General features: G+C 41.4%; 2 protein-coding genes across 3 annotated transcripts in view; one reads left to right on the top strand and one right to left on the bottom strand.

Moving 5' to 3' along the window:
* Positions 1 to 10875: 10875 nt before the first annotated feature.
* Positions 10876 to 39643, top strand: RAB4A (RAB4A, member RAS oncogene family). Of its 2 annotated transcripts, XM_032783646.2 has the most exons (8): positions 10876 to 11096; positions 17997 to 18077; positions 20252 to 20366; positions 22613 to 22675; positions 26494 to 26648; positions 29078 to 29173; positions 31405 to 31565; positions 39304 to 39643. In XM_032783646.2, the coding sequence occupies exons 1-7, from the start codon at positions 11066 to 11068 to the stop codon at positions 31518 to 31520; spliced, it is 657 nt and encodes a 218-aa protein (XP_032639537.1). In that variant the 5' UTR covers positions 10876 to 11065; the 3' UTR covers positions 31521 to 31565; positions 39304 to 39643. The 2 variants fall into 2 exon arrangements, with proteins under 2 accessions (XP_032639537.1, XP_032639538.1); XM_032783647.2 differs by lacking the exon at positions 29078 to 29173 and having other exon boundaries at positions 39304 to 39386.
* A 9113-nt stretch (positions 39644 to 48756) lies between these two features.
* The window catches only part of CCSAP (centriole, cilia and spindle associated protein), a 21030-nt gene continuing 9941 nt past the window's right edge, over positions 48757 to 59845 (bottom strand). The window contains exons 2-3 of the mRNA XM_032783645.2: positions 58241 to 58509; positions 48757 to 53019 (exon numbers count right to left, since the gene is read on the bottom strand). Of these exons, the coding sequence (XP_032639536.1) occupies positions 52846 to 53019; positions 58241 to 58509 (443 nt within the window). The 3' untranslated portion in view covers positions 48757 to 52845. The remainder of the gene's footprint in view (positions 53020 to 58240; positions 58510 to 59845) is intronic.

Genomic DNA, 59845 nt, shown 5'->3' with positions numbered 1-59845 from the left:
AGTGGTCCCACTTAGCACAAGTGGCCATCCCTTTGAGAAGGGTAATGGCTCTTGGTAAACAACGTAAGGGGCCCTCCCTTTGAGAAGGGCAGTGGCCCTGGTAAACAACTTAACAGCCAAGGAGGGGCGGCCACAGGAGGAGAACAAAATGGAGTATGGGGACAGCTGTAAGAAACAAGATGGAATAGGGGGATAGCTGTAACGGACACAGTCCTGCTGAGATTGCCAGCAAAGATGCCCATGCTGTTTGAAAGAGCATTTTTTGTTATACTGACTCTTGTCTGACAGGAACAGGACTGACACCATTTCACAGAGAGAAGTGAAATGATAATCCATTTAAGGCAAGACTTCTCAAACTTTGTCAAAGGGTGGACCACATCCTAATAAAGAGATTGTTTCATGGAGCCTCCACCCTCCTATTCATCATCATATAACATCTCTGTGGCACCCACAGCAATTACTGAAATGGAAAAATAAGATTCAAAAAGTTTTAAAGGTCTTTAAGCTTCTTTCAGTAAGATAAAGCAGCTGAAACCAAAGAAGAGAGCCAGCACCATGTGATCAGCTAGTGCTCTGTGGGTGACGAGCTAGTGCTCTGCAGGCCACCAGTAGCTCAGGGGCCACAGTTTGAGAACTATGGCTCTAAACTGTAGGTTTCTCTTTAATCAGATTTATTTGTATGGAAAAATAGACAAATCAGAAGCTCCTGGGTTGATATAGATTCACTTGAGAAAGCAAATTCCAAAGTCTAGAGTGAGATTAAGGGCCAGATTTTAAAAGGAATTTGGGCATCTAGAGGTTCAGATAGGCACTGCCTATCTGCCTCTTTAGGCACTTAAATACCTTTAAAAATATAGCCCTAAACCCTGAACTTGCGCAAAAATATTGCACATTAAGATTTTGATTTTATCTGGGATGATGAACTTCCAGCAGCAGGCCTTGAAACCCCAAAACAATTTGCGTTCAACTGAATATGAAAAACATAATCATTGCTTCCTAAGCAGAAAGAAAAGTACAGTGAGATCATCTCCAGTCAGTGTGGCTTGAAAGCTTGTCCCTCACTAACTGAAGTTGGTCCAATAAAAGACACATCGTCACCTATCTTGCCTTTCAAATATCCTGGGAGTGAAACCACATTTCATACATTCAAATCAATAAATGCTCAGATAGTTGTGGAATGGAATCAAGACTATTACATTACATCTTTGAGGATATTTGTTCCAAAAACGTGATCCAGCTGATCAGACTTCTGTCACATGACCTGGCTCTGAGTTCCTTAGAACAGAGGAAGGAGTTTCATGTTCCAGAGGTTGAACTATAGGCTCTGAGTGTTCCCTAGTAATCGATTAGGAAGCCTTGTGTTTCAAGGATGTCATGATGATAAATAGCAAGCACTTCAACCATTTTCTATTGTTTTCAATGAATAAATGCAGCTTATGTCATGTCCCCATATTCCTACATGTCACCAGCATAAGAGTTAGTTAAGCGACACCATCACGCTACGTTGACAAATACATGCTGATGCTGCCACAAAGCTGTACTCACCATAATCTCTGCATATATTTAAGTGTTCTTCATAATATGACACAATTTTTCAAAAGTGACTAGTGGTCATGGGTGCCTCCGTTTTTGGGTGTCTGGCCTGAGATACCTTAAAGGATTTTCAGGAAGAGGGTGCTTGGCACTTTTCTGATATTCAGGACCTTTAATGTATCTCAGAGCGGGTGCCCAAAAACTTAAGCCACCTAAAATCACCCGTCACTTTTGAAAGCTGGACCTATACTCCATTGTCCTTGTGAGCCTCTCTCTTATACCGTACATTTCTGTTTGTGACACAGGGATTGTCTGCACATTTGTGCCCTATAAAACCCCATGACAAACAGTTTCATCACAACAAACAGTGCAAAATGTTATATAATGTTCTAGTGCACATAAAAAGATGGGGCTAGATCTTGGGCTGCATTAAGGCAACTTTGCACCACTCTACTGGCACAAAACTACCCCGAAGCTAACTTATCCAACCACTAGGGGGATTCTCTCTGCATGGGCAGTTTCCTCAGATGACACAGAGCCACTGCAGTGGCTCCTGTGCTCTCTCTCCTCCCTGCAGTTGGTGCAGAAGGCATGACTAGAGGAAAGGGAGTATAACCAGGGTGTCCCTTTACATTGACAAGCACTATCTACCATAATGGTTCCATGGCTGGTAATCGGCACCGTATAAGAATCCCTGGAGAACAAAATGGTACATGAGCTGTTCTCACTTATTTTGGGAGAAGATCCCAGTGCAGATCTACTGCATGACCGAGGGCACTGAAAGGTATAAAGTCATTCCTCTTCCTCAGCTGCATCATACACTCCTTGGCAGCAGCCACGGATTTGGTTCATGGTATTTAAGTGCCATATACTACCTTCAATCTTCAGACACAACTGCAGTTAGCCGTCAATGGGAACTGTGTGTGTGGATCAATGGCAGCCTGTGGTCTTCTGTGAGGGCTGGCAGAGGGAAACACTGCAACAGCGTAGGCAGGAATTTTCAAAGTAACCAAAAGGAATTGTGGCATCAACTCTCAATGACAAGCAGTGTTGGTGGGGTCAGATGCCTAACTCCTTTAGCTTCCTTTGAACATTTCAGGCATAACTATACATGTATATTTAATTTGGACTCTTTTTGTCACTGGTTCAATGCCAGTTGAAGGCAATGGCTTCCATCTACCATAGATTCCCTCTGTCCTTCCATGTCAAGTACCCATGAACCAGGAAAGTATCACGAGGGAGGGAGACTCCTTGTATCTTTCTCCCCATTCCCTGAGCACTTAAGAGCTATAAGCAGAACAGCTCAGAATTGTCAATGGAAGACACACACACACACTTACATTAATATCAGTGCCTTTCACATGTGGCCTTTTAGCACCACCTTCAGGTTAACCTGAGATTTGCTCTGTGTGCTTTCTTCTGAGCACAAGTCCTTCCCTGAGGGTATGGCTACACTTGAAATTTTAAAGCGCTGCCGCGGCAGCGCTTTGAAGTGTGAGTGTCGGAGCGCCAGCGCTGGGAGAGAGTTCGCCCAGCGCTGCACGTAAACCACATCCTGTACGGGTGTAGCATGCAGCACTGGGAGCCGTGCTCCCAGCGCTGCCACCCTGATTACACTGAGGCTTTACAGCGCTGTATCTTGCAGCGCTCAGGGGGGTGTTTTTTCACACCCCTGAGCGCGAAAGTTACAGCGCTGTAAAGTGCCAGTGTAGCCATACCCTTAGTCCTACTGCATTCCAAAACTAGCAGGAAGCCATGGAGTCTGAAATAGATATAGGTCTAAACAAAATCAGATCTGAACTTCAGATTCAATTTCAATTGTGTATCCCTGTAACGGGCAGAAGCAAAACATCAAGATCTGACCAATCTCAAACTTGATTTTTTTAAAATCCATATCCAAATTGGTACTTCCCCAATATTCATGATATTTAGCTTTGGAATATTACAGAGAGGTTCCAGCTGCAATCTCACATCTGAATCCAGATCCAGGGTTTGACTCTGAGGTTTTGATCCAGGCCCATCTCCATTCATAAGGCACCATACACTCATATCTTTGGTATACTGGTTAGTTGAAATCTGTTGTAATTGTAAATGACTTGGTAAAATTTCTAAATGGACCTCATGTCTAACCTCTCATTTTATGTCTGCAATTTTGCACCCATAATCAACTGCAGGCACAAAATTATGGCAAGGTTAATTGTGAGTATAAATGATAGGATTTAAATGTCTGTCAATCTGATGTACTGGAACAACCGGATATTTGCATGTTTACCTGCTATCTCATTTGAGCCTGCATTTACTAGCAGGTGGAACTGGCTGCTGCAGGCACAAAATCAGAGGGCATTTTTTTAATGAGCTCATTTTTAGTGGGCCTATAATTTCTCATTATCCCACTCAAGTTAGATGCTGGTGAGGTTTGTTGTATGCAACTTTATTTGTTGAGTACTAAAAAAATAATGGCTTGTATTAAGATACAGTAGTCTACACTTTCAAAACAGCAGAACTGTCAGCTACGTACTTCCCAGTTTACGTGAATTTTTTTTCTTAGATTCTAAGTTTTACTTCCTGTTCTTATTTCATCTTAAAAGCAAAACTACTCAAATACTCCAATCCTAACCCAACTCACCCTTTTCTTCATTCTTACTCATAGACTTTAAGTTCAGAAGGGACCATCATGATCTAGTCTGACCTCCTGCACATTGCAGGCCACAGAACCTCATCCATAAACTCCTGTAATAGACATTCAGTCTCTGGCTGAGTTACTGAAGTCCTCAAATCACGGTTTAAAGCCTTGAAGATATACAGAATTTACCATTTACACTAGTTTAAACCTGCAAATGACCTGTGCACCGTGCTGCAGAGGAAGGTGAAAAACCCCCAGGGTCTCCGCCGATCTGACCCGGGAGAAAATTCCTTCCCAATCTCAAATATGGTGATCAGACCTTGCACATGTGGGCAGGACCCATCAGGCAGATACCTGGAAAAGAATTCTCTGTAGTAACTCAAAGCCCACCCATCTCTTTGCCTTCATCAAAACCACCTCCACCTACCCTCTTTCTGTTCAATAATAATATTCAGCACTTTATATAGAGTTTTACATTTTTAATCACTTTATTACCATAAACACGTTAAGTAATCTTTTGGGGCCATTAGCTGCTACTATTTCTCTACCAATCATTAATCTCTGCATTGTCACACTCTCCTAGCAAGCTATACATAATTAAAGAATCAAAGACAAGAAAGGTCAAATGGGACTAATTGCTATTTTAGTGAAAATGCCACTGCTGTATCTCTGTGCTCTTATACTGGTGTAAAACCACGTATCTCTGACCAAGTGAATTCTTTCTTCTTCTTTGATGGACATTGTAACCTTTTCCTTTTGGGGGGAAAAAAAAATCAATAGCACCTGTACTGAGGGATTCACTGACCCTGGCCCCTTGGCCCAACCTTGCCCTCATGCTGAAGTACAGTTGGCTCATGGGAAGCTCTGGTCCATGGCATACAGACAAGCAGACCTCTGTGAGAGCTTCCTGACTCCTGCCTCAGCCCCTGCACAGCAGAACCACACCAATAGAATTCTTAAACATTGCATTTTAGACTCTCTTAAATGATGTGTATCATGGCTAAGGCTATGTTTTCATCACAGGTATTTTTAGTAAATGTCACGGACTGGTTGCAGGCAGTAAACAAAAATGTACAGCCCGAGACCTGTCCATGACTTTTACTAAAAATACCCTCAACTAAAACTTGGGGTTGGGGGCTGCCCAAGGGCAGCATAGGTGCTGGGAGAAGATGGCTTGGGAGCTGGGGTGGGCGGGCAGTGGCGCATGGCCCGGGATGCCTGCAGGTGCTGGGGCAGGGTTTGACAGGCCGGCAGGCTCTCTACCTGGCACTGCGCCTTCCTCCCCAGCAGGAGCAGAGTTTGGGTGTGGGTGGGGGTAGGGGGTTGGGACAGTGTGAGACAGACTCTCAACTTACCTGGGGGGCTCCCCAGAGCGATGACGCCCCCCCCTTGCTCAGTTCCTAGGCAAAGGTGTGGCCAGGAAACTCTGTGCGCTGCCTCCGCCTAGAGTGCTGGCTTCACAGCTCCCATTGGCCAGGAACAGCAGCCAATGGGAGCTGTGGGGACGGTGCCTGCACGCAGAGGCAGTGCGAAGAGCTGCCTGGCCATGGCTCCACCTAGGAGCTGAGCGAGGAGGATGTCGCCACTTCCGGGGAACCCACAGGAAAACACTGTGGCATAGGGGGCTGGGGGAAAGGTGTACAAAGTTCCTTATGTACTCTTATAAATATAGTACAACTTCTAGTAACACAGGGGATATTGAATAAGTTTGAATAAGTTTTGAGGGTTTTTTGGTAATCAAGAGAATTTTCAATTTAATTAAATGACGCCATGGGATATGACCCTGTTTTGGATAACAGCGATTATCTGATAATTAAATATTTGGCTAATCAGAGTTGCACCCTATTAAGAATCGGCTCCATTTCTTTATATATGTAAATTGTTTAAATCTCAGCACAAGAACAATACATTTTTCTAAAGCTCATTAAATGCCCTGATTAAAATACCACTGGCCTCTACAAAATGGTGAATCTGGGAGGATTTTCTTGACCAAATTACCTTAGGAGTAATTACCCATTCTTCGCATATTCAAGACTCCCACAGGTTACAGGATAAGGCCTTTATTACTAATTGTCCAACAAAGCAAAATGTACTGACTGGTATCATGTACACCCACAAAAATTATTTGAATCAGTATTGAATAATTATCTATTTCCAAGCACAATCTTAAAATTCTACCTTTTCTCTCTTTTGGAAAAGCCCTACATAATTTAAAAAATATGAAAACAGTAAGATTCTATGGAAATGTAATAGATTTCTATAGAAATTGCTCTAAAAATATGGATCCTTTCCACGGGTTGTTTTTAAATTATCTTATACAAACCAAGAATACAATTGTCTATTGAATTAAATATAAATTTAAAAAAATCTTTAGAAAAGTTATCACTTGCTATTAAATTATATAGGATTATTATAAGATTAAGTTCTATAGGACTTTTTCATTAGGATTACCTCATACATTACTGCTATCTTTCAGCTATTATTGAAAACACCTTTCTAAAGCATATTTTTCTAATTTGAACATTTGAGTTATTTTTCATGTCCCTCTCCACTGCTGCCTATTCATAGCAACCTGCTTTTCCATCTAGCTCTGAAGCACATTCTCCAGGTGGTTAGACAAAGGGATCACACAATTTATCAACCACCAGGGGACACTACTGACAATGTAAAGAGGATACTAATGTTGACTCATTAAAGGGAAATGCAATTTAAAACTCAAACTCCTGTGTATGTGTGTGTGTGTATACACACACACACATCGTCAATCTGCCCTTCATTATGGATGTGCGTTGATGATTCTTTGATGTCTTTTAAGTCTCTTTACTTCTTCATCCTTGACTCTGGCTATAACAATGTCCTTCACACCTTATCTTTTTCTGATGCATACATCCTCATTCACACAAACAGACTGAGAATACAAATTTAAGATTACACTACCTGAATAGAAATGGAGGAAAACTTTATTTGACTTTTTTACCCCAGTTCGTTTACTTTGTGTATTTTAAGAGTGTGTAATCACTTTCACTGTTTTACCCTATATAATCAGTTAGCTATTCAGTCAGTTTCTTCTATTGTTTGTGTGTTTTAAAGAGGTGTTTTAAAATGACAAAAATAGGTGTCCTACCTGAAACTACTCAATGTACTGAAATTTACCAAATATCAAGCAGATAGTGCCTCTTTAAAACGTTATCAATATTTATGAATGCACCATATAACTCAACATTGTTTTGAAACGTTTTAAAAACAAAAAGGTACTGACTTACAGAATCTAGACCTTATTAGTTGATTCATAAAAATGACACCATATATCAGAGTATGGCAAAAAGCCATATAAATGAACCAGACAACTTTCAGACCTCAGTATTTAAATTTATTAATAAAGTTTCAGTCTGCAACTTTGACAAAACATCATTTCAGAACACCACAGAAGTCAATGGGGCTTGGAGATGCAGATGTTCACCAGTCTGGAGCTTGTTGCAGGACTAAGGCCCTAGACCATATACAGGTGGCGTCGGCTTCCAACTTTCCCCCAGGGTGTTCAACCCCCGCTCAGCCCCAGGCCCTGCCTCAACTCCACCCCTTCCCCCAAACCTCCATCTCTGCCCTGCCAAGGATGACCGTATTTCCCAAAAGGAAAATGGGACATCCCTAGTCACTCACCCGAGTACCCTCCCCCTCTCCCCCACAAGGCTGCTGCGGGTTGCTGGAACCCTGACAGCCCTCCACATGCTGGAACGCTGCCTATCCCCCAGCTCTGCCTCCCGCCCCCGAGTGGGACTGCCATCTCTGCTCGCCTCCTCTCCCTATCCTCGCACCCACACTTTTTTGACAAAAGTGGGCATTTGTTCCATTTGCCCTTGCCAACTGACCAAGTCAGCAAGAGCAAATGGGAAAAATGCCAACTTGTGCCAAAAAAGTCAGGACAGCCGGAACAGGAATGTTATGCCTCTACAAAGAACACGGGATCTTTACAGAGGAAAGTAAATACACAGCATTGATTGAGAATACAACAGTCAGCATATGTTTTTTAGTCACACACACACACAGAGTCCTGCCAGTGATGTTCATAGTTACCAGTCTGTTATAGTCAATCTAATGGCCCGTTAGACTGAGCATGAGTGTGGAGCTGGGCTCTTGTCAGTTGTGATCTGATGCTCCTGGAGTGTGGCAAGACAAACCCAAAGTCCCATGGCCAAGCACCCTGGTTCTTATAGGTTTTTGTCCTTTGTTGAAGTCTATGGATTTTGCTGTGTCAGTTTGTGATCGGTTACTTCTTAATTGGTGTAAACATTCTAATACATCTCCGAGAGGGTCATCCTATCCTTTGTTCTGATTTAATCAATTGTCCTCAGGGGTGCCAGCCTTTACCTCTGGGTCGTCAATCTGCCCTTCATTATGGATGTGCGTTGATGATTCTTTGATGTCTTTTAAGTCTCTTTACTTCTTCATCCTTGACTCTGGCTATAACAATGTCCTTCACACCTTATCTTTTTCTGATGCATACATCCTCATTCACACAAACAGATTGAGAATATAAACAGTAGTATGAGCAAAAAAGGAATTGCAAATTAAACCTTGCTAACTTTTACAATCAATAACCAAGACCGGGTCTTCGATGTTCCTCTCATCTACTTAACATAGACACAATAGAGAATCCTGTCTCTTACTTGTTAAACCTTAAAACAAAGAAATGTATATTTAACTAGCGTGCCTAATTTGTAATACATAAAGGAAACCATAGTAGACATTATAACTCATCCTAAAACAAAAGGGTGACCATAATCACTCATAAGGATTGTTCTGGTCTGTCATTCCTTTCTGCTATTCAAAACAGGGTGGCTGACAGGATAAAATCAAATCATAATTCTCATAGTACATTATAGAATTCAGCTCCTATACAGGACTTAAAAAAGGGACTGTCCTGGCCAAAATGGGATGTATGGTCACCCTAGCCCTGCCTGTTCCTGCCCCCGCTCTGCCCCAGACCCTGCCCTCACTCCACCCCTTCCTACTCCCACTCCACCCATTCCTGCCCAGTTTTGCCCCCTCCCGTGAGGGTGTCCCATCCCTGCTCCTCCCCCAGCACCTCCTGCATGCCATGTAACAACTGATTCGTGGTGGGTGGAAGGCGCTAGAAGGTAAGGGGAGCAGCCTGATCAGCGGGGCAGCTGGCAGGCACACGGCACTGGTGGGGTGTGGGGGGGAGCTTGGCTGCAGATGGGTGCTAAGCACGGAGTAGGTGCCTATGAGACCATATCTATTACTTGACTTTACATTGATACCTCTTCCCTTGTTTCCAAGAGGCTACTGACAGTCACCAGATAGTAACAACTTCCATTCATTACTGAGTGGTTCTGAATTTGAGCCAGCCACCTAGGAGTGAAAGGCTATAGCACCTGTAACCAACCTCCGAGTCATCCTGTCTCCTGTGTTTATGTTCATTACAATATAATGTTTTGTAGACCTTGGAAGCTGCAATACAATATATAAATGATTTATAAATACATTTGAAAATAAAATGCTGTCGTTTAGGAACATGGGAGTGGCCATACTGGATAAGACTCAAAGTTCATCTTATCTCTGACAATGGCTAGTACCAGAAGCTTCAGAGAAAAATGTAACAATCTCATAATAGGCAAGTATGGAATAATCTGCCTCCCCTAGAAGTCTCCTCCTGATCGCTAATAGTTAGGGAATGGCTTAATCCCTGAAGCACAGGATTTAATATCCCTTCCACCATTTTTGTTGTACATTAAATCAGTTTGTAAACATGTAGCAAGATTTTTACCATTTAAATGTCCTGAACTAGATTATTCCATAAATTGACCTTTCCATCAGAGGTCACCAACCTTTCTTATGGGATTTTAGCCATTCATCCAAGTGCTGGTGTGAGGTACAAACTTGAAATTTGCTCCTGCACACTTGTATCTGATTTCTAGGGAGGTGGGGGGGGGGCACTGGGGGTGCAGACTGATTATCAAGGATCATCAAGAACTCATAAATCTAACCATTTACAAAAATCATCACAATCCCCTCCGCACAGGGGCCATGTTGAATATAAGGCCTTTGAGGTGGAGCCATGAATGTTCTTTCAGGTCAGCAGCTCTATTAATCAAACAACCATCAAGAAACTCATTTTAAGTGAGTGTGTCACAGGAAGACGCAAGCACCCAAGGGTGGGTTGCTTCCACTAGAATCAAATGTCGGCAGCCCTCAGGTTCCTGGTAGCCAGCCTGGCCTTAGGCCAGGTAAAGAGGCACAGATGACCTGGATGCCCCCTGCCCCCAGCACCTCAGGGCCCACGAGCCACCCGCCCCAGCTATCCCACTCCTGCATACCCAGCCAGCCGCCCAGGCCAGCGGACAGAAGGGTCCCACCTATCCTGCACCAGGGCTGGCCAAGTGACACCATCCACCCTCCTCACGTGCCTCCCATACAGTTACTGGCCCTGCACCGCGCCCCTCCCTCGCGCCCTCAGTCACCTGCACGCGTAAGGGCAGCCACGCCCCCAGCTCCTGCTCAGCTCGCGCCGTGACTCCTCCCAACGGCTCCGCAGCTAGTTCTAAAGCCGCGCACGTGCGCTTTGTTTTGGTGAGAGTCGTTGGGGGTGGGGAGGAAGGCGTAGAAGAGCAGACAATGCGCATGTGTGGAGGAGAGACCACGCCCCGATAGGTTGGGAGGGGGAAGAGCTGCGTGCGCACGCATGCGCAGAAGTGGCGGTGCGCGCCCGCTCCAAGCCAGTTGTTGCTGCTGAGGAAGCTTCTCTGGGTGGGGGGGTTTGTAGCGGCGGCCTCTGTTGGGACTCGCCCCTCCACACTCCCGCCGCCCGTTGTACTTGGCGGCCTGAGGCGGCCCCAGCTGAGCACCAGCCGAAGGCGCGGGAGGAGGCGCAGGCGCGGCGCTTCCAAAATGTCGCAGACAGCCATGTCCGAGACCTACGGTAGGAGCCGGGCCCGGGGCCGGCGCGGCGCTCGCCGGGGGGCTCTGCGCTTGCGGGGTCCCGGCGGGTTCGTTCCCCCGTTCCCTGCTGTCCTGTGCGGGGTCCGGGCCCCCTGGCGGCCGGCCCGCGGGCGCTGCCCGTGCCCTGTGCGGCGGTTCGATCCTCAGGGCGTTGGGGACGCTCAGCTCCCCGGGGGGCAGGGGCAGGGCGTGTCAGCGGGTGCGGGAGGGTGTGAGAGCGCTGATGGCTATGCGGTAGCGCGTGTGGCTCGGGGGCCATCGAGTCCCCGGGCCCAGCGTGTGGGATGCAGCAGGAGCAGCTTCCCTTCCCGGCGCCTCGGTGTATTATCATCCCGGAGTGTGTGTGTGTGTGTGAGATTTGCATCCTTTTGAATTACCAAGAGTTGTCCACAGCTGGCGACAGAATAGGAAATGTGATGAACCCATGGCCTGAGTCAGTTTGGCAGATCCTTCGAGGTCTTGGATTGCAGCAGGCTTTTGGTGCCTATCCTTCCGCCAGACTCTTTCTCTTACATTTGTCAAACAAACATCAGACATTACTTGTGTTTTCAGCTTCCTGGATTTCACCATGGTCCTTCCCTTTGAAGCTCAGTACAAGCAGCCTAAAATTAGAATGTCTGGTTTAATATGTTTTTCCACTGTTAAGAATCAGGGCCGGTGCTTCCATTTAGGCGACCTAGGCGGTTGCCTAGGGCACCAGGATTTGGGTGGGCGGCAGACTGCTGCGGTGGACCTCCCGCAGGGATGCCTGTGGATGGTCCACTGGAGCTGTGGGACCAGCAGACTGTCCGCAGGAACGGCTGTGGGAGGTCCACCGGAGCCGCGAGACCGGCGAGCCACCCCTGCGCCTAAGGTGCCAAAAACCCTGGCGCTGCTCCTGTTAAGAACTGGTGAGTTATTTATCTTGGTGGTGAAATTCAGGCCTCGAATCTTAAGTAGACACTTAATACTGTTGTATTTTAAATGGGTTCAGAAGGAATATCAGAGATCCATGATTTTAGCAGGAGGTGATTGGTACTTTTATGGCAATGCTCAGAGGTTCCAATTAGGTTCCATACAAACTTATAGAAAGACATGATCCTAGCAGAAGATGACTCTAACCCTATATCCAAAAAGCTTGAAATCAAAGATAAAATATGTAAGTATAGCAAACCATAGGAGGGAATGGGGAAAGAGGACCAGAGAACAGTGATATCTTGTCTATATAAGCACATGTTACACGGCAAAGTTAAGGCAATGAAGGGGCCTGTGCACGGCATGGGCATGTTGTTGCCGCTTGCTTGGTCTGGCTCACTGCTGTAGCTGAGGTTGTTAGGGCTCTCCTCCTGTCCTAGAAAGGGGAAAGCACAGTTCATCATTGTCCTGTTAAGTTGAGGGTGCCTTCAGTGCTTCATTGTAAGGATAAATACAATTCACATTTACCTGAGATTCCTTCCACTGCATTAGACTTGCCTATGCTTGACTGCTGGGATTGCAGTGGAGTCTCAAACAGGTCCTGGCTCATGGCATAGTTGGATGCACTGGTTGTATGTCCCCCAATCCTTCTCATCCTCATTATTCACACCAGGGGACTCTGGCTTGGTCTCCTCAGACATTTCCATGGGGGCATTCAGGGTAATGGTGGGGTCTCTGCCAAATATGGCATGCCACTCTTTATAAAAACAGCAGGTATCGGGTTTGACACTAGATTGATTGGCCTTCTGATATGCCTGAAGCAGTTCCTGCTGCTGGTTCCTGTCATACCCCTTCTTCTGCAAACCTCCTCTTCACGCACCCCCATGCAATCTGATTGTAGATGTCTGTTTCTAGCACTGATCCATAGGTGTGCTTGCACAGCCTCTTCTCCTCACAGGCCCAGTAGGTCCAGTATTTCATGTCTTCTCCAAGATGGAGTGTGTCTGTAGTGTGTAGCCAGCATGATCAGCTAGGCAGTTGTGCGCGCACACATGGAAAGCTAAATGTGCTCACCAAGCTGAACATTCAGGAAAAGGCATTTTAAAAATTTGTAGGGCTTTAAAAGGGAGGAGGGCCTTCTGGTCTTTGTGACCTGTGGGCAGTGGAGTTCACAATAGTGACCAGAACGGTCAGTATTGGGTGTTATGTGACAGCTGCTGGAGGACAGTTATGATTGATATAAATAACATGATGTCTACACTTGCTCTGCGTTGACCTCAGTACATTGACTATGGCTCAACACGAGCTGGGGATGGTGAGGTGATATTGCTGTAACAGGGTACCTACATTAGTGGGAGACAAATTTAAGTTTAGACATGTGTACAACTAGGTCAATACGAGGCAGCTTGTGTGCACCTAACTTTGTCATGTAGGCCAGGCGTATGTATTCTGACTTGGCTGGCCACCAGTGCTTGAAATAAGGCTATCCTAGATACTGGAACCTCTGCTCCACGATGTTTTGAATCAGCGTTGCTGTGGGATGTAAGACAGCTGTGCATGAGACCCCTTAAAGTACAAAGACATTGGGACTTGGGTCTGGATTCCTTCTTCCACAGACATGCATAGTGCTTTTCATACTAAAACAGCACTATAGGGAAAGCACATCTTCATAACCATAGGGACGAAAAATCAGAATGGAGTCATTTGGATATTCATTTGGGAATGCTGACCTCTGCATTCATAGCTAATACTTGATTTTGGTATCTTTATCAGTCTCTTCTAGTTTATGAACTAGCCACACCTTTGTCTTAAGTCGCTAATTCTAGGTGGGTTGATTTGTTCCATAACAAATAATCTCCTTTTGCAAGCATCTCATGGACTTTTTAGACTGGTATAATATAAAGCAGATACCTGATTAGAAATGGAATTGGGAGAACTAGCTCTCAAGTACTTTTGGCTGCCAACAAAACACACAGTATTACTTTTGGGGTCTTATGAATTTTTGTGGCTGCAGTACTTGCTTTGAAACTCTCCACTTGTCACAAGTGAATCTACAGAATAAAGGTTTAATTTAAAAAAAAAGTCATGAAAGAAACCTTAAAATGCTAAACAAAACAGTGTTTTTCTGAATCTGTAGATAAACTGATCTTTCAGGCTTAAGAGGTATTAGAAAGACAAAGTGGGTGAGGTAGTATCTCTTATTGGACCAACTACTGTTGGAAAGAGACAAACTTTTGAGACCTGCACAGCTTTTCTCTGAACTCAAAAACTTGTCTCTCTCATCAACAGAAGTTGGTCCTATCTCACCCTCCTTGTCTCTCTAATATCCTGGGACTGATAGGACTACCACTTACAATAGTCAGCAATGATATAGTTAACAGTTGTATGCAGTGTAACAGACATCCAGCTAACATGTCTATCTAATGATCCCAAACTGGTTCCTATGCTTTGAGGCTTCAAAAGTTCTCTTCCTTGTCTAGCTGTCAAAATCTTCAGATTCTCCTTGACCTCTTGAAATGAAAGCTGTGCATTGTTGGTACAAAGGTCTATGACACAGAAAAATGAAAATATTGGGGATAGCATATAATCTGAATTTTCTATCAAAATAGCACAAAGATTACTATACTGACTATATTTTTCTGTATTATCAAAAAAATCAGTTTTAAATGAAGCTGCTGTAGAATTTAGCTTAACCAGTGCCACAAAAAAAGAGCGCCGTTCTGCAGACTTTTAGATCTAGCTTTACATGACATACGCAAGGCCTTGGTTATTGTCTGATATTGCTTAGAGTGAGATCTTCGTTATTATGCTGCATTTTGGTTGGAAATAAGTATGCTGCAGGCAGTCCCATGTATAATGCTGCTGGATTCACTCTTGCAAAGAGCCAGGTCCATCGAAAGTACCCATGGGCTGTGGGAAGTGGCACGGGCCCACGGATGTGCTGGTCGCCGCTTCCCACTGCCCCCACTCCAGCCACTAGGAGCCGCGATCAGCCAAACCTGTGGGTACAACAGGTAAACATACTGGCCCGCCAGGGTGCCTACCCTGGTGGGCTGTGTGCCAAAGGTTGCCAATCCCTGCGCTACAAAGTACCCACATTGATTTAACCATGATGTCCCATGGTATCTGGAAACATTCAGGGCTAGTCTCCACTACAAAGGCTTTGCCAAAACAGTTGTGCTGGTAAAGCTTTAACAGACTCCCTTAGTGAAGAGTAATACCAGCAAAAGAAATCTTGTTAGTATAGTTTTTAATCCAACTCCCCAAATGACATAAGGTACATTAGCAAAGGAGTTATTTTGCCGTATGGTGGCATCTACATAGGCCATTTGACTGGCAGAGATGTGATCCCCCCCCCCCCCCCCGGTCTGACTTCAACACTACTTTGCCGTTTAGAAGTGATCTCACATTTTTCAGTTTAGTTCTTGGACTCTACCTACTGCAAATAAGAATTTTATATTGAGATGGTCTCCTCTTCCTCCAGTTAACTTTGCTGCTGATGGAATTTTGGAAAATGGAAGGTAGCTGTTTTGCTAAGGAGGTGGTGTTAGCTCTTCTCACAAAATCAGAGCGGTTCCGGTAACCTTGATGATTCACATGTAGGTAACAGGTCCAGTACAACTTGAAATAATCTAAAGACCATCTTAGGAAGCAGTCTATATTTATAGTAATATCCAGTGTATTGCCGAGATTGATTATGCAGTGTTGCTTCTGCTACTAGGTAAAAATGTGTGGACCCTACCAAGAGATGCTTGAATTTACAGTAACAGACTAGAACACTGTAATTTGCAGGTGATCTGCTGTTTAAAAATGGAAAAATGTCTTAATAGTATCAAGAATATAGTATTCTGTGACTCTCATCATATGAAATTGTTCCTAATACCATTTTTACAAAAACAGTCATTTTTGTTTCCAGAAATCTGGATGCAAACAGCTAAAGCAAGATAATTTATTTCTTAATCAAGTTTCTGTTTTGGAACTAGGTTGAAAACTTGCCCTGAGCTTAACCATGACCACATTTTCAGTGTGAGTGAAGGTTTTCAAGAGCATCTAAGGGAGTTGGTTGCCCAACTTCCACTGAAAATATATTGGAGTTGGATACCTCACTCCTTCAAGTGCTTTGAAAATCCCACCCTGTTTACCAACAGAATTTTAGGTAGGCAAACAAAAGGCTGGATGCTGTGGTGAGTCAAAGATTTGAAGGAGGGGGGTTGGAGGTCATTCCCCTGCAAATTATAAAATGATTGGTGCAATTTTCTGCATTTCAGAAGATAGTAGACAAAAGTTTTAAGCGCTATATAAATAAAAGCCAAATGAGCAATGGGGGAGGGGAGCCTACCTGTTCTTAATTTGGAGTTCTGATGTAACGTGCCGGTGACAAATAAAATGCCAACAAAGGTGCATCAGAAATCCTGCGTTCTAAAAGATTGGGATTTTTGCATGTGAGAACACTAGGATTGTCACTGTTTGGTGTGGTGGTGGGTTTTTTTTGTTTTTGTTTTTTTAAACAGAAGATTTATCACTGTCTCCATGGACATTAGCCTTTTATATCTGTTGCCTAACCCCAGTCACTTCATCCTACACATATATACATTAAATAAAAATGTTTGAATCTACATCATATTTTGCTTTTCAACTTTTTATTACATAAGTAAAACAAATGTCACACTTCAGTCTTTTGCTGTCTTTCTACTCACTGTAGGCCTTGCTGGAGCCCTAAGCACAACTAATAGTGTGAACCAAAGGCTGTAAACCAGAATAGTCCTGGCCTTGGCACAAACAACAAAATAGGTATTTGTTAATGCCAAGAAAGCACGTACATGACATGAGAGGATGACACAAAAACACACATTAACTACGTACACACTCCTAAGAGAGTACAAGAATGCACAGACTCCTCATAAAGATAAGGTGGAGATGACAGGATAATGTTTTGTTCCAATTATAGCAACTGTCTGCAGAACATCAAGCTGTGGCTAAAGGGTGACAGTTTCTGGAGGTGGTAGTGCCCAGTAATATGTTTTTTTTTGTTTGTTTTTAAAGTGAAGTACGTGTTTTAAAACAATGTTTTTCTTTGTAGTAGGTGTTATAATACTAAAAATCTTATTTATTCCTTACAAATTGGGTTACGTATCTTACTTGACTCCAACAGTTTATTGATTTGCTTATGCCACGGTGTTTCCTGAACTCTAACTACTTCATGTATCTGTATCTCTTGAATGATGTTTTCATTTTGTTCAGCATCATGGTGAATTTCTTGTTAGTTCTTGATACTACAAATAGCAATGCTTCATTTTCTCTTGACTGTCTTAAGATTGACTTTTTCTGTGTTCTCTTGATGTAAGAACTATTATGTGAAGCAGATCAGTTTTCATGTGTTTAAAATAAATCAACTCTTGGGTTCTTAACAGCAAGAGGCATGGAAATGTTATTACTTCTAAGTAATATCACTTCTATATTTTTATGGTAGGAATCAATTCCTAGGACTTTCAGTATTTGACTTTACATAAACATCCTCGGGTATAAGAACTGTGTTGTAATGTCTTAGCAACTTGAAATGACTTTTAAATAGTGTTTAGGGCTCTCGTTGTGAGAAGTGGGGATACTGTGAAAAACAAGAATATACCCTCTTGGAATACTAAAAGGCCACCTATCTTACGATGCCTTTGTATTTTTCTTTAAATTGCCCTTTTAATCCAACTTCTCTGCTTTTTAATTATCTATCCCTATAGCTCAGTAAACATAGTGCTCTCTTTTTTTTAACCCCTTTTTTGTTACCTTTTTCCTTATCTTTATGACCATTTTCCTAAGTTTCCTACCTATTCCTCCTCTTTAGAATAACAGCTAGTGGCAGGTGGCTGACTGAAGAAGTGTTTTCTCCTTATACGTATTTACTTGATCTGCTGACAAGGCAAAAAGCAGATACTAAAACAGAAGTAAATGTCTCATAGTTGGTTCTTGTCTCTTTTTTGTTTTCATTCTTCAGATTTCCTCTTTAAATTCTTGGTTATTGGAAATGCTGGAACTGGCAAGTCCTGTTTGCTTCATCAGTTTATTGAGAAGAAATGTAAGTATTTATATCTGGGCATAATGACATTTCTGATATTTCACCGTATAGTAGTTTTAAAGCTCTGTCCACACTGCCATCTGTTTTTTGCTAGCCACAACATTGTTTAAAAGTATTTTGTACTAGCAACACTTCTTTAACCAGTGTAGACAGGGATTTTGTCTGGGAACTGTGTTCAGAACTGTTCTAAAACTGTTGTAGACTACAGAGGGAGGTGATCTATACTATGATGCTCATTAATAATTCCTGTCCCCACTGTCCAAGTAAACCATACTAGGGCATGCTGGTAGTGAGTGTTTAAGCAAAGTAAGTTTGCATGTTTCTGATTCCAGAGTGGACTGGGCCAACATTTGTTAGAGTACACCTCTCTATTTTGTACTTGTTTATATTTGATGGCAAAAAACTGCTTTAATACAGAGTTAACGTTGCTTGGTGGAATGTCATTCCTTTGCAGAACATTGAGTTAGTTGATCAAAACTAAGACTTCAGAAAATCAGCAAATGCAGAGTTAAGTTTACCCATACAACCTTAACACATCTCTTTCAGCAATGCTCCCATACACCGCCTTAACACACATACCTTTACTCTACCAACTCCACAGTTGCTGAGCTTTTCACTTTCTTTTACAGCCTGTTCTCTCTCACCCACAGGATTCCATCTAACACTAGTAAAGGACAAAAAAGAACAGGTTTTCCATACCCTCTTCAGGCAATACCTCATTATTCACATTGGCTTTTGGCATTATAAGATTCAGGAAGTTCCAGATCCTGGCATATATTCTCATACTTAGCCAACTCCTCAGAAAAAAATAACGTGTTTGTAGGGAGTTGTGGTGCATTGGCAGAGTTGGTGGGAGACGCACTACTGTTGACATAGTACTCTACGTTTGGAGTTAAGTCAGTGTAATCTTGCATCGTTCAGGGATGTGGATTTTATATACCTGTTTTTCCTTTTATACACCCCTGAGCAAAGTAGTTATACCAACATAAGTTATTACTGTAGACCAAGGACATATCTACACTACAAAATTAAGTTGACGTAATTTATGTCGGCATACAGCCACTGCAGTAATTGTCGTTTATATGTGTCCTCGCTTTGCTCCTTGTGTCGGCAGGCACGTCCTGATCAAGAGCACTTTTACTGTCAGTGAGGGGCATTGTGCAATGGCTTCTAAAAGCTAGTAACAGTCGATATAAGCAATACAGTGTCTATCTTGGCACTGTGTCGACCTAACAACATCAACACTGACTCTGTGCCTCTCATGGAGGTAGAGTTAAGTTGGTACAGTGAGGCAGATACGATGATGGGAGCAAAATTTTAGTATAGGCACTTACATAGTTAGGTTGACATAAGCCGCCTTGTGTTGACCTAACTCTGTAGTGTAAACCAGGCCCAAGCCTCAAATTGCAGCAATCTCCCACCACTCAGTTCAAAACTCCTTTTGTCTTACGTGGGGGATTATGATTAATTATGTTAATTGAATGGTGAGTTCGCAGCCATCAAGAGGTAGGCCTGTGATTCATCCATTCATAGTACCTCTCAGTGTAACAGTACAAGGCAGCAGAATAAACTATTTTGTGGGGGCGCTGTAACTTGCGCGTAAGAACAAGCTTTACAGGAAAAATAGAGCCTGCACATTTGTGGACAAGACAGAGTCCTTTGTGTTCTGCTATTGTATTGAATTGGTCTGTTTTTAAAAATGTAGCGCCTTAAACATGGTCTTACAGAGACTATATTCAAATTACTCCCAAAATTGCTAGTGGGTTCAGTATTATGAAGTGGCTTTATTTAAAAGCGAACCTTTCCTGCAGTGATATTTTGAATTGGTCAGGATATTAAAAAATTGAATGGGAAAATGTATTAATGGCACAGGAGCTATGTTGGATTATGAACAATTCATCCGGTCTTTTGACAAACAGGCTGTAACTTTATGATTACACTTGAAGTTTTGCTTCTGCCTAAATTGGGAGCATATGCTTCACAGAAGGTGACTTATCTAGCATTTACAGTAAGTGGTAGAGATCTATTTTTAATGGCACTTTCATTGTTTATACTTTTACCTTCACAATGAATATATATTGAAGTGTTTCTAAGTTATGTAAAAACATCTAATCATAAACCTGAAATGTTCTCAAAATAAACACTAAATCTGTTTTTTTTTCTTTCTGTTTTAGTCAAAGATGACTCAAATCATACTATAGGAGTTGAATTTGGTTCAAAGATAATAAATGTAGGGGGTAAATATGTAAAATTACAGATATGGGACACAGCAGGACAAGAGAGATTCAGGTATCTTTTTCATTTACTTTGTTAAAGAATATTTAATACTAAATTGGAGATACAGATATTATGGACCAAATTCAGCCCTGGTGTAAATGGACGCAGTTAATGTCTGAGTCATTGGAGTTGTATCTGCTTATGTCATGGCTAACTCTGTTCCACTGAGCCTGATCCTCAGTTTGTGTAATCTGACATAGTTTCATTGAGGTCAGTAGAATGATGCTGTCTTGCATCAGCTGAGGTTTTGGCCTTCTGTTTTTCATATAGTGAAACACCATACATGCAGCTGGTTGTGTAGTGTAAGTTTTTTTTTTTTGTATAATGATTAAGGTATGTAAATAGAAGAATGCATGCCTTAAGTTTGCTATCCAAATTCAAATACCATGTTATCAAATTCTGAGTACTCAGATTTCTGTGGAAGACTTCTGGCTGGAGCAAGGAAGTGCCAAGAAATTCTATGCCAATCAAAATATACAAGAAAATAAATCTCAATATCAGTGGAGTCTGTTAACGAAAATAGTCCTAATACATTTGTCAAATACATTCATAGTCTGCCAAATACACTTCTAGAGAAACTGATCTATGCCCCAGACATGCTGGTATGGGTACAATATATTGTTAAAGGTACATTTGGTGTTTCAGTTTTGACAAGTGAAGGGCATTGCCTTTTTCCCCTCCTTAAATTATTCAAACAGCTATTTATTATCTAGTATATTCCAGGATCCCCACTGAAATGTAGATACTGCAGGTTTTGATACAAATATTTGAATGGATCTCTATCTAAAAGTACTGAACGATAAGTTATGTCTGCTTCAGTATTCTTTAACTGAAATGGTTGATCAAAACTCCTATTAGAAATTATCTTTAGTTGCTTAAAGCTGAACTACAACTGACCTACACTGGGTGACTCTCTTTATCTGGGTTTATCTGGTGAAGTTGCAAATTTTTTAAAAATACCATGTCTGAAACACAATGGACTTACATTGCAGTGTAGACATACCCAGGGTTAGTGGAACTCCAGCTAGCAGACCCTGAGAGAGTGAACCTAGGATTTGAGCATCTTTACTCATTCCTAACTCCAAGTTAGGAATTGTTGAACCCTGGGTCCCAACTTGGGGCACCAGTATATACACTGAATTATGAGGGCCCAAGTCCAACCACCCATATCCCAGATTTTTTAGCATCTCCCAAAATGTGACCGCTCTAGCCTGTTTGTGGTGCAGTGTGGGGGAACTTCACTGTCCAGAAGACAAAGAAGAATAGCCCATGGGATTGTGGAATATTTTTGGCAGACTCCCAGAGTGAGAGTCTAGTGGGGCTGTGCCTACACTGGAAAGCAATAGGGCTTGAACCCTGGGTCAACTATAGGGTCCTGGGTCCATGTCCTGAGTTAGTGCTATTTGTGTGTAGATGGCAGAGGCGGATAGGCTTGAGCCGGAGTTCAGAACCTGGGCTTACATTGCAGACAGTGTAGACATACCCAATAAGAGCCTCTTAGGAAAACCTCCGCCAAAGTTCACAAAAGACAGACCAAATAATAGGAGAAATGAATTACAAAGCTGAAGGCTCCTGAGAATGTCCTGCTGTTGGGCATTGCCTGTTTAAACCAGAGGACTGTTCATGCACTTCAGATGATCACAATTGCCCTGGAATGAGTGGAGACAATCTCTCATGTCGCCAGGACCCAGAGTTTGGAACTCATAGATCAAACCAACAGTTCAGTCTTCATCTGGAAGTCACTCAGTAACTACTGCAGATTGTAAAACATTGGTGAAAGGTGCTTCCTCCAAGAAATACTGCTTAATTTTTAGCTTCAGTTTCTGAATTGTCTTTCCTGAGTGCTGGCTGGTGAGTCTTGCCCACATGTTCAGGGTTTAGTTGACCGCCATATTTGGGGTCTGGAAGGAATTTTTCTCCGGGGCGGATTGGCAGAGGCCCTGGAGTTTTTTCGCCTTCCTCTGCAACATGGGTCACGGGTCACTTTCTGGAGGATTCTCTGCAGCTTGAGGTCTTTAAACCATGATTTGAGGACTTCGATAACCCAGACATGGGTTTGGGGTTTGTTACAGGAATTTGTGGGTGAGATTCTGTGACCTGCGTTGTGCAGGAGGTCAGACTAGGTGATCATAATGGTCCCTTCTGACCTTAAAGTCTATGAAAGCATAGCCCCATGTGGAACACACCATGGTAACCCAGACTTGAGATGAAAAAGGCATTATGAGAGCATAATTGTATAACTTAAAATTCCCTTTCAGGTCTGTAACAAGAAGTTACTACAGAGGTGCAGCGGGTGCTTTGCTTGTCTATGACATTACCAGGTAATAAAAATTAACCATTTCTGTTTTTTTCCTTTTTACTTAAGTCTATATTCATTTGATACTAGATACTATTAATGGTTCAAAATGTTTTCTTTAAAATCAATACCTGTGTGCTTATCAGTTGGAAGCGACGGAGGAGGAGAAAGACCTGGTTTGTTGATCACTCACAGGATGCTTTAATGTGGTGCGGCTATGAAAAAAGGCAAATGTGCTCCTAAGGTATATCAGGCAAAGCATTTCCAGTAGAGAGAGAAGTATTAATGCCATTGTATAAGGTATTGCTAATAGAAATACTGTGTACAGTTCTGGTCACCTGTATTCCAGTAAAATGAATTCATCTGGAATTGGTGCGGAGAAGATTTAGTAGGATAATAGGGTCTAAACAGTGAAGTTCCACTCTGCTCTAAAGCAGCATTAATGTAAGGTAGAAACAGTGTAACAATCTGACACTAGTTTACCAAGCCCAGGGTGTAACAAGTGAAGAGCAGAATTTGACCTCTTGAGGGAGAAAGCAAATTCTTTTCTGGAAACCTGACTTATCTGTGTGCTGGTATGGCAGTTCCCCTCTTGCTCTCTGGAGAAAGTGAGGTGGTTGACTGGATCCCCCCCAGATTTGGAAACTACAGCTCTAGATGTAGTAGTAGAATTACTTCTGTTCATCGTTCTGTATTAATTTTGTATTTTAGGGTTCTCTGAGATTTCTTAGCTTGTAGTGAAACCCAGTTCTGAACAATGGTTAATCAGATTTATATGCACTGACTTTTTAGGATCAACTGTCTTCTCCCGTCTGATGTTCTACAAGAAGTTGGTTATAGAACACCAGTCTGATTAGACTGTAACTGACTTACATATCCTTGAAAATTCTTTAGAGGTGTTCTTGCTTAATATGGTGCTTTTTTTAACACTAAGCTAGATAGCTACTCAAAATCTTTAGTTAGAGGAATTTTTTATTACCATAAACACGAGAACATATACCGAATGTTTCATAGTTACGTCATTATACTTCACTAGAAGTTTACTGGTGTACACATCAGTTCACCAAAAAAAAAATACTTCTAGTCTAAAGCTCTTGTGCTAAACTTCATTCCAAAGTAAGCTCTTATTGCTGAATTATAAACCCCGGTAAAAACTTCCACAAAAATAAATGCCGATATGATTGTAGTGTACAAAACAACTGTTACTCAAGGCAGTAACTCTGTGTGCAAGATATGAGAAAATTAGAATTGGAATAAGCAACACCACTTTTTATTTCAATAGCAATACCCACAAGCAAGGGTATACTGCTAAGCACCCATCATATAAGCACGCACCATACCCTGACAGGTGATCTGAAATAGAGCCTAGAATGAACTATTTGTCAGATGATTGTATACCTCCCTGGGCTAGATGGTCCTCTTGGCCTCCTGGGCATTACCTTGACACTCAGCAGTCTTGCCATATGAAGAAACTAAGGGAGATCTCTTACTGGCTCCAGAGATCCGGGATCTGTCAGCTTCTAGAGAGAAGGACCAGTCTCCAGTTATTATTCCAGATATACTCTGGTAGTGCTGGAATGTTATCAAGAGATGAATCCAGAGCTGGAGGACCATATCTCTCCAGCTGAGAACATGGCATTAGCATTGCCTCTTTCAGAGGATACAGTCTTGTTTTACAAATTAATAGGAAGAATGGCAACAACTGCTAAAATTCCTCCTGTGGCAGTGTAAGAAACTCAACAGCCTAAATTTGATATCCTTTGTTCTAAAAAGATGACCTCATTCAAGTAGCAGCAATGTACTTTTAGAGCCAGCCAAATACATATGGTCCAAGCCTGCATCAGTACAGGCTATGCCCAACAAGGGAGATAAAGTTTTGTTAAGGAACCTGACAATAGTTTATTTTCACCTTCACCCCTCTCCCAAAACTCTCATAGTGGAGGCTGTAGTTCAGAGCTCAAAGGCCAATCAAGTTGACTTTACACCAGCAGACAAAGGGAAAGATGTTAGATGTAACTGGCAGAAAATTCTTGTTGGCAACGCTTGGCATCAGAGTATACAATGGCAAGGTACTAGTTGCATCTTTAGGAAAAGATGATGGTATTTAAAGATCTGTTCCAGAAGATCAGAGAGAGCTGACTAATGCACTAATATCGGAGGGACAGTTAGTGGCAAAACACTGATTGCAGCATTCGATTCCTCTGATGCATTTGGAAGAGCAGTAGCCTCAGCAATTTCTTAAATGTCATGCTTGTCTCAATCTGCCTTCAGAGACAAAAGTAAGAGTAAAGAACCTCCCATTTAAAGGGGGATAGCTTATTCTCCACTAAGATGAAGGATACTAGGTCTACGCCTATGTTGAGAATATACCAACCTCCCAAAGGAAACCTGAGGTAAGTCTTTAGGAAACAGACACACAAATCCATTTTCATCTAGTTCCTCCTGTTTTAATCAAAAGCTGCAATACCAGCATCAACAGGTCCTCCTTTGATGTTGATAAGGAGGATACCATAAGCCACAAATAAGGATAGGGAAGACCCAATAACTTTTTCTGGGTCAGACCTGAGGTGACAGACTTGATCTGAGGATCAAGAACTATGAACCAATATGGAACCATATCTCCCTCCTCTCCCCCCAGCACCTCATTTGGATACCACCTATATAACTTCTGTCTGGTTATCCCAGTCCAAGGTGGGCATTTGGAAATGATACGAAGCAGATGTACAAGCCAATTCAGATACTTCACAGTCTCCTTCCCAATTCATGTAGCAAGAGGTAGACTTATTTTTTAAAAACCACCCATACCAAAACAAGACATTCCACTTCACACGCTTTCCCTCTGGGGACAGGATGTGAGAACAAACAACACGTGTAGTCACATTGCTTAATGCACTACCAGAAAGCACTCAGATACTACAGTGATGAGCATAGTAAAATAATCTATATACAGTGGATTATTCAGGAGTCCTTCTTATTTATGAAAGCCTGCTATGAACAGAGGCTCTCTTTTTTTTCTTTTGGAGATGAGGGCCATAGAAGAAGTGCCAAAGGAGTTTAGAGAGAGAAGTTTTTACTCAAGATATTTACTGATCCCAGAGACAGCAATCTATACTGGGCCTTGCATTCCTGTCCTTAGACAATTACCTAATCAAAGCATCCTCAAAAGTAAGCTTTCCAGCGCTATATCCTCACAACTTGCTGCCTTCTTGGAAGACTGGGACTCATAAGAGACTGTCACTTTTGCTTTCCGCTCAAACGATCCTCTTAGTGATTCTGGACTCTTGGGTAGGAGCAGCCTTTCTGCCAAAAGACAAACATTCTTTGTTTTAAAGTTCCCCTCTTCCTTGGAGTTCTAACTGTAATTCCGGACTTTGGGGACAGAGGAGGGGGGGAAGAGTAGAAGGAAGTGAGGTAGGCAGAACATCATGCCCTCTTTTATAGTCTGACTCAAAGTTGAGGAACAGTGAAAAGAAGAGTTGGAGGGTGTGAGTGAGTGCTCCAACAGGTTCTGTCAAAAGAATCCACTATTAGAGCTGCACCATTGACATATCTCACGAGTGTGAATATGCAGAGTCTATCTCAAAGAACTCTGACAGTAAATAACCTCTTGTAATGCTCTTCATCTGTAGATCTCAACATGCTTTACAGAGATCAGTTTTATCCCCATTTTAAAAATGGGGAAACTGAGGAAGTAAATTGTCCAAAGTCACCCAGCATGCCAGTGGCAGAGACAGGAATAGAACCCAGGTCTCTGAGTTCTATCCTCTAGGCCATCCTGGTCCAGAAGTTTATAGAAATATTATTCATTGTGTATTATGAAAATGTTGTTTTTGTGTTACGCAGCCGAGAAACCTACAACGCACTTACTAATTGGTTGACGGATGCAAGGATGTTAGCAAGTCAAAATATTGTTATCATACTGTGTGGGAACAAAAAGGATCTCGATGCAGATCGTGAAGTTACTTTTTTAGAAGCATCCAGGTTTGCACAAGAAAATGGTAGGTAGTCTGTCTAATCTAGTTTTGAAGATTTTGTTTTTGTTACTTCACATTATTCAGCTCTTGTGTCTAAGAAACTAATGTTTGCCCACTTACAAACCTTGTTGCACTGATAACAGTATTAGAATTTTAATGCCCCTTCCCCTTAATTTAGTATTAGAGGGCTTTGCTGAAGTAAAGGGGGAGGAAGGAGGAAATTTTATTCACAGAGGCTCCCATCATGTAGTTTCCCAAGAGAGTTCACTTCACTGGCTTCCTTCCCTGACAACAGAAAAGGCCAAAAAGATGGCCCACAAAGCCCCCATTTTCCCAGGAATCCAGGGGAGGTTAGAACCATCCATGTAAGGACTGTGTGCCTCAGGTGCTTCATCCCCTATTTCCTGTTCCCTAATAGCACAGCTTCATTGAAGTCACACTACCAAGGATTCCCCCTATACATAACTACTCTCAGGGCCCTCTTAAAGGAGGGTTCCGAACCATAGAGAGGATCCACAAAGAAAATATGGCAAAAATACAAGCAATGCAGCTCTAGGATATATCTCCATAGGGCTGGGGAGAAGATGATGAATAGGATCTTCTAGCTTCCACTCCTTCCCCCTGTAAGGATCCCTCTCCCATGGAGATTCTTTTGCAGATTCTTGGGGTGGGATGCTGCCACAAAGGCAGCTTCCACATGGGAGGGGTGAGATCCAGGCATAGAATTTCCTCTCCCTGCATGGATCTGGAAGAGCATTGTCTGGGGAAAAATATGAAAGTTATAGGCCAGCTGATTCTTTTCTGCGATTTAAGGGGAGAAAGGGAAGGAAGAGGGAACAGAGTTCTAAAAAACCCCAAGACCTGGTCTTAAAAATCCAGTCTTAATTGTTCTTCAGTCTCCTACATGATTTTGCTATGATCCAAAAATTGCAGGCAGTGCAACATTATGTGAGGATCTGAGTGTGGGTAGTGACTTCAAATGTTGTCTTTTTCTCACAAAGAGGAAAACAGGTAACTTGCTCTGTTAACTGGTGATAATATATAGTACAGTACTTGCTTGAAGCCACTGTGGAGCAGCATTGATTAACTTTGTCAAGCGAAGTTAAGCTTGCTGCTCTTGGAAATGTAACGTGAATGGTAGGTAGGCAGGCAACATAAGCTTCTTGTGAAGATCAGGAGGGACAAAGGCAGCCCAGCAAAGCCTATAAAGTTCCAGTCCTTTAGCCACTGGAACAAGTCAAGTTGGTATTGTCTATCCAAAATGCAAATATACCCTTCATTTGGATAGTGGGAGAAGGCATCTTGGTCTACTGCTGAGAAGAATGGCACTGTTTTCCTGCCCTTGCCTCCCCTGCGCATTCCCGCATAATCTGCTAGCCACTCTCCTTCCACCTTTAAAACTAATCTTTCATAAGTAGACATTTAATTGAAGACTGGATTTTCAGAATGGCATGTTCATGCTCGCGCGCTCGTGCTCTCACAAAAAAAATTTGAATTTTATAACTGTAAGGTGAGGGGAGAATGTTACCAGGTAAAGGTCACTTCAGAGGACTTGACAGAGATGCAGTAAACTTCCAGTTAATTGCCTTGCTATCATATTTGACTTCCGGTAAAGTGTTAAGCTGAATTTTCGTCCAAGAACTAGATGCTCATGCCATAGAGCCAGTATGCAGCCTTTTGTAGTCTAGAGCAACATTTTTTAATTTGTGTATGATCAAATAGCTATTTGGTGAATGTAATGTTATTTGTGACCTGTTTGGGAAATATTAGCCACTGATTTAATTATCTCTTCTTCCTTTAGAGGTGCTCAAAATAAGTGTGTATTAGGTTTGTCTTGGAACAGCTTCATAGTTTGGTGCTCACATCACCGTTTCCTCTCTGTCAGCATGCTTGCAGCTTTTTAGGGCATTCTTTTAAATTTTTCCACTGGAAAACAGTTGTGCTGAATAACAGCGTGGTGCATTAAAGGGACATAGAACACAATCAGTTAAAGAATCCATATCTATATTACTAAAACATTCTTGATAAATCTAATGTCTTACCATAAATATTGGCTGATTTTTATACTCCACTTGCTTTGAACAGTAGAACTAGATGGGCCGGTGCAGTTGGCTTCATATTCTGGTTCCCGTGTACAAGCACAATGCTGTTGCCTTTGCATTTCCAGCACTTGAGAGAGAATGTTTAAATCTCAAACCAAAAACAGTTTCAGTTACATGTGATCATGACTATGTCAATGTTCAGTATGTTCTCGGACTCCTCCCTTCAGAACCTAATTATTTTTTGGAGAAGGTGGGGGAGGCTAAACTGCTTCAGAGTCTCACTTAAAAATAGCTTCTGTTTAAAAGAAATCTTACTGTTCTGACAAACTTTTTCTCTTGTTTCGAGTACTGCAACGGAGCATTTCAAAGTTTTAATGACCTGAAATTTTATTTTTCTGGCATCAAATGCAGAGCTGATGTTTTTGGAAACAAGTGCGCTAACCGGGGAGAATGTTGAAGAGGCCTTTGTACAATGTGCAAGAAAAATACTTAATAAAATTGAATCAGGTAAATTGAAATAAAGATTATTATTAAGTTAGAACATATTTTCACTGGTCCCATAGTGAAAACTCCAGTATCTCTCAGTTTTGGGATTTCCTTATAGTAAAAGTTTAGTCACAGTGCATCAGTAAATCTGTGGATACAGTTACTTGTAATGGATTAAATGTGTACGTTCTGTTTGTAAAAAAATAATAATAATAATAATAATAATAAAATAAAATAAAAAAAAGTCCCTTTCTGTTTATCCACCTCTTACCTCCCCATATATGTTAACAGGAATGAACATTAAATTTAATTGCATTCATCAAAAGGAGGATGTACCCCCATATAGTTTCTTAACGTTAGACTTAATATTCAGCTTTCTGGTTGCAGGCTGCATGCTCTGTAGTCCTCTTGGTCTTCACAACTACAGAGTCTCTGAATTAGGAATACTTAAGTTTTTAGCAGCTTTCTATGCTGCATCACTATCCTAGCAGACATGACTCTTCAGATGAGTTTTGCCCCTGCTTTTATATAGGTAGGGAATAATAATATCAAGGTGATTAAACAGATCCTATACTAAGCATTTCAGACCTTTTATTGTTAGAAGTGCTCTGATTGAACTGCGTGGCTTCTGGCTGAGGCCAACTTACTCATTTATATTTTTGCAGGCTCCAGAATACACAAGGTGCCTCACAGTACAAGTGAGACTTGATTGTGGTAATAGTCATTGCGGCAAATCCACTTTCTAGTCTACTCTAGTTGGTGCCTCCATAAAATCACTTTTAAAATTGACAAAACCAGGAAGCTCAGTCTAGTAGGGAACCAGTTTCCATGTTTTGAATTCCAAGGACATCTTTTGAATGTTCAGGAACTCTTTGGTATAAATTCCTCTACCTTTTTAACTCAATCAAGGCCAAAACTCCATTTTTTATTCATATTTTAAACGGAAATGGAGCAAAACGGAGAGCTCAAGGCTAGTGTGTCAAACTGATCGATCTATCCCTGGTTGCTATGGTACTTTTGATCCTTCTTTGGTTGGAAAATATCCTGATCCTTCTTTGTTTGAAAACTAATATCTAAATTTGGGTCTTTTTTTTTTTTTTTTTTTCAGAATGAAATTGGAACTATAAAGCCAATACTTAGTTATTTTGGACTTTAACTGCCTCTATAAGGGAAAATACCTCTTGCGGTAGTCAGTCTAAGGGCTTGTCTGCACAGGGAAGTTAGTGCACAGTAAGCTAGAGTGTGAATTTAAAGTGCATTAGCTATTTTGCACAAATCTCCCCATATGGACACACACTCTACTGCACACTAAGGCTGCATCTACATAACACAACACTTTCAGTGGCACATGGTATACATGTAGCTAAATGTCACTGGGGAAGGCGCACTGCGTCAACACTGCAATGCATAGCCACCCAAGTTCATGAAAACCTCTGGGAGAGGGGAGGCCAAGAGAAAAGGCTTCAGCTGCTCCCTGCTGCCAGAGCCTCCACCCCACCAAAGCTTTTCCTCACCACTGTGAAAGCTTAACCCTTTCCCTGCTGCCTCCCCCGCAACCCCACCAGAGCCTTTTCCTGCTGCTGGAATCTTTCCCTGCAGAGGAGAAGGGCTCCAACAGCAGAAGCTGGCAGCCTTTCCCTGCTGCCAGAGTTTTGTACTGCAGAGGGAAAGACTCAAGCAGCAGGATACTACACTGCTACTTTTAGCAGTGTAGATGGGAGGCACAGCTTGAGCCAGTAGAGAACATGTAGGGAATGTACTCCAGATACATAACCACACCCTTCACGTGTATCACTCTTACTGACTTAATCCATGCTTCACCATCTGCACTGCTGTTTATATTCATACTTGGAGGGCTGTGTGTGTATGCCCACTGCCAAAAAAATCCTTCAGTGTAGAGAGAGACTGCACTTTGGACAGGCAGGGAAAGCTACTATGCACAAAGGTACTTTTAGTGCACAGTGTAAGTGTTCACGTAGGGAACTAGTACTCATTAGCTGCTATGGGCTTTTTCCTCATGTAGATAAGCCCTAACTCACTGCTTCAGTTCTGTTCAGGGGCTGGACAATTTGAAACTACTGTGGGAAATGAGAGATGGAATTATCTGAATGATAAAGAACTGGATCACTGTTTTATAACTGGGATAGGGAAACATAAATGCTAATAACTTTATCTAGTGTTAGCTGTTTTTACTTGTCCTCATTTGTAGATAAACAGATTACAACTTATAAGGCCATTTTCTTTCTCATCAGGTGAACTGGATCCAGAAAGGATGGGCTCAGGAATTCAGTATGGAGATGCTGCCTTGAGACAGCTGAGATCCCCACGTAGAGCACAGGCTCAAAGTGCTCAAGAATGTGGCTGTTAAAAAAACACAACAAAACAAACTGAACGCTTGTTTTAGAAACAAAAGGTAAATCGTAGAAACTGAGAATAAGCATCTTTGGTAGGTTGTTCTACCTCATTAGTGTATTGTATTGATGCCTCCATACAGAGCCTTCATATTGTGTGGTGTTGGACTTTTTCACGTCTAACCTTTTTGATGGTTTTTTGAGATAGCAAGGTGGGGTCTCTCCCCTCCCCCCTTGCCTTCAGTATGAGGGAGACTTGCTTGCACTTAGCTGGATGTCAGCTCCCTGACACCACCAGCATGTTAGTCACCCATGCACACTCCTCTGGGCAATGCCAGCCCTTTCCACATAGATCTCTGAAAAATCTGCTCAAAGTGCAGTGGCAGTCACAAAAGATATGTTAGGAATGAGATAGATAAGACAATAAATATCGTAATACCACTGTATAAATGCATGGTACACCCACACCTCGAATACTGTCTGCCGTTCTGGTTACCCCATCTCAAAAAGATATATTGGGGTTGGAAAAAGTACAGACAAGTGCAGCAAAACTTATTAGAGGTAAGCAACAGCTTCCATATGAGAAGAGATTAAAAAGACTGGAACTGTTCACCTTAGGCAAGAGGTGACCAAGAGAGGAATATGATAGAGGTCTGTAAAATCATGAATAGTGTGGTGAAAATGAATAAGGAAGTATTTTTTACCCCTTCATGTAACACAAGAACCAGATATCACCCCATGAAATTGATAGGCAGCAGGTTTAAAACAAACATAAGAGAGTGCTTCTTTACACAGCGTATAGTCAGTATGTTGAACTCATTGCTAGGGGATATTGTGAAGGACAGAAATATAACTGGGTTCAAAAAATAATTAGCTAAATTCATGGGGGATAGGTCTATCCATGGCTATTAGCCAAGAAGGTAGGGGATGGAACCCCATGCTCTGGGTGTCCCTAAATTTGACTGCCAGAAGCTGGGACTAGATGATGGGATGTATCACTTGATGTTCTGTTTCATTCCCTCTGAAGCATCTGGCACCAGCCACTATCTAAAGACAGGATTCTGGACTAGATGCACCATTGGTCTGAGCCATATGGCCATTCTTATGTTCCTTCTACTTTGCAAGTTCATAATAGGTGTACTCCAGTCCCCAAGTTCTTTTGATGTGTTCCTGTAGTGTCCAGTTCCTTATCTAGTGAACAGTCATAGAAATACCAGGTCTGTGGTCCCCAAGGGAACAGTGTACACACCAGCTTATATGATGCAGTTCAGGATCAACACCTTGCTTAATAACCTCAGTAATGAGAGGTAGTGAAAACAATAGGCTTATTATCAAAGATTCAAGAGACGGTAAATAATGATAATGGATAAAGGGCTACATAAAAAACAATTACATGCTTTCTAGGTACTAAACTTAACTATTAGGTTAAACTTCTGTCTAATGAAGTCTTATCTGAACCAGAGCCATTTGCAGCTTCTTTAACCAAGGCTGGTTGTGATCCTGTTTTCCTGAATGTAAATGCACTGCCCATTTACTTGCTAGGTGCAGGATAAGGGGGTATCTTCCTTGCCTTCTACTTATATCCCCAACATTCGTTGTCTGTACTTAGAGACAGTATATCCGTTATCACTTGTTTTTCCTCTCTGCTCTGTTGACTTGCACATCTCTCTGACTTCATATGTAAATGTGCATCCATTGTGTTAACTTAAAATGCTTAATTTACGTGGCAGAGGCAGGTGACTAAACATGTTTTGTCTGACAGCAAACCTATTTTTCCATCTCTGTGATACAGAATCTAAGAACTTATTTTCAGTACCCATACATAGCTCTTCATGGTGTCTGTACATATATTTCACAACAATAACTGACCAGTATGAGCCTAGATTTTGTTTAAGACCTCACATAACATTCTTTGGTGAACCAGAACCTATGTATCATGATCAGGATATTTTTGTAACCTCCTTGCCAGTTAGCATTGAGGGTTTCTTGGGTTGCAAAACCGTACAATAGAGTAAAGTTATATGCAAAGTTCATTTGTGATGCCATTGACCTTTTCAAGTAGAAGTAGGTTCCAGGTGTCAACTCTTTGTTGAAATATGAAATGGTTATTTTTATTCCATAGAATTTCTCAGTCAAAAGACCTGCCCTTTGGACTATTCTGCTGCCATGAAATGTGTTCTGATTTTTCAATAAATATCTGTACTGTACAGAAGTGCAAACAATTTCATTGGTGTCATAAGAAAATGCTTCTAGAAATCAGAATTAAAAAAAACATAGAGTACATTTCCATATCTATCAAACTTTTTTTCATAATCAGTTTTTTTTAAAGTAAATGTTTAAAGATCAAACTTGGTGTTTAAAATGAGTTAAAATACAATATATGGTTCCAAACATTCTCCTCTTCCTTGTAGGAAGAATAGTTTTTGGTGTCTTGCATCCCTTCTTATGACTTGAGCAGAAATGCAGCAAATGCTTCTTCCTTTTTGCTGGATTAAGATAGTTACCTCTTCAAGCTGTTGTCTAAGGTCATTTTCAGCATATGGGGGAGAGCCAGTCTGACACATGTCTCTGGGAGACAGAAAGGGAGGCTGGAATGAAACATCCCTTGCTCTCCTTTCAGGAGTTCTCAAGCAGACTGTGGAAATAAGAGGCATGTTCCAATGAAGATCAGCAGCTGATTTTCCTCCTCCTCCCCCAAAGAATGCCTGACTGTTTGTTTGTTTTCCAGCCTGCTCTTTGCCTCCCTTTTTGCTTTCAAGAGCCACGCAATGAGCTGTGTTTGGCCAGCCCTTCTCAGAATCAGAGTTGATGCTTCCCAACTCTGGAGATGTGCCAGGCTGGAGAGGGAGAGCTGTTGATAGACCAGCCTGTTTCCTCTCCTCCTTCCAGTAGCACACAGGAGCTTAAAGATGGATGGAAAGCAGATGCTCTTCTTTAGGGAGCTCAGCAAGCTGGTTTGTTTGCTTAACTTCCTCAGGAGCACTTCTCCCACTCTCCAGTTTCCTTCAACTATCTAGGGTTTTCTTGAGGGCTTTTTTCATCTAGCTGTCCATCCAACATAAGAACGGCCATACTTGGTCAGACCAAGGGTCCAGCTATCCCAGTATCCTGTCTTCCAACAGTGCCCAATGCCAGGTGCCCCAGAGGGAATGACCAGAACAAATAATCAAGTGCTCCATCCTGTCGCCCATTCCCAGCTTCTGGCAAACAGGGGCTAGGGACACCGTCCCTGACCATCCTGTAAAATAGCCGTTGATGGACCTATCTTCCATGAATTTATCTAATTTTTTTTAACCTTGTTATAGTCTTGGCCTTCACAACATCCTCTGGCAAAGAGTTCCACAGGTTGTGTGCTATGTGAAGAAATATTTCCTTGTTTTTTGTCTCTTCCAAGCTGAAAAGTCAGTCTTATTAATTTCTCATCCTATGGAAGCCATTCCACACCCTTAATCACTTTTGTGCCCTTTTCTGAACTTTTTCCAATGTCAATATTTTTTTTTTGAGATGGGATGACCACATCTGCATGCAGTATTCAAGATGTGGGCGTACTATGGATTTATAGAGGCAATATACTTTCTCTCATTATCTATCCCTTTCTTAATGATTCCCAACATTCTGTTTGCTTTTTTGACTGCTGCTGCACATTGATTGGATATTTTTCAGAGGACTATCTACAGTGACTCCCATATCTTTCTTGAGTAGTAACTGCTAATTTAGACCCCATCAATGTATATGTATGGTTGGGATTATGTTTTCCAAGATGCGTTACTTTGCATTTATCAACATTGAATTTCATGTGCCATTTGTTGCCCAGTCACCCAGTTTTGAGAGATCCTTTTGTAGCTCTTTGCAGTGTGTCTGAAAACTGTCATTTATTCCTACCCTTTGTTTCCTATCTTTTAACCAGTTTACCAGTCCATGAGAGGACCTTCCCTCTTATCCCATGACTGCTTACTTTGAAGAGCCTTTGAGGGACCTTGTCAACAGCTTTCTGAAAATCTAAGCACACTATATCCACTGAATCACCTTGTCCACATGCTTGTTGACCCCTTGAAAGAATTCTAGTAGATTGAGCCATAATTTCCCTTTACAAAAACCATGTTGACTCTTCCCCAAAAAATTCTGTTCTTCTACATCTTACAATTTTTTGTTTTTACTATAGTTTCAACCAGTTTGCCTGGTACTGAAGTCAGGCTTACTGGCCTGCAATTGCTGGGATCACCTCTGGAGCCCTTTTTTAAAAATTGGTGTCACATTAGCTATCCTCCAGTCATTTGGTACAGAAGCAAATTTAAATGATAGATTACGGACTATAGTAAGTAGTTCCACAATTTCATGTTTTGAGTTCCTCAGAACTCTTTGATGAATACCGTCTGGTCCTGGTGACTTCTTACTGTTTATCAGTTTGTTGCAAAACCATCTCTGACACCTCAGTCTGGAACAATTTCTAAGATTTGTCACCTAAAAAGAATGGCTCAGGTTTCGGAATCTCCCTCGCTGAATTCATTTAGTTTCTCCGCAATGGCTTTATCGTTCTTGAGTTCTCCTTTAGAATCTCAGAATATCAGGGTTGGAAGGGACCTCAGCAGGTCATCTAGTCCAACCCCCTGCTCAAAGCAGGACCAATCCCCAGACAGATTTTTACTCCAGTTCCCTAAATGGCCCCCTGTGTTTAGCAGGCCAATGCTCAAACCACTGAGCAACTCAATCGTCCAGTGGCGCCACTGGTTGTTTAGCAGGCTTCCTGCTTCTGATATACTTAAAAAAATGTTGCTATTACGTTTTGAGTCTGTGGCTAACTGTTCTTCACATTCTTTTTTTGGCCTTCCTAATTATATTTTTACCCTTCCTTTACCAGAGTTTATGCTCCTTTCTAGTTTTCTCACTGCAATTTACCTTCTCCTTTTTAAAGGATGCCTTTTTGTCTTTCCCTGCTTCTTTTACTTTGTTTAGCCCTGGTGGTACTTTTTTTGGTTTTCTTACTGTGTTTTTTAATTTGGGTATACATTTAAGTTGAGCCTCTATTATGGTGTCTTTGAAAGGTTTCCATGCAGCCTGCAGGGTTTTCACTTTTGGTGCTGTACCTTTTTAATTTCTGTTTAACCTCCTCATTTTTTGTGTAGTTCCCCTTTCTGAAATTAAATGCTACAGTGTTTGGTTGCTGTGGGGTTTTCCCTGCCACTGGGATGTTAAATTTAATAATATTATGGTCACTATTACCAAGCAGTCGAGGTATATTTACCTCTTGGACCAGATCCTGTGCTCTACTTAGTCCTAAATCAAGAATGGCCTCTCCTCATGTGGGTTCCAAGACTAGCCTCTCCAAGATGCATTTAAGGTGTCAAGAAACTTTCTCTGCATCCTATCCTGAGGTGACATGTACCCAGTCAATATGGGGATAGTTGAAATTCCCCATTGAGTTTTTTTTATTTTAATGCCTCTCTAATCTCCCTGAGCATTTTAGTCACAGTCACCATTACCATCCTGGTCAGGTGGTCAGTAATATATCCCTACTGCTATATTCTTATAATTAGAGTATGGAATTACTGTCCATAGAGATTTTGTGGTATAGTTTCGTTCATTTAAGATTTTTACTTCATTTGATTCTATGCTTTTTCACATATACTGCCACTCCCCCACCAGCATGACCTGTTCTGTCCTTCTGATATATTTTGTACCTTGGTATTACTGTATCCCATTAATTATCCTCATTCCACCAAGTGTCTGTGGTGCCTATTATATCAATATTTTAATTTAATACGAGGCACTCTAGTTCACCAATCTTATTTTGACTTCTAGCATTGGTATATAAGCACTTTAAAAACTTGTCACGTTTTAAATGTCTACCATTACACAATGTAATTGAATGGGACTTTTTCATTTGACTGTTTCTCATCCGATCCTACCTGTATTATATCTTCCATCCTCTCCTCCATTACTAGGACATAGAGAATCTCCATCCTCCCCCTAAGGGATGTGTCTGTCAGAATCACATGCTCCTCCACGCCTGTTGGCTTTCCCCCAGCCTTTAAAATTAAAAAGGTCATTGAGGAGTTTTTAAACAAAGTGCCAGCAATCTGGTTCCATTTTGGTTTAGGCAGAGCCCATCCTTCCTGTACAGGTTCCCCCTTTCCCAAAAGTTTCCCCCAGTTCCTAATAAATGTGAACCTCTCCTCCCTACACCATTGTCTCATCCACATATTGAGACCCTGTAGTTCTGCCTGTCTCACTGGACCTGCACGTGGAACTGGAAGCATTTCAGAGAATGCTACCGTGGCGGTCCTGGATTTCAATCTCTTACCTAGCAGCCTAAATTTGGCCTCCAGGACACACCTCCTGTCATTCCCATGTCATTGGTACCTACATGTACCATGACCACTGTCTCCTCCCCAGCACTACACACAAGTCTATCTAGCAGAGAATCCTGTGGCACCTTTATAGATTAACAGACATTTTGGAGCATGAACTTTCGTGGGTGAATACCCACTTCGTCAGATGCATGTAGTGGAAATTTCCAGGGGCAGGTATATATATGCTAGCAAGCAAGCAAGCTAGAGATAACGAGGTTTAATTCAATCAGGGAGGATGAGGCCCTGTTCTAGCAGCTGAGGTGTGAAAACCAAGAGAAGAGAAACTGGTTCTGTAGTTGGTAAGCCATTCACAGTCTTTGTTCAGTCCTGAGCTGATGGTGTCAAATTTGCAGATGAACTGAAGCTCAGCAGTTGCTTTTACAGATCCAGACTAACACGGCTACCCCTCTAATATAAGTCTATCTAGATGTCTTGAGAGATCTGCAACCTTCACACCAGGCAGACAAGTTGCCATGCGGTTCTCCTGATCATCGCAAACCCAGCTATCTGTTTCTAATGATGGAATCGCCCATTCCTAATACCTGTCTCTTCCTAATAACTGGAGTTCCCTCCCCTGGAGAGGTATCTTCAGTGCAAGAGGATACCACAACGTCATCTAGAAGGAGGGTCCCAAATACAAGATCGTTTCCCTCTATTTCAGTTGTCTGTCCTCCTTCCCTGAGACATTCATCATCAATAGCACAGAGGCTGTCAGACTGGAGGTGGAATCATTCTACTGTATCCTGGAAAGTCTCCTCTGTGTCCCCCTTAGCTCCTCCAGCTTAGCCACTCTGGTCTCCAAAGCCTGTACATGGTTTCTGAGGGCCAGAGTTCCTTGCACCAAATGTACACATACGCCACCTGCCCATAGGGCAGGTAATCAATACATGCTGCATTTGGTGCAATAAACAGATGGTTTTTGAAGAAAGCCACCAACTTGCTCTGAGCTGCAGATGTATTAAAAATAAAACTGGTCTTTGAAACACAATAACCAGATTATTTTCTCTACATTCATTTTGGCCTGAGTGGGATACAGTATGAGTAGTACACATCCTCCTCATTCAAGCTGCTAGCAGAAATCTGAGCAGATGAAGTTGGAACTTAAGAGCAAAGTTTTAAATATTTGCAAATACTGATTTCTTAAATCAACCGTCATCCATAAATCTTAAAATGAAACTTTCTATTCCTAGTGTAATCTGTGAGTTAGCAATCCCTCAATCAAAGGGCTTGTGCCCTTTTAAATGAAGGAAAACTGGAAGGATGCAGCTTGAGGGATCCTGAGTTTACAAATGGCTTGAATGCATCCATCTGAAGTCCCAGGAACTTCAATGTGGCTCTGCAAGGGTGCATGTCCATAGAGCCAATTGCAGGATTTGAGTCTTTTTTATTCCTAAACTTAGATTAAATTTCATAAAATGTTCACACAATAATTTGGTTTTGTATTTTTCAGATGTCCATGCAATTGGTGTTTGTAGCAACAACTGACACAGCTTGAAGGCTATGCAGTTTTTTTAAAACATCTTTACTACTGTATGTGAACAGAAAAACCACTGCTGGAAAAACACTACGGTAGGTGGTAGGCAAGAATGTGCATATGACATAGCAGACTGCAATACAAACCTGACAATTCAGTGGACAATACTAAGACTCACCTGTATGTAAACATTTTCCGTTACATATTTTTGTCATTCACCTTTAAAGTATTGCTGTATACTGTATATAATGTAACAGTAAATTTCCAAAGCATGATATACTTACGTTTGATATAATAAATGTTGCACTAAAAGCAATTATATTTTATTTTTTTAACCATATTAACTAAAACTTTGTTAACTGAGTTAGGCTTTATCATGTTTGTGTTAATTGCACAGTTGGTTATATTTATGACCTGAAATACAAAGCCACTGGCACTGTCAGTGATTTTCCTACTTCACTACGTTTGCCACATTCTACAAGGTGTTTACATGATCCATTCTAGAATTATAGTGAGGACATTACCTAAGTTTACTAATCCTGTCAAATTTGGAATGGACATTTCTAGTGAAGTGCATCTGTCCTGTTTTCTGACAATTCTTAAATAAATTTCTCTCAACTGTATTTTTTCCCTACTTTGTGGGTTAAAAATGCTGCTGCTAAGTCTCTGAAATGACAGCTGTCTGACCTTAGATCTTGGAAGTTTCTTATCTGTGTTTTCTGGTTCTTTTCTTTTCCTTTTCTACTTCTGTTGTATAGAAGTGGGGGGCCAATGAGATTTGTTTGTTTTTTAGCAAAACTGTGTATCTTCTGTTTACTGCTGTGTGAGTCCATGAAAGATCACCACAATGATTTCTCATGTGTCTGTATGAGAGAGCCGTTTCTATAAGATATTGCTTAATCTCATTGGACTGCACTTCTTAAAGATGCTTTAGCTACTAATAAAGCAATCTGCTATAAAAAGTCTGTTCAGTGAAAATACCTTTTCAGTGAGGTCAAGTGTTTCAAACGTACAGTACCTAGAAGTGCAACTAACTATGCTGAATGTGGAATTTTCATTAAAATGTATTTTAAATATTCTAAAAATCTATAATGGTATTATAGGAATTTAAACAAGGGCTTGATGCTCCTAACTGGAGGGTCTCTTCATGTAAGCGTCCCCTCTGGCCTGGAATAAGGTGCCATCCTCCCTGTTGTCAGATCTTGCTGAGGGTATTTCATAGTGTTGGATTTATATACGTGAGGAAATGGAATATAGGCGGGCTACATGCATTTTTCTCTCTGCCCCTGGAAACTGTCAGGTATTCAGCTTGTCATATTAACTTTAGTTCATAGTTTAGGATATTAGAACCTCCCTCATGACCTCTTTATTGTGGGGCAAAACAGCACAGGAAATCCTGTTGTCATGGCTCCATTAGAGCTATTCTTAGGCGGTGGGAGAGAGTCCAATGACAGCATGAAGCCTAGGTGTCTACATCACTCTCCAGGAGTGGTGGGAAATCTCTGTAGCTTTTGTATTACCCCCACTCCACAGGTCCTTAGGTGGCATTTCTGAAAGGAATGTAATAAGGAGAGGGTAGAAAGGTTTCTCATGAATGTAAGTCCAGAATAACTCCATTGAGCTTAAGTTATACTGGTGTAACTGAACGGCTTTTGGCCTAAGAAACCTAGTAACATAGAAAATTATTTCTTAGCCATCTGTTACAATTTCATGGGCAAAAACTGCATTATTGATGGATACCTGAATCCTCACTTGATAAAGAACACAAATGGAATTTAAATATTAAAACAACACTAAATTATAGGGCTATAATTCCAGAGGGTATTGGCAGCACAAAAGCACACAGAGTGCTTAAGGTAGATTCTAGAGCCCCTCAATGGAATTCTAATCCTGCATTTAAAAATAGTCCATGGTGAGGCTTGGTTCAGTTTAGATACAGACCCACACCCTTTTGGAAAAATGTAAACTGAATGTAAAAGCACAAGGATTAAATAGAATCACTTGACCATGCTTTATACAGGAAAAGTCTGTCTCTTTTGAAGTCTTGCAGGCCATTAATCCAAGTAGCTTTGTAGGATATCCCTCTCAATCAAGAGTTGGCATGCAGCATTAGACTTAAATGACATGTAGAAAAGACTCGTATTACTCCTGCGGGGAATTCTGCATGCAATATTTATAAATTCTGCAAAATTCTACATATTGTCAAAATAATATACTAATCACACCAGCTTCAATTATTTTAGTAATTTATTTCAAAATACCTATGAGCAAGTGTGTCTGTAACAATATAGACTACAAAAAAGGTTCAGGAAATGCTTTTTGACAAATAGATTCTTTACTAGGCATATTAACCCAAACTCTGAGTAATTCATTTAAATGACAATACTGAACTATATTTCCCACCCACCCCCCTCAGAAGCAGTGCAAAGGCTTGGGGGGAGTCAAGGGTAATGGAGGTGCTTATGGAGAGGAAAGTAAACTGCTGGGAAGGAGCCTGGATGTGAAGTTAAAGGGTTTTCTGGGTATGGGTAGGAAAAGTATAGAACCAGGGTGGGGCATGGAGGCAGATTGTTAGGGAGTGTCTCCACGCAGTGCCTGAGAGATTCCTTTTACCATTCAGTCAGGCACATCTGCCCCCTCCCCATGTGTCTCTGTGCCCCCATGCTGCATTCCCCTTCCCCCGCAGCTCTGCACCCTCCTCCCCCATGTCCCTGTGCCTTCTCCCATTCAGCCCCTGCCTTAGTCTGTCCTTCCCCCACTAGTCCTTATGAGCCCCTATCTGACCCCCCCCACCCCAGCAGTCCATCTCCTGATCTGGTCCAACAGGCACTGTGAAGAAGGTAGGCTCTTCCTCCTTCTCTTCCCTGTCTTGGCTGGGGCTTGCCAGGAGCAGCTGCTGTGCTCTAGCACCACATTGCTGTCTGGTGGGCAAAACTGCAGCAACTTTTCAGCAGAAACTATTTTCTACCAAAACATTTTTAAAAACATGTATGGTACATGAAAATATGCAAACATGCACTGATCATAGAATATCAGAGTTGGAAGAAACCTCAGGAGGTCATCTAGTCCAACCCCCTGCTCAAAGCAGGACCAATTCCCAACTAAATCATCTCAGCCAGGGCTTTGTCAAGCCTGACCTTAACCTCTAAGGAAAGATTTTTCCCACCACCTCCCTAGGTAACCATTCCAAGTAGCTATGTCGATCACTAGACTAGATGCAAAAGTTTTTCTTAATATCCAACCTAACATACCATCACGCCACAGCAACTTTTAATGACCATATCCTTCTAAATAAAGATATGCGTGGTGCGATGCAGGGTACCACTGAGCTTATCCCAGTCTATCGCCAATTAAGCTTTAGCGCGACCCGCTACGAAGTGTGCCTCAGGAGATATTTTTTTTTTTTTTTTTATTTTATATATACTTATACTATATAATATATATATATAATATATATATCTTTAGTTTATGTCCGCTCTTTTTGCTGACTGCGATTGTCGTTTATCCAGATTGTGTTTAAAGAGCGCCGCCCTTTGATACGGGAGACCGTCCCTTTGCTGATCCATCGAAAAGTTTGACCTGGAGACCGGGGTTTCAAATTCCTCGGTGTGTAAATTAGAAATGGTTCCCAAGCCTTCCAGTAGCGGGCCTCCTTGGGCAAACAAGACCCCCTTAAGCTTCAGCTGCCTACCTCAAATATGAGAGTGACACGACCTAGGAGGGTCATTGGCGGCTCGGACGTCGCCCGGAGTGTAATTAACCTCCAAGTGTACTCCCGCGGCAGTATGTTGAGGAAACCTCTCGGTACAATCCTACATAAGTGGGCTGCATGGAACACCATTCCAACTATCAATGACGAACAGAGAAAACCTGGAATTGAGTGGGAATTGCTACTACAACAGTATAGACCTAATGAGAAGGGATATATTTGAAACGTCATGAGCGGGACTGTGAGAATCGGCACAAAGACCTACATTCCACACCTTACTGAGAAAAGCTAGTTACCCAACGCTTCTACATAGTAAAGAGGAAGCTGCTTCTCGCAGCTGCTTGAGATAGACCAACCCACATGCTACATCCCAGACTCAAGAAGGCACACTTGGCAAGATTACGAAAATGGAATGTAGACGTCTCCCACACTGAAGCGTGAAATCTCACTTGTCATCTTACCTCCTATGCCGAGACTTAAGACAGCTAGATAAGAGGCCGCATAAGTACATGGAGAAAATTTAGCTACATCAATCCTCGAGGGATCCGATTACCAAGGTCAACAATGAAGGACATACAAAAGTTGGAGAAGGTACCGATAGATAGGTATGTTAAGATGCAATAGAAGCCCTCATCACAACCCTTAGGCTACCCAGATGTTGACCATAAAACTCAAACGCAATGAACTTCATATCATCGCTACAAGCCCTCTGAATCCTGGAGATGTCAACAGATACGTCGTCAGGCCCTGCGTAATAGACAAGGAGCAGAAGACAGCTCTCGTGCATGCTGCATTAGATTTGTAGCTCAGCTGCAAGTGACAGCAACATCAGGACAAGAAGGGACATATTGAAGATAGACTGAAGAGAAGTACAGTGGCCTTGAAAGACGGAACTAGGAAAGGATGTGGAAAAGTTGTTGATGTATAAGGCCAACCTGATGGTGCGCGGCTCCCGATGTGGGATGGTGCCCTCGGGCTGCCTGCTACTGCCTTACTGGGTGAAGTGCATTGCAGGAGCTCCAGATCCCAGGAACACATCTGAGCTCTCTGTCCAGAAGAGTTGGCAATGAGTGACCTAGGAACAGCTAAGATAGCTAACGGCAGACCCATACAGAACTCCCAGGCGCGCTGGTAGGGATCCGGAGGTTGTGAGGAAAGACCATTATAGCCACCCATAGTTAAGTGGAGGACCATTTTTTTATACTGCCCACTATTACCTACTATTCTTAGATTAAAATCCTATCTAGATATAGGCGTGTAGTTTTGGAGCGTGCTGTTGGCTTCTAGCTGACCAGAAATGCTCCCAAGGAATGTTCCTCTCCTAGTATATTTGCATATATTTTTTTGGAAATTGCCTAATGCTGCATTTCAAAGCCTAAAATAACGCCAAAGAACCATATTTATGTATGTAAATATCTACCTTGATCTCAATTTCTTGGTTGTCTTCCAAGTATATATTAGCTGGAAGTGCTTTCTACCACAGCCCCTCTGTTTCTCCTCCCAGATAAGAGAATATGACTGGTGATTCAAAATAGAGGGAGTTTGCACATCAGATTTGGAAGACCCTGCTGATAGCTTTTAGTTTTAGATCCTGCAGTTGCCTGTCCTTTGATCCCAAACTCTGCTGGAGGTAGTCCAGTGGAATATGTTGCCTTCATACCAGCTTCTCAAAGTTGGCAGAATTGTGTCCTGCTTTCCAGAGCGCCAAAGAGGACTGAATGCTGAGAAATGACTGTCCGGTTTTCACCTTTACATCTCCTGCTCAACTTTTTGGTAGATGGTCAGAAAAGGGGAAGGCTGCTTGACCTTCCCAGTTCTGAGTTGTAGCACAAGCTGTGGTCTCTCTCCAGTCACAGTTGTTGTGACCAAAGTGGGTAGGGCCTTTAATCATCTAGTTTTCTTATTACCCACCAAGCTAAGGGTGCTGATAAGAGGAAGGTTTGCTTAATTCCAAGGTTCTCAAACCCCAGTAATACTTGCACTGTGGTCTCAGGTGGCTTTCTCCTCCTTGGGTGCTAAACCTCATTCATTTTCCTTCTCTGCAGCTCTTTATTTTTCTCCATTACAATGTCATTATCTTCAGTGTTACAAATGTGATTATGTTTTTTTGTTCTTTCCAAACAGTCTGAGAAATAACTGGTGCAGATTTAGATTTGGAGTGATAAACAGTCTCTCTTCCTTCCTCCTGCCATTTACATACAAAACTGATAGAGAAACCTTTTGGTTATATGTGAGTAATTTTTGAATAGTTTGGTCAATTTTCTGAAACTAAAAAAAAAAGCTAAGCACAATTTTTTTCTGTAATCAGTTATCTTAAGCTTCCAGATTCCCTTCATGTAGAATAAATAGCTTTATTACAGTAAGCCTTAGTCTATATACTTGATCTTAACATCTTAATGTTTCTAAAAATAAAGTGCATTCAGACAGTGCACATTAACAAGGTTAAAGTGCATGACTTATGTTACAATTTGTACTGTGATGCATATTTCATTTTAATGACCAGTTGGTACTAGAGGTAAAGTAACAAGGTGTTTTAAAACTTAATGTAGCAAGCTTTGGGGAAAATATAATCATGACAGAGGGTAGCTCTCCACAGTGTGTAGGTTAGATTATCTACTATTCCCCAGTGATAGATTTGAAGATGTTAAATTTCATGCCAGGAACATCCCCAAACTAAGTTCACATTTGGCTCTAAAATTTTAATCATACCTGTAACAAGCTAGATTGACAAATGTAGTGTTTACTTAACTAGTCCCCTTACTTTCCATATACATAGTGCATGCATTCCATGTGTGGAGAAGTTCTTACCCTCATTGACTTACCAAAGCAAAATGGCTCAGCAAAGCTTTCCTACCACAACATCAGGCATCTGAAGTCTAATTCATTGTTCATGGAGGTTTTAAGATTGTTAAAGTTTGTGATGGTTTAAGTATTTTATAAAACCCTCTCTCCTACCTTGAGCGTGTTGCTGCACTACACCATTATGTTTGATGCTTGTATCTACTCTTGAATAAAGAATGTTTTCTGAAGAGTATAGGTGTGCTGTAGTGAGTCATCTTATTTCTTGTACCTCTATTACAGTGCACAGCTGGTTTAACTCATTGTTTGTTTAGGTGGTTTTATGTTGCTGGGAGAGAGCTTTCCAGTCAACATAGTGTGGCTACATGAGCAGTCTTACAGCAGCACAGCTGTAGCTGTACAGGTGTAAGCTTGCTAGTGCAGATATTGCCTCAGTCTTCTAAATCAAGGCAGGGTCGCTGTATGGGTTGTGGCAGCTGTCTCAGGGCATTTGTGAATTAAGAATTGTAAGCCAGCACAATGGAAACCCTATTTACATACAAAATCAAGATACCAGAGAAGGCCAGTCTCTGAGGGCTGACTATGAACTTTAAGGAATTTAAGGGAAGGGCAAAAAGATGCCCATTTGTCCTGTGAGGGAAGATGACTGTTCATCTTCATGAAAATTGAATCCAAAAGAGCCTTGCTTGGAAATGTTATGAAGGACATTTGGGATGAGAAAACCGCTTTAGGTAGATAGCGCAAGTGTAGTCTTCAGGAATCATGTTTTCTGTGTAACTTGTTTCCATCAGCCTCTCAAATCTTGATCATTGTTTTTTGCTAAAATGTGTGAGTCAGTTCAGGATCAGCACTTACCTAACAGGCTGGGTGTATACAGTTTCTTTGGGGACAGGATATTGGGTATTTACTGGCAGTATTCAGTGAATGCTAGAAAGGGATGTGTCAAAGGGGACTAAGGTACATCTGTTAACCTGCAAGATAAAGTAAAGGCTGCATAGCCCAAAGAGTGTTGGGGGAGGCTAAGAGTAGTGGTGGTAGGGAGCTGATCTACCCAGTTAAGCACAAGCAAATCTTTTGCTGGAGGCAGGGGGATAAGTGACTCACTCCAAAGACATTGCAACCAGATATTCCACCCCTGTTTTATGTAGCATTGGTGCACCTGAGATGAAGGACCCCTTCCCTAGTGCAAATGGCAGTAGAATCCTCTATTCTCCCCTTGTACCCTAAGATGGCCAAGTCATTAATAATATTTCCATAAGTAGAATCAACACTTGCTTAAGAAAGCAAGTTTTTAGGAGTATGAAGTAAGAATATCCTCAGGGCAAGAAGTCTTCCCATGAATGTTCAGTGTCTAAGGGGCTGGACACTACAGGGAACGCTGAGACAGCCTGTGGGTTGATGTATGTTATAGCAAGACCTACAGAGGCCTCAGAGATAGTGCTTGTACTGCCAGAAGCTGATGTTTCCAGGAGCTCATGCACAGTGGTACATGTTAAGGCAGGTAGCTCACAACCTTGGGAAACATTAGATAATAAGATGACCAAATGCCAGCAATGAGTATCTATCTAATGTAGTTTCCAGCTAGGTCTAGAAAAGAAATTGCTTGCTAAGCTCTTGGAACATTTCCTCTAGCCTTTCCTTTGATTTTGCAATTCCCCAGGTTGCCAGAACTTTACTGTGACACTTGCATAAACTTCTGTAACTTCTTGGAAAGTGACAATCTGTGACCCTGATTCTGCTACAAACTATTACAGATAAGCACCACTGACTACTTGTGGAGTGGCCCTTCTCAGCATGAGGGTAGCAGCATCAAGCCTGAGTAAGCCCACCACTGCATTAAGGCTGGGCAGGTTAGTGCATCCTTTCACTTCTGGAGCTCTCAATGCCACTTTTCATCAACAGCTATGGGGGCCAGTTGAATTAATTACCTAGGCAAAAGAATGATGGAATTTCTTCTTGCCCTTGTCGGAGGGACCCCCATCTGCACTTAACAGTACAGAGCAATGAAGCCAATGTTATCCTCTGTTAAGCAGAAGAGGAAATGGTATTAGGGATCATGTTATACTATTTTAACTACTGTGGGAACAAGAGCAAGGGAAAAAAGACTGAGTTCTCCAAAGGAATACTGGAAAGTGGCCAGTAGAAGATGGAAAAGCACCAATTTTTTTCCATACTAATACCTATTCCTAATGTGGTGTCTCAGGGAGTACAGGGTGATAGCTAGATAGGGTTGAAATTTTTACATAGCCATGTAGTGGCTTTTTTCACTTTAAGGCCTGCAAAGTCAAATAAGTACTTAGTTAGTGAAGAGGTGGTTACATTCACAAAGCTATACCCCCACCTTATGTCTGTACTACTGTTTAAGTCAGAGGCTAAACCAGTTAAGTCACTCAATTTTATTCACATGTACAAGTTGACCCTACAGTGTTAAATACTAATACAGAAACTCTAAAAACAAAACTGTTTAAAAACATTCTTAAAAAGTCACATATTGCTTCAAACTTAGATGGTATTTTCCCCATAGTTCTTAAAGTGAATTCAGTGCTCACAAAAGCTAACAAAACAGCATCAGGCAGCTTCCCCGGCTTCTACCCTTGTTTTTAGAGGAGCCAACTGTAGAGTTGAGAGTCAGGCTCCATTATGGCTTTGCTGCTGAGTGATCTAGGAATGGACTGAAAACAACAACTCATTGCACATAGATCCTCAGATTAACAACTTTTGGTCACTATAACCATATGTCCAACTCAAAGAATTTAGTGCCAGTGCATTACATTAAAAAAATTTAAAGACTGATGTACTTTCCCCAGAATGAAAAATTGGGTTGTGTACATCTGCTGCCTCAATTAAAGTGGATCAAAACAAGTTACTAGGAATACAAGACATCATAAGTCAAATTCAGCATCTTAAACGGATATTTGTTACATTGAAATTTAGATAATTACATGATGCAAGAAAGATGTGACAGCATGATTGAACACAAACATGCTATTCTATTATACAAAGGCATTCTTTTACAGCTTTCGTTGTAACACTGTACACAGAAGTACACCAAACTAGTCTTCACAGAACTCGAAGTTGACAAACTGCAGTGCTATATTAGCAAAATCTACCAAGTTTCACTTAATGTAGGGTGCTGTTAAGTATCTAGTGAATGAAGGGACACCTTTCAGAGTTTTAGTGAAGACTTAGCAAAATATACTATGAACTATTTACCGAAGTATAAAACAAGCCTTGTCTTTAAAATGAGGGTTCATTAAGCTGGTAGATTTACTTTAAAATCAACTCAATGCAAGATAAGATTCTGTCTCCTCTAAACTGACCAGGTTGTGACATTTAAACTTAAACATCTACCTAGACTCATTGTCAAAGAGGCAGTCTGCTTCAGCGAATCCATCTCTAAAGCAAAGTAGCTGTAGCTAGCTAAACCATTATAGGTATTTAATAGGAGTTTGCTTTTCATCAAGACTCTGCTCCAATATCACATTATCAAGTTTAGTTTAAAAGCTGTTGAGCTGCAAAACCCCTGCTTTACGAAACTGTCTTTGGGACTTAACCTAACTTGTGGCCATGGCTGATCTAAGTCTGCACTTACGGTGGCAAGTAAAGCAGACACTGCTAGCACAGGTATGAATAGCAGCGCAGACAGCAAAGTACAACTTAGGCAAGTAAAGTACCCTACATGTCTCTCTACAGGCCCAAGCCAGCCTCCCACCTCTACTCTATGGTTCTTAGTGTAGTATCCTGCTATCTCCCTGCTGCTGTGAAGGGCTCCAGCAGTGGGAAAGGCTTTAGGCAGCTCCCTGTTCCAGAGCCTTTCCCCAGCTCAGTGAAAGGCTCTGGCAACTTCTTGCTGCTAGAGCCTTTCCCTGCTGCCTCCCTCAAAGCCTCTCATTACCATGTCTTGGTACACATCACAGTGAGTGTGGATACAGCCTGCCTGTCACTGCAACATGAAGCTACACAAACTCTACACACTGCCACAAGCATAGAGAAGCTCTTAGATGTCAATGCTACAATTTGCACCCACAATTGATGGCAAACTTCAAGTGGTCAAAATTGGGACCCTTTAAAAATATGGCCTCAAGTATTGTGACTGATGTTTATTTTCAAATGGTTATCTTGAAGAGTCAGACAGATCAGCAGCTTTCCCAATTTAAAAAAAAAAGTTCAGAAAAAACTTGTCTTGCAACTCAGGCTTTACCTGAGTTACCAAAAAAGTCAGTCCATGCACATAATTCAATGCTGTTTTTAGCCACAGCCTGGTACTGCAGAACCTTCCAACTGACAGACTATGACCTGATTTTGTGACACTACTGCCTTTTAGCAAGTTAGTCAACTGCTGTTCCTGTCAAAACTAACTTAGCCAGAGGGTGAAAACAGAACAACCCCTTAAAAAAAGTTGTCAGAGAAACTGATGCTGTAGCTTAATTAGGGCATAAACTGTATATAAGATATTTAAACAACCTACTGAATCTTTAAATACTAGAAGACCAGGGCAATAGTTTGGCTGATTTGATATCTGCATTGAAAGTATGGAACAGAAAGGACTAATATTAGGTACTTCAAAATATTCCAGCAAAGCCAGAGAAGCACCCAATGTTTTGAGTAAAAGCAGTTTTTGGTGAAGTCAGTGAAACAGGCACCACTTTTGTTTATCCAATATAGTTGCTAACATACAGCTAGTGGAGCTTCTGTACTGCTGTCTAGGGGAGACAAACTAACCCTGAGAACAGAAGGGGACATTTGGAACTAGACCATGTTTACAGCAGGTGCATCTTGAGGGAAAGTAAACTAGGCCCCAAATAGTGGAAAGATCTTAGTTAAGGTAAAAAAAAAAAAAAAAGGTTGACATGCAATGGACTAGGATGTCCTCAATACTGGGCATTGATCTGGAGGAAGGGAGATCTATTAAGTATATTTTAGTCACTGGTACGAGCCACAAATAAATTTACAGAATATTTTCAGCTGTAGACAGAAATTAGTTCTGAAAAGCAAATGGTCTGTCTATTAAAGACTCTACAAGCCTAGTCTTTAAAACTAGTCACTAGAAAGTTGCATAAAAGCTATTGGATGTTTTGATTTTTTTTTTTGGAATTGTATTATAAGTTTTTAAAGCCAGAAAATGAGGGCATGTCTTTGACATATTAAATCCTTCTGTATTTTATAAGTCAGTTTTAATTATTACTGGCCTCAGTGACATACAACTTTCAAATTATTTAACCTAATAGTATCCCTTGAAACTTAAGTATGAAAGCCATGCTTGCTCAGTCAATTTGGCTAGTTTCAGCCAGACTATTCTAGACTGAGTCACATCAACTCCTTTATTACTACTAACCTTAGATTTTTGGATTCTAGTTTACTTATTATTGCTGTTTCTTTATTTTCTGCATTTCACTACAGTGAAGTGAAGCAGACTGGTCAAATGCATTAAACACATGGTTACTATGCTTCCAATAATAGGGGCATAACATCTCTCATAGATTTTAAAAGTTTTGTTTAAGAGAGTCTGAAGTGTGATCAAGCTATGTCAAAAGAGGTCAGTGATCCCAAAGCAGCCTGTAAAAGAATGAACCTCAGAACTATTACATTACCACCACCACACTTCAAAGAGATCTCAAAAAGCGCACAGCTACTGCAAGGATCTGTTTAAGCTCATGTTTACTACAAAACTAAACAAATTACATTTAGAACTGAGTAAAGAAACAAATTGAGGATCCAACGTCAATTACTGGCAGTCCTACGTTGTACAGAAAACAGCCAAAGATTTCATTAGTCTCCAGTTACTAAGGGGTTTATTTTCTTTCCCCTTGGCAGAAAGTTATGAATATGCCTCCAGGACAGATATAGCCATGAAAACTCCATTTGCAAATGTTTATCAAAACTGTTCTACAAATTTAAAAACTTAAGTATTATTAACCATACTAAACCAAACGGAATGCATACCAGTGAAATACACTCTCCCCACTCTCCAGCTACAAACATTAAAAACAAGACTTCACTAATGAATCAGCTGGTGTCTGGTCAAAGTACATTTTGAAATATATATATACACACACACACACACGTCTTCATTGAGAGGCTGGTATCAAAATGACTAAGCACAGAACAGGTGTTTTTACTAACTCAGTATGATGTTGTCAGGTCAAGACCAGTACAGCAAGCAACTGTCTATTGACCAACAGCCATCAGATAATGATTGTCTACATCAGTCATTTGGTGTAATAGTCACAGTAATCACAAATTAATCCTGTGGACTTCTCATTTGGAAAATAAACTGCCACAACTGGATCATATTAATCTATTCCACTGACATTTTAAAACAGCAATGAAACTCAATTGAAGAATATCTGTATGATTCACTAATTATTGAAAGTTTAGAGAAATATTACCAAGTTTTTTAAAAAAGGTCTCCAATATATAGCAGACAGCACTTAACAGCCATCTTCATTAGGCCAGTATTCATTGTGTCTCAGAGATTGTGTACCAGAGCCACGGGCTTCCAGGTTGGATATTGTAATCTACATGATATTTTGAAGGTGTTGAATCAAGTATTTTAAATAATGCAATAGCAAACACCACGCTCTAGGAAAGGTTTGCAACACCACCATGATCACATGATTTGAGTTAACCCCCCCCCACACACACTTTTTTTTTTTTTAAAGGGGGCAGTTGAAAGTTTGTGAAATGAACCAATTCTAAAAAAAGATTTTGTAAAAGTTTAGACTTTCAGTATTTTGAAATCTCCTCCTCAAAAGGTCCATTGAAATGCCTCTTAAAGACTTCAGAAAAGGAGAAATATTTAAAAATTTAAGGAACTATATTTAAAAACATCTTCAAATGTTATGGCTCCAGCTCTACGCTCTACTGATGAGGTAGGTAGCCAAAATACAAATGATTATAACAGACTGCTGGAAACCCCCTATAAAAACCTTGCATAAGTAGTTCGCACCAATGTCCTGATTTAATATAAATATTTTTTAATTTAAAAAGATGTCCAAGCAACTTTTGATTCACCGAGCTCTTGCTGAGTAGCATCTCATGTACTCAGTCATCCAGGGATTATCTGGCGGGGAAGGCTTTACTCTCCAGGTCCGATCCACATCTGCAGAGCGCACTCGCTTTTGAGACAATTTCCTTTTCTCCACTTGCCTTCTGTTCTTTGCTCGTAGTGCAGATTCATGAATCTATCAAGAATTTAGAATTACAGTCAATTTTGTGGAAAGAGAAGGCTAATTTTTATTCAAGAAAACAAAGGTTATTTAAAAATTGACCTTTGTTCCCTTTGACTGGGGGAATGAAGGTCAATTTGATTCTATGACTATAGAATTCCAAAGAGATTTTAGAACACCCTGGAGTATACATCTTGGTGCCATTAATCACAAGAGAGGCATTTTAGTGTTTGTGGTCTCAGATTAAGTGAAACTGAACTTTACAAACATTTGGTATTTCTGCCCCCACTGTTTTTCCTCCCTTCATGATTTCACTCCAAGGTAGAGTTGAAGTTGCTTGGGAGTCTTGAGTTTGCATTTCTATACCTTAACATGTTTGAATCTGTCAATTGTAACCCTAATTGTGAATTTTAAAAGTTACAACATCCCTCTAATTTATCTTACCCTTAAAATGGAATTAAATTAGAGATGTACTCAACTGTAATTTTTCCTTCCTCTTGGAATTTTTGGTTTTTAAAAGATAAAAAATATATGAACACCAAAACCCAAAAGAATGCAATTATAAGGTTTCTATTGATTTGAAAATGAATTAACAAGCTTATTTTTATTTTAACTTAAGGACAGATTCACCAGTACGCCACAGCAGTGCTTACATTCAAACCATACTGTATTTACACAAAATTAATTAGTTTGCAACTGACATATTGGTTTAAAGGGCAGTGTTTGGAGACCAAAGTAAGTAAAAGAAATGGAAGCCAGCCCCCAGGTCCCAACATCTGGGCCTGCACTCCTTCCTCAATTATCCCAACAGTGCTCAGAGCCAATAGGGAATCTTTCAAGCACTGACACCCAAGCTAGCAGGCAGTTGGAGAACCTTGAAGGAGGATGTGTCAAGTCTCCCTCATACGAAGCAGGCAATAGAATGGTTGCATGCAAGTAAGCCGTAGAGCAAGGCTGATGGTTGGCTTGAATTGCAGCCAGTGTGAACAGCCCCACTTCAGTGTCCCCTGAGCTGTTGAACTGACCCTGTAGAATCACATGTTAGATACATTAATTAATGTATCTTAATTACAGCCTAATTTTTTCAAATGTAATTATGCACAAGATCTCCAGATGCTTTAACTATATGGAAAGTTGAGTGTTATTCCATTCCTATCATCATTCAGGAAAGAGGAAAGACTACAGCAAAGCTTTCTTAGGACCCACTGTTAGCTTGAGTTTTAAAATTAACTGATTTGCTTGTACATTTTAAAAGAATGTCATGGTGTAATCTAAGTGCTCTAGGTTCAGAGAGGATATACTGCATTTTTCATAAAGCAAAGCTAGAATCTCAGTGTAAGAGGAAGACAGAACTCAACCTTAACTACAGACTCACAACCAGCATTTCCATAATTTGGCCAGCATCCATGCTTAGCCCAAGATCAGCCTAATAAGGTTCTACATTCTACAGGACAGACTAAGGAACATGCTATAGAGGGGAAAAACCAAGCAAGTCTTTTTCTGTATTAAGAATGATTACTGTGTGGACTTCCAAAGAGTTGATTGGGGGGGCTCATGCAGGCTACTATGCAATATATGTTTGCACCTATTTTCAGTGGCATTGGTCACAGCCTTCCCCGCATCCCAAAAAGCCTGCTGGAATAATGCTTCTGGAACACATGTATTCAAGAACAAAGTGATACCATATCCCAGCAGATCTAAGTGGCCAATAGTTACACCTAACTAAAAGGCAACATGACTGTGAGGGATGAGGAAGCAGTCACACGGTTGGTGTCACTAGGCATAAATCTAGGTAACTTGGGAAAATGGAAGACCACAAGTGTCAATAAAGCCCTCCTGCTCAGGCCTCAATGAACTATTGTTCCTCCATGTTTAACACTTTGTATAACCTAATGTGTTAATAGCTGTAAAATGTAATGTCAGCAGTTAGTTTTCTGATTGTAACAGCCACTTTCCCTGCTGTAATACACTGCAGCTAAATTGAAGCAAGTTTCAAGGCCACTCTTAGATACAGCATACATGTCTCTGCAGCAGAAAGGGGAGAGGGAGGGGAAGACAAAAAGATTGAGTGAGAAAAGATACTGCAGCTGGATGGAAAAGGAGGGGGGAGTGAAAGATCAGCTAGTCAGCAAGAAACAGTTTTGTAGTAAACAACTGGGATATAAAAGGAAGAAACTGCTTGTTTTAGGTGTGCAGGATTTGAGATTGCATTCTCCCTCGCACCTTATTTGAGCTCAAATAAACTTGTGTTTTGCTTCTCCATCCTGGTGTGTTCATTGGCGCTACGCACTCCGGGCCACAAACCGCTGTTGCTTAGCCTCTGGCACTTTGTGCCGGCAACAACATTGCACATAAAGGCCCTATATGTAGAGCAATTATGCAGCTGCACAAACCACTACCCACGTGCAGATGTTTGAGCATAAGCCTTCAGAAATATCTGCTTCTTCATTAAAAAAAAAAAAAGAGTTCTGGAACCAATGCTAGTCATCCCAGACCTGCATGATATGATCCCACCAATCCATGCTTCTGGTCCTGCTCCAAAAGGATCAGCCTACATATGGGGAACCTGCAACTATGACAATAGGCATGAGCAGCTTCAGTCAGATTGCAGCTGCCATGGCTGTGACCCCCTGCCAAGAGATATTGTCAATAGGATAATTGCTGCTGCCAGAACAGCCATCAGTATCTCAGATGCTCTGCCCAATTCCCAAAACAGGAGAGAACGTGAGCTGGAGAAGGTCTTCCTCCAGTGATGGATCCAATTGAGGACTCTGGATGCTAGGAGCATGTAGACTCAAATAGCTTGCCTGGACGCATTGGCAGGCTCCAGTCAAGTTCCACAGGATGGGCAGAAGTGTTCTCCCACAATACATGATCAACTAAGCTCTAGAGTGTCCATAGCTACCCAGAGTGCTGAGAAACCTGGAATATGCCCCAGAAACCTCAATGTCTGACTCTGGTGTAACTCTGGTCTGCGTAGTGCAGTGAGGATGCATTGGCATGCTTGTGAGTCTCACAGCAATGCAGTGTGGACATTTGCACGAGAGTTTGGAAAGAATGGGTCCCACAGACCCAGGTTTGCTATGCAGCATAAACCATACCCTTGGTCCACTGTCATGGAACATCAGGCCTTGACATATTCCAATGACAAGACCTAGTCTTTGTACATCAAAAACAACTGTTGACTTGAGCAGGAGTTTTGGATGAACAAGGAATGAAGGGCTCAGGCCCAAACAAGGTCAGCCATTCTGTAAGATTGTTGTGTTACAACAGTCAGAACTTTCACCATTTTGGAGTAATGAGTTGTTATTCAGACATAACATTTTACTAGCCACCAACACTATCAGGCTCAACATTTACAACTTCATAACATTACTCAGCTTCCCAGGGATAGACTCAAAGAAATTCACTCATTCATTGATAGCTGAACCACTTATGTCATTTCTAGGCTTGTGCTCGTCTACCTGTCTGCCTGCTTTGGGACGCTTGCTGCTAACTGCCCACTTCTGATAGACTCTCTTTCATGGAGTTCAGACCCTGGGGGTACATTTATTTCATCCACTTTTTTCTAGTAGCGCTGAAATAAGACAAAGAACTATGCATTAATCAGAGGCTGCACCAAGGAGTCATTTAGTCTGGAACCTTTTGAAAGCAACTGGCAGTTTAGAAATTAGGGGACATGGCCTTAGTATACATATAAAACATCTATCTACACATCTGTATTAGGAGTGTGAAAAAAACCACACCCCTGATTGACCAGCTAGGCAGACAAGGGCCCTGGTATAGACAGCTGTACTGACAGAGGAGTATTTGTTGGCATAGCTATCATTTGGGTGGGGGTGTTCCTACACCAGTAGAAAAGCTTGTCAGCATAGGCTGTGTCTGCACTCGGGAGCTATGTAGACAGACTCAGTTGTGTTAGAACTAAAGCAGTATTCTTAGATCCAACCAAAACCAGCTATAAACTTAGTCACTGGTTTTCTTACAGTTGAAGCTACAGAAGTAAATCGGTGTGCTTGAAAAATTAGTGATAGGACCAAAAGTATTGGTCAAAGTTCATTTGGAGTCTTCAGACAGGAGATCTTGATTCTTCATAAACAGTTGCTCTCCCTACCCCAAAATCCCCACCCAAACTCTATAATGATATATAATGATGTCCAATGACAGTCAGATAATTGGCATCTACATAGATAACAGGACCTAATCTTCAGCATCTCAAGAACAGGCCCTTAATGAAGAGGGGAGGGGAGAGGAGGAATATGCATTCACTATACTATTTGACTAGGAAGAATTTATAAATTATGTAGCGTATGACGAAGTGGCAAAACCACTACAGTTGAGACCAAGGCGTTTTAGTTCTTGTGGTCATCACTGATATAAAGGCTTGATTGTGAATTTGATTTTCTTCAGGGTAGAATTAAGGTAGGTTGCTTTCCTCGTTTGAAGAGGAGTGCAACCTTCACTGAATTTCCTGGAGTTTTTTTTAAATTCTAACATTCTTGAAAGGTACCATGCACTCAAACCACTGGTATGACTTCAACCTTCGAGTTTGAATTGAAAATTTATATAAAAGAGTGTATGCATTTATACACTGGGGCAAAGGGTGAAAACCAATGAAAGGAAAGGCATCTATCAGAATAGCCATTCTGATGTACTTATGGCAAGATTTTCCAAAAGTGATCAGTTAATTTGGGTGCCTATGTTTTAGATGTCCAGTTTGTCATCTCAACAGCCTGAGTTTCAGAGGGCAGGTACTTGCACTACATGAAAATCAGGCCTGCAGAATGTCCAAGTGGGCACCCAACAATTTTTAGGAAGTGGCTGATTTTTGCTGTGTAAGCCTGAGCTTTGTGTGCATAGGGCAGAGGACAACTACTGTTTAAGTGAAAGCACATACATTACATGGAACTCAATTTTCCTAAACTTGGAAAAGTTAAGGCCAAGTGAGTCCTGCAAGATTCAGGCCTGGAGCTCTGGAGAATTTAGGTTAGTCCACTCCTCCCAAAGTGTCATTCCTTCTGACTAATACAGAGTGACAAAATAGCATAGCAGGACTAAGCTAGGAAAACTTTTCAAGACATTAATGCCCCAAAAGTCCTGGATGCAGGTTAAGAGGGGTTAATAGGATAGTGAATTTTATTTATAAATAATCAGTATTCTTCTTTTCCCTATAGATGGGGGGAGAGACTAAACTGTAAAAACACAACTTTATATTTACATTTGAATGTTTGCTTACTTCATGCACTGAAGCAGAAGCACAGACATTGTGAGTTTTCTGGCTCCCTGTATCTGTACGTTTTTCTCCCCAGCCATATAAAGCAAATGGATGTTTATGCTCCTTTGCTGCATCTGTCCTTTGAGGACTTTTAGCTGATCTTCGATCATTCCGACTGGACAAGGCACTTCGACTTGGTTGTTGTCCTGTACGGGTGGTTGATTTGTCAGTTTCTTTCACCAATGTCTGTTCCGCAACTCTCTCTTGGTCATCTCCCTCTGTTTCTTTCTCTAAAGGAAAAATAAGAAATCAGTTCAGCTTTAAAACATTTAGCAACGAAGACTGCATACATATGTGCCTGAATGACAGTTAAAATTTTTCTTCCTAAAGTTGTATTGAAAGATAAAGAAGAGGAACAGCCCCCAGTTGCATGACTGCAGATACACCCCCATTAAGTCTCATTTATACAAATGATCTTCCCCTCATTAGTGTCAGACTGGCATATGGAGCATGCTACTCATTCTGTAGTTTTGGACATCGAGTATCAAATACTTAAACAAGTGCACTCAATATAAGGGTGTAACCAAAGCCATCTAGCAGCACTTGCTAGAATAGACAGACTGAGTACCATGAGGGGCCATCATCTTGCAACTTTTTCCACATAGCCAACAAATATGTTGACATTTGGCATTTAAACTCTGTCTTTATCTTCAGTGTGCCTGGTAGAGTATGTGAAATATGACCTCACGCTGTAGGAGTGCCTACCCTTACAAAAGGGTCTTTGAATTTAGGCTTCCTTGTGTGAAAGCTTTCATGCTTCCTGATTACACACACTTTTGCCAACTGTATCCTGCTGATATTTTCATGGGAAAACACGCTCCTCAAAATAGCCTTATGTTTAAGTGTCCCCACTTAACACACTGTGCCGTGCTCGGCCCAGAGCCTTTAATACTGCTCTCTGCAGATTCCTTTCAAAGTACCAAAAGCCAACACAATATATAGATTTTTAAACAGTATTTGAAGGTTTGTTCTCTTTTACTTAAAAGAACATCAGCAAAGTTGTTTTACACTAGTGTACTTAATATGCAAGTGAAAGAATGGCCACCAAATTCAACTGTCCAGCACTGCAGGACTGCAGTGTTTTGAGAAGCCATCTTGCTCCTAAAAATCAAGTTTTATTTCACATGCTGCCTTTGCAAGAAAAAGGTAGACTATTGCTTGCCTTCAGATTAACTGAGCTTAGTTAGAAAGCCTATGCTCATCCTCCCCTGCCTCCATCAGATCACTAACATTCAAACTGAGCCCCAGCCTCCAGCATGCCCAACTGTGTGCACTGCTCCCAAGACATTGCTTTTGACATCAGCTACTCTCCATCGTATGCCACTCTAACTGGCAGCTCTGCTCTAGTGTTTGCATCACTATTCCCACCTCCACAGCTGTTTATTGTGCTCCACTTCCTCCCAGCCTTCCCAGACATCCCCATTCCTCACTCAGGCCAGGTCTACACTGCGACTTTAAATTGGTTTAATGGCCGATATACCGATTTAACGCTGTATCCGTTCACACGACGTCGTCATTAATATCGAGTTAAACGGCTCCTTAAATTGATTTCGGAACTCCTCCCAA

Source organism: Chelonoidis abingdonii, chromosome 3 (assembly GCF_003597395.2).
Source record: "Chelonoidis abingdonii isolate Lonesome George chromosome 3, CheloAbing_2.0, whole genome shotgun sequence".
In the NCBI taxonomy this organism is placed as follows: domain Eukaryota; kingdom Metazoa; phylum Chordata; order Testudines; family Testudinidae; genus Chelonoidis; species Chelonoidis abingdonii.
The sequence above is the reverse complement of the archived record's forward strand: the minus strand, read 5'-3'. Positions and strand labels throughout refer to the sequence as shown.

Excerpts from the sequence above, each read along its gene's own strand:
- RAB4A (XM_032783646.2), top strand. The coding sequence starts at position 11,066 with ATGTCGCAGACAGCCATGTCCGAGACCTACG. Across the intron at positions 11,097-17,996 it reads AGCCATGTCCGAGACCTACG|ATTTCCTCTTTAAATTCTTG; the intron begins GTAGGAGCCGGG and ends TTCATTCTTCAG. Across the intron at positions 26,649-29,077 it reads CAGGTTTGCACAAGAAAATG|AGCTGATGTTTTTGGAAACA; the intron begins GTAGGTAGTCTG and ends CATCAAATGCAG.